This window comes from Panthera leo, chromosome B3 (assembly GCF_018350215.1).
Source record: "Panthera leo isolate Ple1 chromosome B3, P.leo_Ple1_pat1.1, whole genome shotgun sequence".
NCBI classification, from domain to species: domain Eukaryota; kingdom Metazoa; phylum Chordata; class Mammalia; order Carnivora; family Felidae; genus Panthera; species Panthera leo.
Window position 1 is genome coordinate 31,889,565 of NC_056684.1, and position 65,912 is coordinate 31,955,476.

The 65,912-nt window shown below is 55.2% G+C and overlaps 3 protein-coding genes across 3 annotated transcripts; 1 reads left to right on the plus strand and 2 right to left on the minus strand.

Annotated features, from left to right (window-relative positions):
• Nucleotides 1-3,936: 3,936 nt before the first annotated feature.
• On the minus strand, nt 3,937-7,684 carry LOC122221806 (coiled-coil domain-containing protein 33-like). The gene is made up of 4 exons (XM_042941435.1): nt 7,375-7,684; nt 6,122-6,486; nt 5,675-5,803; nt 3,937-4,046 (listed from the first exon to the last, which is right to left on the minus strand). Exons 1-4 carry the CDS (start codon nt 7,682-7,684, stop codon nt 4,026-4,028), a joined length of 825 nt encoding a protein of 274 aa, XP_042797369.1. The 3' UTR covers nt 3,937-4,025.
• Nucleotides 7,685-17,951: 10,267 nt separating this feature from the next.
• Nucleotides 17,952-42,103, plus strand: STRA6 (signaling receptor and transporter of retinol STRA6). Its single transcript, XM_042941436.1, has 20 exons — nt 17,952-18,058; nt 19,668-19,706; nt 21,713-21,896; nt 25,381-25,447; nt 25,762-25,847; nt 27,036-27,175; nt 27,798-27,821; nt 28,018-28,184; nt 29,504-29,626; nt 31,783-31,850; nt 32,028-32,104; nt 32,376-32,437; nt 33,382-33,544; nt 36,670-36,745; nt 37,751-37,884; nt 39,006-39,123; nt 39,207-39,308; nt 40,021-40,184; nt 40,455-40,604; nt 41,218-42,103. The coding sequence occupies exons 3-20, from the start codon at nt 21,784-21,786 to the stop codon at nt 41,364-41,366; spliced, it is 1,983 nt and encodes a 660-aa protein (XP_042797370.1). The 5' UTR covers nt 17,952-18,058; nt 19,668-19,706; nt 21,713-21,783; the 3' UTR covers nt 41,367-42,103.
• A 2,356-nt stretch (nt 42,104-44,459) lies between these two features.
• ISLR (immunoglobulin superfamily containing leucine rich repeat) lies at nt 44,460-47,570 on the minus strand. The gene is made up of 2 exons (XM_042941437.1): nt 47,258-47,570; nt 44,460-46,455 (listed from the first exon to the last, which is right to left on the minus strand). The coding sequence occupies exon 2, from the start codon at nt 46,445-46,447 to the stop codon at nt 45,161-45,163; it is 1,287 nt and encodes a 428-aa protein (XP_042797371.1). The 5' UTR covers nt 46,448-46,455; nt 47,258-47,570; the 3' UTR covers nt 44,460-45,160.
• Nucleotides 47,571-65,912: the final 18,342 nt, after the last annotated feature.

Sequence of the window (65,912 nt, forward strand, 5' to 3'; positions counted from 1 at the left end):
AGCATTTATTCAACGCCTCCTGCAGGGCAGAGGCAACCGTAAGCTAGTTCATGTGTCTTTCCAGCAGTCGAGGACACAAGGATTGCTCTCCTCCATTTCACAGATGTGGAAATGGAGGCTGAGGGAAGTTATGTAATCTGCACAAGGCCACATCGCTACTAAATAAATGCTAGATACTGATCTGCACCCAGGTCCATCTGACCCCAGTATACCTGCCTCTCGTTGTAAGCTGCCTGAATCCCAAACCTATTGTATACCCCATCCTGCCGAGCTCCAGACACTGATCCTGATAGCACCTCGAAGGCATATAGAGGTGACCTGGAAATCAGGCAGGGCAGGACTGAGGGACAGGCTTGGCAAGGACATAAATATGAGACCCCCCAACTTATGCATGTTCAGGTTCTTATCTGCTATGTCCAGGGACCTCTGAGGTCTCTTTCAGAGGTCCCTGAGAGAGAAAATCTTTCAGTGCTACTGAAGAGGAAGAGGGGACATCAGGTGGCCTGCAGGGCAATTTGGTACATTTAGTTGACGGCCTTTCTCTTCCTGAGGGGGCTGGTCATGTCCTTGTCTCTGGGCCAGCACGGGCCAGCCCTGACTCTCCTGCCAACCTCAGCCCTCCATCACCGTGATGGGTCTGCATCCCTCCCTGCGTGGGTGACAGCGCTCTCCTGGAACGCCTTGACAGTGCCTTTGTTCCTCTGAAATAAAAGAAAATCGAGCTACAAAGGGAAACCTCAGGTAGCTTTTAACGGGGGGCTCAGCTGCCTGAGGCAGAGTGTGTTTAAGCTGGAGGCTGTTGTCACAGGAACAGAAGGGGGAGCTGCCTGCAGTCTCCCTCCCACCCCCACCCCCACTATCCCCATGATCAAGTTTACTTGAGGAAAAGGCTCTTCCAAATAGCGGCCAAGGAGGAAATCAATGAAAATTGATAGAGAAATGTAAAGCAGCTGTCCGCTGTGCGTGCGTGTGTGTGTGTGTGTGTGTGTGTGTGTGTGTGCGCGCGCTCACAGGCAGCAAAAGTGTGCTGCCTGGACCCAGGCTGACCTGCTTAGGGCCAAGAAGGCCAGGGGCTGGGAGTCACTCCAGCCGCGCTGCCAGAGGGGTGCTGGTGGCTGGGGGAGGGGCAGCCGCCAAGTCTCACTCGAGTTAAGAGAGAGATTAATATATTCAATCTGCTCAGGGTAATTGAGGGAACAATCGGAGTGTTTTTCTAAAGCCCATAAAACTGCCTCATTTGCAAGGAGGTGCTGACCTGCTCCAATCATCTGTATTTGCTGGAGCTCAGGAAGGGAGGAGGAGGGGCGACAGTATAGTCCCTATTCTGAAGGACTAGGGGACAGTAGCCTGGGAGGGGGCCAGCAGGCAGGGTCTAACCTGTTCTCACCTTTCCCACCTCCCACCTCTTAGTAGCATCCCAAGCACTGCCTTCTGGAGCCTCTTTTCCCCACCTGTGAAATGGGCCATGGGCATCCTCCTCCCAACAGGAGAGTGGGAGGGAGTGGCAGAAGGGGAGGCTTCTCTAGATGAGGCAAGCTGGCAGGGACACCAAAGGTGTGGCACCGTGGTGAAGGCGTGTGAGCACAGAGGTGCCCAGCTCCCCTAGCCGGGCCAGCTCCCCACCCCCACCCTGAGATGAAACAGGCAGTAAAGTTAATGAAATCCACATTGTGTGCCTTTCTCCGCTTGAACCATTCCAGTCTCCAGGGCAATAGAAACAGCGTATGCAATAGCGAGCAATAAAAGGCACAATGAATTTAAAAGAGTGAAAGGGGAGGAGAGGGAAGACGTGGAGTGCACCGGCCGGCCGGAGGCAGTAAGCGGAAGGCGGAAGGCCCGGAGCACAGGGCCAGAGCTCCGGCTGGCCGGCATGGGACCGGAGGGGATGGGGGTGGGGGACAAGGGAAAGGTATGGGGGAGAGGGACCGGGAGGCAGGGAACAAAGGGAGAGAGACGGAGCCAGAAGTTTAGGGACAGAGGGCAGAGGGGATGCCCCGGACCAGCCACCGCCAGCTCCGTTCCTCTCCACTTCTTGTTAATGAAAGCCCCCAGCCTGTCGGTGCCAAAGCCACAATCAGAAGCCACAGGCTTAGAGCCAGGTGCTCAGCATTTGGTGATTGCTTTATTAGCTTTTTCTTCTTTTTTTTCTCCCTCCGGGGCAAAAAGAAAAAAAAAAAAAAGGTGTTTTAAATGGAAAGAATAAGAAAAAAAGACCCTTGAAAGCGTCATTTAAAAGGCTCCTGGGGAACGGAATCGTTTCCATGAAACAAAACTGCGATTGTTTGGAAGAGGTAAATGCCGGGCTGGAGTGGGGGAGGGAGCCCCGACACCCTCCCCTCCCCCAGCTCCCGCTCCAGTGGGAGGATGCTCGCTTAATCGCTCGCTCAGAGAGTGAGGGAGCCCCCATGATGGCTCCCACAGCTACAAGCAAGGAATTTTCAAGTTCATGTTTCCAGAAATTTTATCACTGGGAATTTCCAGCCCAAGGTTTTGCTCTTAAACAGCTCTGCCTGTGGGAATTCGTCCTGAAACCTTCAGGATCTCTCAGAGAGGTCCAGTGAGGTGCCGGAAGGAATGTGGCCCCTGAGAACTCTGTGGCTCCAGACTCCAGGCTGTGTTGTCCTCCCCTTGCCCTCCCCCCCCCCCCCAGGGAAGAATGGAGCCAGAGTCACCCCAGCCAGCCCAGCAGCCAGACTGTGGCCTGCACCTTGCTGCTCCCCTCACCCCAGGGATGTTTTCTGCCCAGCACTGGACAGGCCACCCTCATTCTAGTCAGATAAACTCCCTCTTACTCTGGGGGAAGGAGAGCTGGGGGGTGTTGGGGTAGCACAGCCATGTGGCCTTAAACCTGCCAAGAAGATAAGGAGGTAACGTCAGGGGACAGGATGGGTCTGGTGGAGCTCTGCCCAGAAAGGAAGCCACTAAACACCCATGCAGCTGGTGGCAGGAAACCTGGAGCTGGCTCCCTCCCATGCACGGGAAACTTCCCTCTGTAGCCTCTGCCTGTGCACCCCAGTCCCCCATCCGTGGGTCAGGGGCCGACGGAGTGATCTCCATCCTGGAGTCTGACTGTACCTGCTGGAAACATCCATGGGGGATCTGCCCTTCATCACCATCAACCTCCACTCCCCAGCACACCCACACAGGAGGAAACCTGAGACTTGGAGAAGGGAAGGTGTTCGTTGTCGGCGTAATGTTACTGTGGGGGGATTGATTGTTCCCGTGGAGTCTCTGGGATTCGGGACATGCTGTGACCAGCACTGGTGTGTCATTTTAGGGCTATGTATCCTGTGGGCCATGGCTGTGGAACACAATGGGTCAGAGTCAAAGTCAGTCACTGAAGCTCACTCAGAGGCCTATCTCCTGCTGCCTAGTCATTATCATTGCATTCCTAACCCCCTTGCCCTCTGCCCACGACGCCACACTTGAGTCCCACGAACATGATCAGTTCTGGTCTAAAAACTGACACACAGGACGCCTGGGTGGCTCAGTTGGTTAAGCATCGACTCTTGATTTCGGCTCAAGTCATGCATGAGTTCGAGTCTGGCATCAGGCTCTGCACTGGCAGTGCGGAGCCTGCTTGGGATATTCTCTCTCTCCCTCTCTCTCTCTCTCTCTGCTCCTCCCCTGCTTGCGCTCTCCGTCTCTCAAAACAATAAATAAACATTAAAAAGAAAAAAACCCTGACACACAAATTGAACAACTTACGAGCTCACAATACAGTTGTAAATGGAATAGATTCATTGGTTCACATGCCTGAGGCATACAGGACTGAAGATAGTCTGGAAGGAACAAAATCCATGCAGAACAGGCCTCCTGGAGGAGGTGACCTTGAGTCTACCCCTTTGCGTCCGAAGCCCAGAAATCCATTCCTGGCCCTGAACTGCATGCAATGAATGCAGTCTCCTTTCTCCAACCTTCTGGATCATGGTCTCTTCTCACCATCTCACCCTACCCCCACTTTCAGATGTCTTTCTCCTCCTCCTCAGTTGACAGCCAAGGAGAGCTGGGTGAAGTCCTTCCCTCTAGGGCTCCATTTTCTCCATCTGCACAGAGGGGAGGGAGGATGGTTTCGAGGGTCCCTGTGGCTCTAGGCCACATGCACTTCCCCAGGGAGCTGGCCACGGGCATGCTGCCCCAGCCCCAGTGTGGAGCCTCTAAGTCCCGGTTCCAGAAAGGTGCTCGCTGCATTATCTGTTCCCTACCAGTTTCCTGACCCTGTCGTCAGGGTTGTGATTGCTGACCCCCCAGGAGGGAAGCTATTTTCCTCTCCCTTGAAAGCCATTTTCTTGTCTTGGTAGAAGCAGACATCTGACACTTTAAGAGGGAGAATGGCAGGGAGATGATGGCATTAAATAACAGAAATTAGAGCTGCTGAGGATGGCTCAGCCACCCCGAGGCCCCCCTTCCCTGCAGCAGCCGCCCCATCACATGCATTCAGGGCTGCAGCCTGCAAGCTGTCTGCAAGGCCCGGCCTCTCAGCGGTCACAGAGAGCAGGGGACTGCTTCTCCCTGAGTTCTGAGGCTCTTGTGTGTGTATGCAGTCCTGTGACAAACTAGAACAGAGGGGCCAGGGCCCCAAAGTCAGGGAGCTTGCTTGCAGCCTGAGAGAGCAGAATGTCACCGAGAAACCGGGGGAGCTCCAACTCCCTCACAAGCACCCAGGGCATCCTCAGCCTCCCCGGCACACAGCCCTGGGCATACAATAGGCAGTCAAAAGTATTTGTTAATAGACTGGTGAATGAATGGCTGAACAGGGGCCAAAGTGGTCCACATAACGGGCTGAGACCTGGCAAGAGAAACTGGCCCCTGGGTTCCTTTCAATCTTCCTGGCACATGCCAGCAGGTCACATTGTGTCTTTCTCCCGCACCAACGGTCTCCCCCTTTGCCTCCCGAATTGAATAGCCACCTAGCTCTTCTGCCATCACACCCTGATTCCCTCCACTTTCTCTGGCCCATCAGCCCTCCCTGAGCCTGATCAGCCCACCACCTGGGCTCTGCTAAAGCCCCAGGCCGATGCACTGCCCGGGAGAGGGGCTGTAGGAAAAGCCAGCCACCTTCAGCTCCAGGCTTCTGTTGCCACTGAAACCCTTTCCTTCTCCTCAGGCAGCTTATTCTAGTCTCTCTGCCTGGAATACCTTCCCCAAAGCCCAGAATTGACATCCTGAAATCTCACCCACCTAGCGCAGGGTCTGACAGGGTCAGCGCCTAACCAACGTTTGATGGCTGAATGAATGGGTAAATGAGTGATGAACAAATAAACGAGAGACTCATCTCCAATAACATCTCTTCTGAGGAGCCTTTGTGAGGCTCCAAAATCTGACCTGCACACTCCCTCACCAGAGTGCCCCTTCCAGCACATGGCTTCCAGGACTGCATGATGCCCACACTGTGCCCACCGTCTTTAAGCTGGGTGGCACCATGAGCTCCGGGACTGACCTAGCTTTGTATTCCGTGCACGACTGTACACTAAGTTCCCCAGGAAATGTTGTTGGTATTAAATGGACTCAAGCATCCTCGGGGATGATCCTCAGTTTCTCCACCCATGATATGGGCTGCCAGCTTCCACCTACACTGGCTTTGAGGCCCACCAGACACACTGCCCGGCTGCCAAACACGACCATACTGGGAAACCCTCCTTCAGCTTGTACAAGGACCAGCAGACTCTCTTACTTGGGTCCGAGGCTGCCAGAACCCTGGTTCAGGGCTGAGTCCCTCCTGGCCGTGGTGGGAGCTGGAGGGGCTTGAAGGGGGACACACACAGACATCTGTCTCCTGGTCACTTCGGGCATCTCTCAAAACCTGGTGACAACGCGTGAGATTGAGTTTGCGGAATGAAGGGTCTCGGGGACACTTACCCACTGGGCAAAAGACATCCCACCCCGTGGTGTCCCTGCTCTGTGTGGGCTTTGCTCTATTTTTCTGCCATCCCCTTCAGACTGGAGGTGACCTGCCTCCATTCTCAGACTGCACGTTCCCCAGAACTGAATGAGGCCACCCTGGGAAGTTCTGTTGCTCAGTTTGGGATTTGGGGACATCCAGGCTTATCAGAGGCTCTGGGTCTTCTCACTGGGGAAGCAGTGATGCCAGAAGCTGAGCGGGGTCCCAGGGAACACCCACCTGCAGCCTGGGCAGCTGGGGCTCTGGGCGTGATGCCACGGGTCCTGGCTGGCCGGCCCCCGGAGGGCAGTTTGGGGCTGGAGGCTGAGGGGCCCGGTGCTCGCGGAAGGCCACGCTGTAGGTCAGGCCCCCGCAGTGGCGGGCCGTGGGGTCCGCGCTGGCGCGCAGCAGCGCCAGGCTGCCGCAGTAGCGGTACAGGTCCTCGTGCTTCCGCGCCCACAGGTTCATGCGGGGCTGGTCCGGGCGCGGGAAGACCGGGAAGATGGCCTCGCCCACTCGCTGGGCGGGGTATCCCGAGGCTCCGCCCAGTCGCAGCGCCTCGACGCGCAGCTGCGCGTCGTGCTGCCAGTCGTTCTTGCAGAACCCTGGAGGGCGGGGTAAAGTGGGGGGGTGTGGGGTGGGAGACACATGGGCTCAGGGACGGTGTCTGGGGTCTCCCTGCCTCCCCCGGGGGGTGGAGATGACTGGCAGGGCCTTCAGGAAACCTGGGGGGACTGCCCTTTGGCTGGAAGCTAAGAGGCTTGGCTAAGATTTCCCTGCGGTTGACGCCTCTAGGGCCCCTAGCTTTACCGATGTGGGTATGGGACGGCTCTTACTCGGGTACATGGTCCTGTATAAGGCCACGTGGAGGGAACAGTGCAACCTGTCCTTGATCTTTGGCCACCTGAAGGCCTCGGACTTGGTTTCCCCATTCCCTCACATCTCTCCTCCTCTAGGTAGCCTGCCTAGATGACCTCACAGTCTAGGTGTGGATCTTCTCCTTCCAGATCACTTAACTATTCTCTGCTTGAGATTCCTGCCTCTCTACCTAGTGTGGAAGCTTCCTGAAGGCCAGACCGGGTCTCCACCTCCCTGTCCACCCCCATGCCCACAGTCCAGTGGTGCTCAGCCTGGGGACTCAGGGCACTGGGATTTAACGTTACTCAGTATGACATCCGGCAGGATTGTGCCCAAACCTGCTGTGCACTCAGCTCTTGTAAATTTACAAAGCCACTCCTCATGTGTCCTTTCATTTCTTCCTCACCCAAAACCCTGTATTCAACATCAGTGTCCCCATGTCACACGGAAGGAGTCAAGGGCTGACTTAGGGCCAGCATTTGCCCAAGATCACACAGGCTGAGCTTTGGGATCCAGTCTAGAGTTCTGACCCTGCCCCTCCCAGTTTCCCTGAGGCTCCCTGGGGTCCCTGATAGGGTCTGAGGCAGGAGTTACAGGGTCCTTCTCTCCCCCCAGCCACTACCCTTACTTCATACCTTTGGGCAAAGTAAAGACAAACTTGTTCCCGGTAAGGGCGAGGTTCTGGCCAGGATCCTGCTGCTCAATGACATCGGTGACAGCAGAGCAGGTAGGGAGGGGGTCCCCATCATTTACCTGCAACAGTACCCCAGCCCCAGAGCCGGCCTGCAGGGGGTTCTCAGCTGTAAGCCGCAGGGCATATCTGCCCTCCTCATTAAACCCCACACTCAAGACTTCAAACTCCAGATCCAGCTCCTTCTCCTCGGCCTTCAGCCTCTGGTATTGCAGGGATGCAGGAACCCAGGGTTCAGGCCCCCTGAAGGCCATGGTCTTGCCAGGGACTAACCCCCAAGCTGAGCACTGCCCCCTCACTCCCACAGCCCCAGCCTGGGCCCCGTATGAAAGCCTGTACACCGGGCTCGCTGGGCTATACCTCACCCCTCTCTGTTTGTTTGAGGAGAAACCAGGTAACAAGCCAGGAAGCTGGGCCTGTCGTGGGGAACAAAGGCTGCCATTGATCCCACCCTTTCAGCATTTGGTCATTCAACAAATATTTATTGAGCATCTAATGTGTGCCAGGCACTATTTTAGACATTTGGAATACAGCAGTGAACCAAATGAAGGTTCCTACCCTCCTGAAGCTTCTCTTCTAGTGGGGGAGGGAGGCTGGGACCCCACTGGGAGGCTGGTATAAAAATAGACACTAAATATGGGAAATCAGTAAATTATAACATATGCTAGAAGATAAGTTCTATGGAAAAATTAGCGCAGGGTCAGGGATGAGGAGTCCTGGCATGGGTAGGGGGTAATCAGGACTTCCCATTGTCCAGACAACCTGTCTCCACATGCCTATTCATTCCCAGGAGTTGTTGAGTTGGGTGGGTGAGAGGGTCTCAAAGGAAAAGGGAGAGCATTTGTTCTCTGGGAGCATGGCCTTAGCACCTGCTTCCGGAACCAATTTACCTTCACAATCAAAACTCACAATATGGGGCACGGCTTCACTTTACAGACACCCCAAAGCTTCTCACACCAAAGAGTTGTCAAGCTGGAACCCATCCTTCCTGATGCTGATACCTGAGAAGAAAAGGGAAATTCTGAACACTCCTCGGTAAGAACCGTCTCTCTACCGTCACCACCACCACCACGACCATCTCTGCTGTCATCACCATCCCACCATCCCTCCATCTTCGCCTCCAGTATCATCATCATCATCATCATCATCATCATCCATGATACTCTTCATGGAGCAGCAGGCACTCTACGTGGCTCCATGACGTAGATATAATCATTCCCATTTTACAAATGAAGAGTCTGAGGCTGAGAGAATCTCAGATTACGCAGCTAGTAAGAAGCTGAGCTGAGATCTGTATCTATACCTACACTTTGCCCTACTCACATGTCCTGGGACTGGCTCAAAGATTGAAATTCATACTATCAGGGGCTGCCGTATCCCAACACCGGAGAAGTACGGTTCTACAGTTCTGAGTCCAAAAAGCACATTTACGGGTAGCATAGACTTCATTTAAGAGTTCATTTGAATTCACCTTGATTGGAACGCTTTATTTTCATAAAGTAGGAGATAACCAGATGGTATTGGCCAGCCCCACTATGGGTCCCAATGTATGTGGTATGCCTCCTCTGCAATGATTAAAAACCAGTTTCTTCACGTCCCCCAAGGAGAAACTGAGTCAAAGAGGGTTTAGAAGACCAGAGTTCCAGTCACCTGATTTGCACATGAACTTGAGCAGGTCCCTTTCCCTCTCTGGGTGTCGGTGGCCCCATCTGTACCATAAGTGTGAGTTGGGCGGTAAGTCTTCCCACAGCTGTGGTGGCCTGAGACTCTGTAAGTTGTACCGGGAAGGGCCATTTAGGGAAGAGGGTGGGTGGCCTCGGCCACCCGGGAACCTTTGCCTGCATAGCTGGGCCTGACCCACCAGCCTGGGTCCAGAGGCCATGACTTGCCCCTGCTCAGTCTAAGGTCTTAGAGATTCAGTGATTCAATTGAAGTGGCTCTCTTCCCTTATATGTTTAAAGTGACCCCAAGAGACATTATAAGATGGGAGTCACTCCCTTCTGCCCTGGGGGCAACCTCTGTGCACGCCCATGCAAGCAGGCCCCATGCATACTCCTAGTCCAGTTGGCCAGGTTGGTCTCAGCATGGTTTGAGGGCCCTTGACCTCTCCCCTTTCTGGCCTCCCCTCCCCAGCTCAGTCCCTGGGGAAGGCTGTGTGTGTGTGTGTGTGTGTGTGTGTGTGTGCATGTGTATAGTTACCTTTTAAAATTGTGGTCAGGGGCGCCTGGGTGGCTCAGTCGGTTAAGCGTCCGACTTCAGCCCGGGTCACGATCTCGCGGTCCGTGAGTTCGAGCCCCGCGTCGGGCTCTGGGCTGATGGCTCAGAGCCTGGAGCCTGTTTCCGATTCTGTGTCTCCCTCTCTCTCTGCCCCTCCCCCGTTCATGCTCTATCTCTCTCTGTCTCAAAAATAAATCAACGTTAAAAAAAATTTTTTTTAATTGTGGTCAAATATACATAAAGTTTATCATCTTAACCATTTCTAAGTGTGCAGTTTAGTAGTGTTAAGTACATTCACATTATCGTGCAACCAAACTCCAGAATTCTTCTCATCTTATAAAACTGAAACTCTACACCCATGAAACAACTCCCCATTCCTCCCTCCCTCCAGCTCCTGGCAACCACCATTCTACTTTCTGTGTCTATGACTGTGGCTACTCCAGGCACGTCACAGAAGGGGAATCACACAGTGTTTGTCCTTTTGTGACTGGTTTATTTCACTTAGCAGAAGGTCTTGGGAAGGCTCGCGTTTGCCCCAGGCCAGGCCTGCCCTGACTCCCCTGCCTGCCTTTGCTGGTGCTGTTTCCTCCGCCCCAATAGCCCAGCCACACTTGGTGTCACCCTGGGTGTCCTGCGGACCAGCTAAAAGCCTCTTCCTCTGGAGCCGGGTCAGTGATTCCCTCCTCTGCCCCACTCTGCACCTTCCTCTTCTGGCTCAAGTGGTGACTTTGCCATACTCGACTGAGTATTTCTTCAGGGATCATGTCTGTGTGTCCAGGCCAGGGCTGAGCAAGGGATAGGTACCTGGGGGACCATTAAAGCATGAATGAATGAATGAATGAACGAATGCATGAACAAATGAGTGAAAGGATAAATGAATCGATGGACAAACTCGACCCAGCTTTTGCTTGTACAGAAAATCATACGAAGTGGTTCTTTTGGCTACTTCATCTGGATTCCATTTGTGAGAAGTGAAGACCATTTTGGGCTTTTGACTCACATTGGACTCAGAGATGCATTCTGGTGCCTCACTGCAGGCTGGTGCCCAGGAGGGAGGGCAGGGGGGTAAGTGGCAGGGCAGGACACAGTGGGCCCTAATGGTCAGGCTTCTCTGGGCCTGGCCTCAGTTCCACAAAGTCTGGAAACCTCAGTGAATTTTAGCAGGTCAGGGCTGGATAGCACTCCCATTTTATGGATAGAAAAACTGAGCCCAGGGTAGCAGACCATGACCAGATCCCTGCTCCCTTCCCAGGATTCTCTCCACTCCCCAGCTGCCTCCCTGATTCAGCCTTCTGTGGTTTTCAAAAGATTTAAACAGCAGGCAGAGGCCTGGCTCCCACAGGAGTCAGGAAGGGGCAGGGTGTGGGTGAGGAGGAGAGAGGCAGCAGTGCTGACTTCCAAACTGCCCTCCTCGGCCCAGCATGAGAGGCCTTAATGGAACCCTCCAGTCTTCTTTCTTCCCCGGAAGAATGGCCACTCAGAGGCCACTGGCTTTGTCTGGAAGAGCTTGGCCTGTAATTAGCCCACCCCAGAGGGCCCCTTCCTGCTTCCCACCATGGCTCCTTTCATCCTCCCGTGTTGACACCCCCCACGGCTCCTGTGGGCCCTCAGACCCCCACCTCTATCCCCAAGGAGCCACCTCCAGTCCCCCCACCCCCAACTCCTGGTCTGTGCTCAGAGCCGAATCCTCCCGGTGGGAACATGTGTATCTTCCCAATAGTGCTGGCACAGTTATCCCCTTTTACAGATGGGGAAACAGAGGCTCAGAGAGGTCAGGTAAGGGGGTGGAGGGGTGGAGCTGGACCTCAGGCCTCCTGATTCCCAGGCCGGTATGGTCACATGGTCATCACTGCTCCACCCCGGGACTTCAGCACCCAGCCTCCCTCCCGCGGCCTCTCCCCCAAACCCTCTGAGTGGAACGGTCTCCACACCCCACTCCTTTCAAGCCCACAGCGCCAGAAGCCGCGGGGTGACAGAATCATAGACTCACGCTGGTAAAGCGAAGCATGGCAGCCAGCCTCCCTCCCTGGCACAGAGAGGAAAACAGGCCCAGAGTGGGATAGAGCTTCTCTTGTGGTCACTCAGTAGCTGGTAGAGGCAAAATTAGAAGTCTGGTCTCTTCCCTCCACCGATTGTGGGGGGTCAGGGCTGGGGCCTGGCAACCATGACACTCTCCCCTCTGAGTGGTGCGTCTGATCCAGTCCCCACACCTCCATCAGGCTGTGTGTGTCCTTCCCCTCCTGGCCTCCCACTCCAGCTCTGGTGCGGAGCGCTGGCAGGAGAATCTTGGGTCATCCTTACAGCCCTCTAGCTCTGGCCTTCTGCTGAGCGGGAGCTGGGGCTGCGCCCGTGACCCCTGGGCTCACGTGACAGCTCCTCTCTGCCAGCCTTGGCTCAGAAAGGATAAACCTCCTGAGGTAGCAGGAAGGAGAGGGTTCTAGTCTCTCTTGCTGCCTCAGGGACAGCACCGACGACCTTTGCCCTTCCATGCGCCTGGCCGCTCGGCTATTCTACTGGCTCTGAGGACTCAAACTCCTGAGCCGACCTCCTTGGGGGTCCTACAGACTCTGGGGGTTCGGAGACCAGCGCCAGTCCTCCCCCCGGCCCTGGAGGCAGATAGGGCAGGTAAGCGGGGAGGGAGAGACAGGAGCTGGCAGGGGCAGTGCCAGGCTAGCTCACGACAAGGCCAAGGGAGGGTGCCGCCTAAAACCTTCAGGAGGAGAGACAAACTTCACAATCAGATGTAGAGACAGGGAGGCAGAGAAGGAAACGAAACAAAGAGCAGGAAAGGGGAATAGAAAAGGGAAAGAGAGAGGAGAGAGAGACACAGAGACTGACAGAGAGTGAGGCAGAGACAGAGAGTGAGAAGGAGAGAGAAAGATGGGGGACAGAGAGACTGAGTCAGACACCGTGAGGGTGGGGGAGAGAGAGAGAGAGAGACAATAGCAGGGGTGGAAAGAGAGACTGACGGGCAGGGACAGACAGGCAACAGAAGGACGAGGAGACAGAAGGAGAGAAAAAGAGAAAGGAGATACTGACAGACAGACCCACCAGTAGGCACCAGTGGGTAGAGGTTCTTCTGTGTTCTCATCAGACACAATGCTGAGAGCTGTGTCTCGAGCCAGCCACTTAACCGACTCTGAGGGCCTTTGCCCAACCCCAGGGACTGGGTTCCAGATGGGGTCCCCCAGTCACAGCAGGGAGCAGAGTCCAAGCTCTGGAAAGGGAGGTTTCTGGGCAAAGAGCTGTGAGCTCTGTATTTGCGTGGGGGTGTCGGGGGAGAGAGGATTTCTGGCAAAACTTCTCCTCGCTCAGCCACTGCCCCTGACATCATGTGGCCTCTCTGGGCCTCAGTTTCCTCTGGATGTGATGGTGAATATGGGTAAAGCAGGAGTCTCTGAGATCTCCTCCAGCCCCAAGATCTGGCCTTAGCTCAGGCTCTTTCTTTGCAGCTAATTTACTGCTCTATCCTAGTTAACTCATGACCTCCACCTCATAGTCCTAGATGGCGGCTTGAGATCCAGCCATCACAACTGCATTTCCACCAGCTGGAAGGAGGAGGAAGTAAAGAAAACATCTCTCTTTTAAAGAACACCTCCTTTGGGAAGTTGTGGCCAACACTTCTTTTTCTATCTCATTGGCCTGTATTTAGTTTCAGGTCTGCTTCTGAACTTCAAGACAGGCTGGGGAATGTGCCATACTAGGCTGGGGACAGAATCCATTTCACAGAGCTCAATGATGCCTTCACAGCTCCTCTCTCACAGCAGGCTTCAATACAGCCTTACAATGTTTTCCTTTTGCTTACTAGGTAGATAGATAGATAGATAGATAGATAGATGATAGATAGATAGATAGATAGATTTCAAGCAAGTGAAAATCCCCCTTCATTTCCCCAAACTCTTTCCTCACCCAAGTGTGACCACTGTGAACAGCTTACTACATGTCTGCTAGATTCATTTTTTAAGGTATTTACAGACACACACACACACACACACACACACACACACACGTGCACATACCCGGCTTAAAGGAGCATAGAATGGGATCATGATTTAGGTATTGCTCAGCAACTTGCATTCATGATTATTATACTCGTCCCTATGTCTTGGAGGTCCCACCATGCCAGTCCTGGAAGAAGCACCTCACTCTTTGTGACCGACGATAGTACCTTACTGTACCGACTTAGCAAAGCTCGTCGATGGATGTTGAGCTCGTTGCCAAGTTGTGCGGTATGAACCGCCTTGGGCATCTTCCCTGCGTATGTCCACCAATGTTCTTTGAGGATAGATTCCTGAAAATGGGCCAGAAGTTAATTCTCTCTGTGTTGTAGTTTACCCCTTTCTATGTAAAATCTCTTCTCACTGCTGTGCCCCCTCTGTCCGGGGTTGTCACCGTCACGGAAGCCAATCTCACGTCCTAAAGCCTGTTCCTTAGGCTGCCCCACCCTTTTATTGACTGGACCCCCTTCTCCTTCAGGGAGGTGGAAGGTGTCTCCCCAGGGATCCTTCTCCTGGGAATTTAGTGCTCTGCTTCCGGTCCCCATCTTTATCCCTTGCCTCCCCTCCCAGCCTGCCACAGCACCACGTGTTAGCATCTTCTGAGCCTCCTTCCTCTTTTCCGGTGCTGTTTGCAAAGTCCCCCTTCCCATGGTCAGGGCCCTCAGCCCAGCTGGCCAGCAGCGGGAGGCTGATCTGGTTATTAAAAGCTTAGCTGGTGGTTCCCCTCTGGCGTGGAGCAATTCATCAGGCAGTGGCCCCCCGGGAGTGATGGATGGTGACAAATGAGGGTAGGTAGGGGGTTCCTGAGCCCTTCCAGGGCCACAGCTGGGGAAACTCAGCCATCAAAGCCCTGTGCAGGCTTCTCCACCAGAGGTGACTCTGAGGGCCAGGGAGATCAAGTTTCGGGCAAATGGTTTGGAGGTGGGGGTGGAGAGGCTCCTCCTGAGACAAGCCGTCCTGTGTGCTGTGTGGGGCCCAGCCTGGCTGTGGGCCTGAACTGGAGAGATGGGGGTGGGGTGGGCTTCTCTGATCCTGGAATCACAGGCGGGAGGCCTGGGGTGGGGGGGGGGCAGGAGGCCTGAGGGGTGGGAGGAGGGGCAGGGCCAGAGCCGCAGAAGGAGGGATCTGCCTTTCCGGGAGGAGGAGATCAAACACCTTCTAAAGCAGGTGCTGGGGACCCTGCTTAGGGCCATCTGCTGAGACTGCACAACCAGCCAGCCTTCCGGGATCCCAGCCAGAGCTGGTGCTGGCTCTCAGAGGAGACCTCAGTTGTTGGGGAGCACCCTGGGGCTGGAGCCAAGCCTTGCAGGCCGGGTAAGACCAGAAGAGGTGGGGGAACAGGGAGAAGGTACTTCAGTGAGGGGGGGGGGTCAGAGCCCCAACAAAGGCTTGGAGGCAGGAAGGTGGCCGGAATGGTAGGGTAGAACAGTTCTGAGGGATGAAGTTGGAGACCTGGAGATGGCTGTACTGGGGAGCTGGCTCTAAAGACAGGGAGACATCAGTAGAGTCGTGTCTGAGTACAGTTTGCTGTGAGAGATTGATGGAGAACCCTGTCCTATGGCCAGCAGGGAACAAGGAGAGAGAGCTCAGAGAGAGAGAGGGAGAGAACTCAGGGGACCTGCCCAGAGTCAGTTCCTCAGTGAAGAAGGCAGGCAGCACGAAGTCTATGTGTCAAGGCCCAAGCACGGTGGCATCACTCCAGGGAGCACGTGCTTGGAAGGGAGAATCGGGGCTCTTAGAGCTGAGGGATCTTCACGGCCCTGTGGCCAGTCCTCCTTTGAAGGCAGAAAACCATCTGTAGCATCTTGATGTTACCAGCCTCTTCTTGTTTGCCTCCCCTGACAGGGGACTCACTACTCTGTGATGGTAAGAAAGCTACCTTTGTCCTGAGCTGAAAGCTGCCCCTCTAGCTTCCCTCCTCTGAGTCATTTCTAGCCTAGCGCTCCGGGAGGGGAAGAACATGTCTCTCCCTGCAACAGCCGGCTGCCTTCCTCCTACTTCTCACCCGGGTTTACACTCATACCAGAGCAGGCTGGCCGAAGTCCCTCATGTATGATGATGTTGTTGGTGAGGGGGAGGGGAGGATTCCAGAAAGGGCATGTCAGGTGATGCTTCTGATGCTCCCATGTAGCAAGGGAGGTAGGAGGTAGAGAGGTAAGAGGTAGAGAGCCATCCACACTCTCCCCCCAAGAGCTTAGTAGCTGATAACATGCCCTCCAGCCACTGAAAGGGGTCAGGCTCCGTCTGGGGCCAGGTTATGAACCTGTGTGTGTCAAGGACAATTCGATACACAGGCACTGTGAGAACAGACCCAGAGCTCACGGGCCCGCATAATGTTGAACCTGCACCGGCTGCCTATCCACGGGGGACCCCAGGGGCGGGGCCCAGCTGCACAGGCAGGCACATTCCTACTCCCTACTCCCGGGCCAAACACCCCTTGGGCATTCTCTGCTGTGCTGCTGGGGACTGGGGGTGTTGCTGAGGCTCTGACTTGTCACTGAGGTTTGGGTGTTATGGAACTTTTGTGGGGTGCAGTTGAACTCGGAGAGCCCAGAGCAAGGATGGGAGGGTCGTGGGCAATGGGGTCTCTGGACCTTCTGCAACTGCTCACCATGGTTCTGAACAACCTGTGCTTGATTTGCCAGTGTCTCAGGGTCCTTGGACTGTGGCCAAGGTTCTGGGGTGTATCAGAGGATCCGGTGTGATACTGAAGTTCTGGGCGTTCATGGGGGTGATACTGTGGTTCCGGGAGTTCTTGTGGTGTTACTAGAATTCTGAGGATATTACTGAGATTCTGGACGTGCTCTGGAGGACCTGGGAATCCTTGGGGTATTTCTGTGATTTGGGGGATGCTGCTGGCCCTCCTTATTCCCTCTGGCCCACTGTCAACTCCCTCTAAGCCTAGCACTTTGCGCTTTGAGGATTTTGATAGCCACAGGCTGCTGAAGGCACACATGTGGGCCTCTGTTCCTGGATGCAAACATTCCTGAGATTTAATCAACTTGAACAAAAACATGGGGAGGAAGGAAGCCCTGTCGTCCCAAGGTCCCAAGGCCTTCGTGGGCCAGCTCCAGCCCTCGGGGCAGAGCAGGGCAGCCCTGTGCCAGGCCCAGGTAGCAGATGGCCCTTATCTTCGCAGAGCGCAGGAGCTTTTCGTGACCCCCTCCTACAGTGAACAGGGCTTAGCCACCCCCCAATCTGTGCCCAGCTGGGAGCTCTGGCCTGGGCTGCCCCTTAGGTATTTGCATCAGTCTTATCTGATTGTGCCCACATGGGCTTATGCAGGTCACAGCTAGGTGGCCCTGACCCCTGCCCTGTCTTCTTGCCTTCCAGACTCCCCTTCTCAGCTCTACTAAGACACCTCATTCTTACTACCATTGCTGACCCTGTCTGACCTCGGGACCCTGCTCCAAGCCCCCTCCTCCAGGAAGCCTCCAAGACTGCCCAAGACATAGCCTTATTCCCCCTCCCTACCTCTCTTCTCTGAGTTACTGCAGTCTGTCTCTGAAGTGCCTCCACTCTCCAGCCCCTTCTCTCCTGATGGCAAGTGCCAGTCTCTGACTCTTCTGGGTATGAGTCACCCCATAAAGCCAACTCTAGGGGCACCTGAGTGGCTCAGTTGGTTAAGCATCTGACTTCAGCTCACGTCGTGATCTCACAGTTCATGAGTTCAAGCCCTGCATCGGGCTCGGCACTGACATCTCAGAGCCTACTCTGTCCCTCTCTCTTTCTGTCTCTGCCCCTCTCCCACTTGTGCTCTCTCTCTCAAAAATAAATAAATAAACATTTAAAAAAAAAAAAAAAAGCCAATTCCAGTGGGTAGGCTGTGGACTCTGCCACCAGGACTTTGGAGAAATTCTTCAGGAGCACATCATTACCATCCTTCTCTTCTCATTACATTTCCTGGAAAGCTTGCAGTCTGGTCAGGTGACATCTTTCCTAACATCTTGGAGCCAACCCTCCCGTTTTACAGATGCAAGCGCCAAGCTCTTCCAGCTCCAAGCCAAGGAGGTACTTTGGGCTCAAGGAGTGGGGTCCCTCTCCCAGCCTGAGCCATGTGGCCACCCAGAAACCATGGATCTTCGACCCGGTCTGCCTCCCTCTCTACCCCCACCAGAGTGAATGGAGAGGCTGGGGACCAGGAGGGTGGCTAGAAGACAACGGGGGACACTTGGGTAGTCACAGCCTCTGTGGCTTTGACCTTCTTGTTACAGCCAGTGCCTGGTGTGCTAGCTCTACATTCTTGGGCCATGAAGTCATTGAGAGCAGTGAATAGTGGCCTTGGGGAGAGGAGAGCCCACAGTCAAAGAATCTCCAGGCTGGTAGCCCCACCCCTCCTGGGGCAGAGGCAGGGTTGAGACCCAGAGAGGCCAAGAGAACACTCAGGATCACACAGCCAGCCCCAGGGCTCAGGTAGGCTGCCTCCCCAACCAGGGCATTTCTCTTTGCTATATAGAAACTGTGTTCTTTCCTCCTGGGCCTGCTCCTGCCTGTTTCCAGCATGGCCCTGATCAAGGTACTGGGCACCAGGCTGCCTTCTGTCAGCTGTGCCCACACCCAAGGAGGGGGACAAAGCTCGCAACTTCCTCACCTCCGGTTAGGGCCTCCCTGAAGACGGCCTCTGCATCTCCCTGGTGAGGAGGGAGGTGATATCATGGGCACTGGAGTAGCCCTGGTGGGGAGAGGCCACTGGAAGGCATTAACTGGAAGTCCCTTTTGGGGAAGGGGCAGGGTTTGGTTAGGGGAGAGGTACTGTGGGGGAGGGATCAGGCCTGGGCTCTGCAGGGCCCCTCCCTGCCAGTGTAGCTGCAGCCCCCGAGGTTGAGAGACACTCCTTCAGGCAGCCTGGATGTCTTTCCATCCAGGTGCCCAGCTGGGTACCCCTCTCTTCCTCCAGGTCTCTGCCCCAAGGTCACCTCCTCACCAGGGCTTTCCTGACCATCCAGCCTAACGCAGCCAACTGCTGTCTGTGTCTCTTCTCTTGTCCCAGTTTATTTTCCCTCTCAGCACTCATGACACGGCCATCTCGCCACTGCCCCGGTACACGTTGGCTTCCCTGTCTCGCTCATTGCTACATCCTCAGTCTGTAGAACCTTCCCCAGTGCATAATCAGCATGCAATCCACCTTTGTTGGCTAAATGAATGGATGAACAAACCAGACCGGGGAGGCTCCCTCCAGGGAAGGAAACGGTCTCTGACAGGCAAGATGGTCCAGTTATGAACATAGAGGGAATGAGCTCCCCATCACAGACTGGACTCCAATTGTTGGAGGTATCATGATGGGGATTTAAGAGCAGATGGGACTCAGTTGATCTCTAAGCTGGGGGTCCAAAACTCCTCAGCAGTGAAGGGAGTGCGGGGCTCTGGTGTTGGAGTAGAGAGTTCTGCAAAGCCTGGCTGGAGAAATAGTGGCGCGCCCCAGACAGGCCCCTGGGGGAGTGACGGTCACTAGAGCAAGCCATGGCTTTGCAAACCCAGTTTATAAAGGCATTGTCACCGGAGAGCCCCATACTGTGCATCAGCAGAATGAGGGAGTAAGAAGCAACTGAGGCAGAGCCCTGCCCCCAGGACGTCACAGCCAGGCCTGGGAGGCTGGATTCACCCCAGGTTCCTGGGATCAGACAGGAAGTGTGGGCTCCCTCGTCGCACCACACAAAGTGCCGACTCTGTTCTGCGTCAGCTGACAAGGACAACTCTGTGGGGTGGGGCGGGAGTTCTGAGCCGTCTTCCTGGAAGAGGGGTCATTTGGGAAGGAGGGGGAGCGACCGAGGCTGACAGAGAACTCGGGCCCTAATCCTGGAAAGCCTTGTGGGCCTGGCTATTAAATTTACATGGGGAGCTTTTAGGATTTCAAGCTCTGTCTCCTCTGAGCCTCCCCCAGGGCTGTTCACTCTATCAGGAACACACTTCCTTCTACCCCCACTCCCACCCTCAAGACCCCCACTCTCCGCTCACTTTTTCCTTGCCCTCAGATCTCCACAGAAAGGTGTTTTTTTTTTTTCTGTTTTTTTTTTTTTTTCAGGAATCCTCCACTTTTCCGGACCAAATTCAGTTTCCTCTGGTACGCATCAGAGCATTCTGTACCTTCCCTTTGTAGACAGGAAGACTCAGACTCCAGGTTATTTACCCGCTTGTCCCCTCCGCACTGTAAACTCTCACATCCCAGGGCCCAGAATAGTGCCTCCACTTAGTCATTGTTCAATGAATTTTTGTTAAAAGAATAAACGAGGGGTGCCTGAGTGGCTCAGTTGGTTAAGCGACCAACTTTGGCTCAGGTCACGATCTCTCGGTTTGTGAGTTCGGGCCCCACGTTGGGCTCTGTGCTGGAAGCTCAGAGCCTGGAGCTGCTTCGGGTTCTGCGTCTCCCTCTCTCTCTGCCCCTCCCCTGCTCACGTTCTGTCTCTCTCTGTCTCTCAATAACAAAATAAAAACGTTAAAAAAAATTAAAAAAAAAAAGAATAAATGGATGGGGGCACCCGGGTGGTTCAGTTGGTTAAGCGTCCAACTCTTGATTTTGGTTCAGGCCATAATCACAAGGTTCGTGAGTTTGAGCCCTGCATCGGGCTCTGTGATGACAGTGCAGAGCCTGCTTGGGATTCAGTCTGCCTCTGCACCCCCCCCCCCCGCCCCGCCCGCCCCTTCCCGCTCCCCGTCTCAAAATAAACAAACATACAAAAAATAAAAAGAATAAATGGATGAATGCCTTTAAAAAAAAAATCCTGTTGAATGAATACCTTAGCTGGGGAGGGCCATGTCCCAGGGCCCCTCTGGGGTATTGGAAAGACAGGGACCTTCAAAGGTTCAGAGGGCCTGACCCCCACCCTGGGACAGGGGCCTGAGAACTGTTCTCTGTCTTTATCTACATCTTGCCTCCCTTCTGAGCTGGGGCCAGGAGGGGGAGGGGAGCTGGCCAGGGGTGCAGCCTCTCAGGGGAGGGAGGATGCAGAGGAAGCCCCAGCCTCTGCCAGGCCCTGCCTCCCTTACCCTCACCCCACAGCCTGGGAGGAGCAGGAGACCGGAGGGACCCTTCTCGCATACTCGTGGGTCTGGTTTGTGTTTAAAGGACTAATCTCCGCCTTGTGGGGGTGAGTTATCTCCTTGTGAAATCAAGTTGGAGAAACTAGAAGGGTTTACCAGTGAGACACATATTGCCTCCTTCATGGAACACCAGGAGAAGGAATGGCTAGACTCCCCCTCCCTGCCTCCACCCCTAGCCCAGCTCCAGCTGTCTCCTTGGGTTGCAGGACGCTGGATTTGTGTGTAACTGGCGCGCTGCAGTTACAGTGGGCAAAGCTGTGGGCGCTTCGGGGCAGGCGCTGGGGGCAGGTATGTGTGTGTAGCCAGGTGCCCGCTCGACCCTCCTGGCCGCACCCCTGCAAGGTGGAGCTGGGGCCTCCTGCCCCGGGAGGGGGACTTTGTCAGGCCCATGATGGGATCCCATCAGGAGGGCCAAGGGAGCCAGAGACGGGCAAGCTAAGGCTGGGCAGGGGGGGGGTGGAGTGGTATCTCGAGGGAGCCCGAACAAAGAGGGGGATTGGGTTCAACCCCTGAGGGCAGAAAGGACCTGGAGCTCAGCTGGGAGGGTCCAGGCTGTTTAGGCCTGCCTGCTGCCCGCCCACCCTTTCATCTCTGCAGCTCCTTCCTCCCTGCCCTTCCTTGAGTGTGTGTCTGTGGGTAGGTCTGGGTGGCTTTGGGGAGGGGGAAGGAAGGGGGGGTTCTCCGTGGGCAGCTTGGATTGGACAAACTTTCTTTGAAAATGGTCCTTTGCACAAAGGCTGGGGGTCAGACCGACAGGTGCTCCAGCAAGAACCTAAGGACCCTGAGGGGTGCATTCTTCCCAAGGGGATAACTATCTCCAGCAGGAACGGGCAAGACGGGGCGGGAAGGGACGGGAAGGGACGCAAAAAGCCCTTCCCCTTTTCCCGTGCCAGCCTGCTCTGGCCCTCTCTCCCAGACAGACTTTTCCAGAGAGCTAAAAGCAAGAAACTAACCTTTAGGATTAAAGAGAAACGTTTTTTGTTTGGGTTTCTTTCTTTCTTTCTTCCTTTTTTTTTTTCCCCTCCTAAGCCTCTTTTCATATCGGTGGTGGCTTTTTCCCTGACTTGTCTGGGGGCGGGGGCAAGGAGAAAGGCCAGAGAATGTCGTCCCAGGCGGTGGGGAACCAGACCTCCTCTCAAGCCACGGATGACTACTCCTATGGCAACTGGTACATCGACGAGCCCCAGGGTGGCCAGGAGCTCCAGCCAGAGGGGTAAGTTGGAAGCCCTGGCTCTGTCCACCAGGAGGGTGGGGTGTGGCCAAGGTCACCGGTGGGGGGATGGGGAAGCCCCTGGGCCAGGACTGCTAAGATGAACCATGTCCCTCATTTGCTGTGTGACCCTTGGCAAGTTACAGCCTCTCTGGGCTTCAGACCCTTGTTACATGGGAATAACAGCCCTTGCCCTGATGTTGGTACTTGAGGGGGACCTGGGCTGGACTGTCACTTACAAAGCACCCGTGTGGTTTGTTAAAAATACAACCTCCTGGGCCCCATCCCTGCAAATTCAGATCCTGCCAGTCTGGGGCGGCTCCCTGGGTGACTCCAGCTGGGCTGGAGAGTGAGTGCTGGGTGAGTGGTTGAGGGAAGTTGGGCCTGCCTTCAAGGGGTTACTGGTTCCTGTGGTGACCATCTGGGGCGTGGTGTTCACAAGTGTCAGGTTCTCTGGGCAGGCCAGGGCAGGGGGAGACCTGAGGAAAGAAAGTCCTTGAGGAAACATACCACCCTGTTGCCTTTGACTGGCTCTGAGTCTCCATGAAGATGAGGGGGTCCTTTCGTTTTTGCAGGAGTGCTCAGGCGAGCCCAGGGGCAGGGGGCAACCACAGCGCAGTCAAGTGCGGCCAGAGGACTTGCCGGCCCCTCTCTTTGTTGAGTCTGAGCACCCCGGCAGAGGGGCCGGGGCTCCCTGGGCCCCACAGGCCGCCGAGGACTCCTCGCCTGTGTGGGCCCCAGAGCCCTGTTCTCCCCTTCCTGTTCCTGGCCCTGGCCCCAACCCCCACCCCCCCTCCTCTGTCTGAGGGCTTACAGTACTGGAAAGGTGAGGCTGGGGGGGGCGGGGTGCGGAGCCAGATGTATACACATCTGCTCTCCATCAACAGTGGAAACTGGAGAAGGAGACATGCCTGTGTGCCTCCCCAGGGGCTGGGGTTCGGCTGGGCCAGGCTTGGGTCACCCAGCAGGGACAGAGGCCCCACCCAGGCCTGGGGGAGGCTGCTGTTGTTTGGAGCACTCAGGATGCTGGCCACCTGGTCAGCAGTTCCGCGGTCAGCAAGGGGTTTCCCACCCCCTTCCCGAGCTGATCTGGACAGCCTGTGGGCTCCCCTCTTCCCTGCTGCATATTTTGGGGGCGGGAGAAGTAGCAGAACGGGGAGGGGCCCAGGAACCCATGAGCGCACAGATCCTGATTTGGGTTAAGACCTTAATCTGCAGCTGAGTCCTTGGGAGCCTCAGGGCCCGGGGGATTGGTTGGGGCCGGGCTCTTCAGATATGGCTCAGAATGAAGTTGGGCACATAGCAGGGCCTGCGTGACGGGGAGCACTGCCTGTCATGTGCGTGGCATCTGGGATTTGCAGCTCCCTCCTCCCACCGCAGGGAAGAATGAGGAGGTTTGCTTGAATCGACTTACTTGGCCAATCCAAGTCTAGTTGCTTGTCCCCCAAACCCCACCCCCGAAGGTGGAAGCTCAGGGGAATCCCAAGGAGATGAACTTGGGCTCACTTCTCCTTGAGTGAGTCAGACACCCCAGGGAGATGGTGCACAAAGCTTTGAGGAGTTCCTGATGGTAGTCCCCCTTGGCACGTCAGTGTGCCCCAACAGGCTGGGGTTGGGGCTGGTGGGCACTGGTGACAGTGGCTGGCTGGACTCAGTCTCCTGGTCACACTTAGCCAGGGGCCCTCATGGTAGAAAAGCTTGGGGGGTGGGCAGTGAGTCTGATGGGGTGAGCTGTGTCATCTGGGGTCTTCTGTGGGCACAGGACTGCTCCAGGTAAGCCAAGCTGGCCCTTTCTTACCCCCCGGAGCCCCTCTGACCCGGTCGTGTGCCCAGCCCGACATCTGCCCATGTGTTATCCCCTCCTCACCAACACTGACCTTCTCAGCCAGAGCCTGGGGACACAGATGCCTGTGGCAGCCGTCCAGGATGACACTCGCCTCCCCCGCCCCCTCACTTCAAAGGGGAATTGGAGGCTTCCCTCCTGGCCTGCCTCCCAGCAAGAGGCCAACACCAGGCCCTTCTGCTGTGGCGGTGGGGGGAGGGTATCAGGCCCCCACATCAGCCAGCCAGCCTTTCCCTCCCAACCCAGGGAGATGTGCTTGCCTTTCCCTCTGAGTGGGGCCCTTTGTAGGCTCAGAGCCTAACGTCTAGGAACAGCGGTCTTGCCCCTCTGCTTCAGTGTCCTCACCACTGCAGTCTGACCTCTGTCCCTGAGTGTCTGAGACCCAGCCTGGGCTTCCTTGGCCACATGTGATTCTGGTCCTCACCTCTCATCTTGGAATAAGGCCTAGAACTCAGCGGTCATTCTGGAAACTCCCCTTCCTTCTACTATCCTGTCTCCAGGCGTGTACCTCCTTCCTCCTACACACCTCTGAGACGCACCCTGCCATCCCCCTTCCCCTGCCACGGCTTGTGCTCAACTGTTTGAAAATGCCGATTCTCAAAGATTTTTGATGTACGGAAATGACCATTTCATACGGTTCAACTTAAAACCTCCCTCCATGCTCCTTACCTCTCCCGCCTGGTCAGATGTGGGCGTTGGAGCCAGGTGACCTCAGTTCGAATCCTTGCTCTGCTGCTTTCCTGTGTGATTTGGGCAAGATACTTAGCCTCTCTGAGCCTTGGTCTCCTTGTCTGAACAAGGGGGATAATGATAGCACCCACCTCTTAGGTAATGCCTGAGTTAAGACAGGGAACAGACAGCATCTGGCACTTAGTCAAATTCTTTGTAAGTGCTACTTGTTGCTGTTGTGATTCAAATTGAATCACAGAAATCTCCCCAAATCCAGAACAACTGCCCTGTTCAGACACCTCAGTGGCTCCCTAGTGCCTCTCACGCCTGCTGCGACCTGCTTCTGGCCTGCCCTCCCCCCTGTAGACTGTAAACTGAAAGTGCCTGGCCCCAGCCACACGGTCTGCTGCCTGTCACTCGGCTGCCTCATGTTCCTTCCTCTACACGGAGCTACTTTTCCCCTTCTTTGCCTCAGCAGGCGCTAACCATCTTTTAAACTCAAATCAAAGGGCCAAATCATAGGGCCAAACACTTGATTGCTTGACCCAGGCAATAACGTTCAACCACTGTGCCGAGAAGGAGAGGTCTATGAGGGCTGGAGCAGTCAGGGAGGCTTCCTGGAGGAGGGAGGAACGAAGTGGGCCTTGAAGGATAGGAAGAATGTGGGTGAGAAAGAAGAGGGGTCCAGGTCCAGCTGGCCCACTCTGTTTCTCCCATGTTTTCCCCTGGGAGCCCCCTGTCTCCTTCAGCGCTGTAACCTCAGAGCTTGGCACGGGGCTGGCACACCACGAGGGGTGTGAAAACCCTGGAGTGACCCTGAGAAGGTGGAACTGGGCACGCCTGTGTAGGAGAGACCGGAGGGTTGAGGGGGGTGGTGGGTGGAGTCCCAGGGTAGACCGCCTGGGACCCCGACCCTGGCTGCACACCCAAGGGAGTCCCTACACGGCCCTGACCCAGGCTTCCCTCGCTCTGCAGGGAAGTGCCCTCCTGCCACCCCAGCGTGCTGTCCGGCCTCCTCCACGCCTGCCTGGCTGTGCTGTCGGTGAGTCCAACCTGAGTCCGGACTGGCTTGCAACCGACTGCCAGGCCGGGCAGGGGCTCTTGCGTTCCCTGCTGTGGCTGGTGAGGGGGGACCCCGGGAGCTCTCCCAGGGTGAGGACCCCAACCAGGATGCAGCCAAGTCCAACCTCTCAGACTTTGGCCACCTCTTTCTGGCCAGTCCCCAGTATGCCTCATGCTCGTGCCCTGGGGGAAGGGGAGGGAGGGGGCGTCCTGGGCACTGAGGCCAAGCCCTCAGACTCAGCCCCTCAGGGAAAGGCCTGGGCACCCACGTCCTGCTCTGTGCTCTCCTTTCAGATCCTTGTGCTGCTGATGCTGGCTGTGCTTGTGAGGTGCCGCCAGCTCCGGCCCCGCTGCGGGCACGGCAGGCCTGGACTGCCCAGGTTGGTGCCAAGGCCTGGGCACTCCCACTCAGGTGGCCCGGCTGACAGGAGCCACTCTGGGAGCGTGGTGGTTTGTTAGGTACCTAGACGTCAGCTCAGGTCTCGGTGACGTCCCCATCCTTTCAGCCTGGGGGCTCTCCCTACCCCTACCTGGCTCTCAGTTTAGTCACGAGCCCCAGAGGGAAGTGGGGGGGACCCGCTCAGGCCCACCTGCTCCTGTTCCAGGCCCAGGGAGACACAAACCTAACAGGGCCCGGCTCCAGAATACATTTCCTCAGACGGCCCATGGTCTGGACAGGGGGTGCCCATGAGGGTTCGTTTCTCTTGAGGGTATCACCAGACCCCGATGTTTAAAGGCAGATCATGAGAGGCTGATCTCCAGTCCCTGTGGCTAGAACTTTCTTCCCCTATCTCCTTTAGTCCTGTGACCCCAGAGCCTGGGACAAGGATGGCCCTGAGGAGATGGGCCTGGGCAGGCTTATACGGGAGAGACCAAAGTGTTGGGGGAGGTGGTGATGGGAACCCCAGTGTAGACAGCCTCGTTCCCAGGCCAAGACCACACACCCAGGTGGGTCCTGCCATGATGGTTGGGGAGGACTAGCCTGGGGTTTCTGTCACTGGTGGGCCCAGGAAAGAGCTTGTGGGCTTGGAGGGAAGAAGGAATCAGGACGGAGCTCTCGAGGCATGAGGTGAAGCTGGATGACAGAAGCGGAAGGTCTGAGAGGCCTGCCCTGAACCCAGAGGGCCAGGGCCTGGGACGGCTGTGCCCGCTGTCTGCCCTCTGCCCCGGGCCACACCCAGGCCGGGGCGGTGGCTATTGCACAAGGATGTTGTGACTCTCCGAGCTCTCTGAAGGTTTGCCAGCCCAGACAGACTGATTTGTGTGGAGGCAGCTGTTTCCCGGAGCTTCCAGGGTGGGCGGAGGGAGCGGTGCTCTGGCTTGTTCCTACTGTGTGTATGTGTATCAGCGGGATGTCCTGGAGTCCCTTTGCCACAAGGCCCAGAACTTGGTACACAGCAGGCACCCCACAAACACGTGTGGGATGAATGGGTGATGGGGCCTCAGTTTCCATCGGGAAAGTTTCCACCTTTACCTCCCCGGTTTATGGAACGTGGCACAAGGGAATGGGGGGGGGTGGGGAACAGGGCCTGAGTGACTCCCTCCTGTCCTGTCCCTGTCTGCGCCAGCCCTGTGGATTTCTTGGCTGGGGACAGGACCTGGATGGTGCCTGCCGCTGTCTTCACGGTCCTCTTCAGCTCCTTGTGTTTGCTGTTCCCCGCTGAGGACCCGCTGCCGTTCCTGACTTTGGCCTCATCCACTAGCCGAGGTACCCAGTGCAGCTGAGGCCCTGGGGCTAGATCGGTGGGATGCACCGGGTGGGAATTTGGAGCATGGGGCCGGGCCCTTCTGTAGCGAGTCAGGTAGCCCCATTCCGAGTCGTAAGCCGCTGCCCGGAAGATGCTGACCCGCTAAGCTCCCAGCTGCTCCCACAGTGCATGAAACCTGCCCTTTGTGGGTCCCAGCTGTTGGGTCACTACCGCCCTGTCCCCCTCTTCTGTTCTTGTGCAAACCCCACCCCCAGAACAGCACAGGCTGAATCCCCCAGGCAGCCCAGCCCTCTGAGAACGGAGGAGAGTGGGGAGAAAGCAGGAGGGGTTCTGGAGAATTGAGAGCTGGGCTCAAAGAAGCGAGGGTGCAAAGGGCAGCTGCCAGCAAGAGGGGCCACTGTCCTCAACCTGATCTCTTCAGATCAACCAGTCCTCACAATGACCCTGCAAAGGGTGGGTAGTAGCCCCATCTCACACCGGAGGACCCTGAGGAGGGTCCGGGAAGGGAAAGGTAATAAAGTAGCAACTTTAAGTTTATTGACAGCTGACCAGGCACCTGTGCTAAGCGCTGTCTTCTCATGATGTCTTTGCTAATATACTACCACCGTTTCCATTTTACAGATGGAGAAAGTGAGGCTCCCAGAGGTAACTTGCCCGAGATCACAACGCCGGTACTAGTCAGAACGTGAATTTGAATGTGGGCCTCTGGCTCACTGAACCAGCTGAGGGGCTCAGAAGGCGGAGGCAGGAGAGGGGTCTGGCGGCGGGGGGGGGGGGCTGGACCCAGGCCCCACATCTGCCTTTCCAGCACGTGTCTCCCTCTGCCCCTCTTGCCTTCCAGGGCCCTGGAAGATACTCGCCCTGCTCTATTACCCTGCCCTCTACTACCCTCTGGCCGCCTGTGCCACGGTCAGGCACGGAGCCGCACACCTGCTGGGCAGCACACTGTCCTGGGCTCACTTCGGGGTCCAGGTGTGGCAGAGGGTAGAGTGCCCCCAGGCACCCAAGGTAACCGCGGACTCACAGCAGCCTGAGGCAGAGGGGCATGGAGGGCTGCGTGAACCAGCACGGCTCCTCTCCTCTTATCTATGTGCTGGGCTTCTCCGCTGCCTTCCACTGTGCACAGAACTCCACTCCTGTAAACACAGGCCCTTCCACACTGCGCCGTCTGTGGGAAGAACAGGGGACGAGGCTGGGCCTGTCCTCAGCACCGTCTAGGAGGGCACAGAGAGGGGAAAGGGAGAGTCTGAAATGCCTCCATTATTGACTCCCCAGCCTTCCTTTGGTCAGGCTGGAGTGGGGGTGAGGAGTGATGGAGGAAGACAAGCCCCGAGTAGGGGGATGGTCTTGGAGGGTAAAAAGAGAATTCTAGAACCTCAGAACCTGGTTCACTGGCTGCTGGCTGGGGGTGTGACGCTGCCCCATCTAGAGCCCCAAGGGTGGAGCCAGGCAACCTGAGCTTGAACCCAGCTTCTTCTCTCCCTCCTCCCTCCTTTCCTTCCACAAACATATTTGAAACACATACTCCGTGCCAGGGATGTTACCAAGCACTGGAATACAGCTGTGAACAGGACAGATGAAGTCCCTGGCATCCCAACAGTTGTCATTCCGGAAGGGAAGACACAATAAGTAAATATACAAAATGATGCCAGGTGATGCTAAGTGTTTTGAGGAAACCACATCACCATTCTGAGGCTCAGTTTCCCCCCTGTAAACGGAGTTGATAACACCAATCCTTCAGGGCAGAGATGCAGATTGGTTGCTTTCTTTGAGAGCTGGGACTTGACTGGTCTTTTTCACCACTCAGAGCCTGGCACCTACTGAGCTCCCGGTAAAAACGTATTGAACTAACAAATAAGTGAGTGAATACAGAAGGAGCCCAACCCTGGGAAGGTCTCAGTGCCGGGAGGTAGGGCATGTACTTCCCTGATGCCCAGGTTGCAATTGTACACAGACAAAATTAGGCCCTCTTCTAATTTTCAGGGGCCTGTGCCCAAAGCCCAGGAACAAAGGAACATAGAAAGCCGGTGTCCCCGGTTTCAGACCCCATTGCAAGGAGGAGGGGATTACATAGCTTCTTCTCTTGGCTCCTCCCAGGGCTGTGGGAGTCCGGGAACCCGGGGGAGGGTGAGCATCTCCACAGGGCCTCACAAGGGGAAGCGAGAGTGTTGGTGCTGAGTGGCCCAGGTAGGGGGTGGGCCAGAGGCCTCAGGCCACCCTCATGGCAGGTGGGAGTGAAACGGGAAGGGAAATTGATCCTGGCCTTCTGTTGCGGGAGGAAGGCAGGAGGTCAGTGTGTCTGGAAATCTGTCTGTCTGTCTGCCTAGATCTACAAGTACTACTCCCTGCTGGCTTCCCTGCCTCTGCTTCTGGGCCTCGGATTCCTGAGCATTTGGTACCCGGTGCAGCTGGTGAGAAGCTTCAGCCACAGGACAGGAGCGGGCTCTGAGGTAAAGGGGCAGGGCTGGGCTGGGCTTCTGGTCACACCCGACACCCCGAGCTCCTGCATGTCTGTTGGTGCCCTGTGGGCAATCGCGCTTCGTGTAGGGCATAGCACATAGCAGGTGCTCAGAAAATATTTGTTGAGTCACCAAGTGACTGGGTAGTCCCCCCCTCCCAGGGCAAAGGTTAGGCCAGGCCCTCAGCTGGCACCCAGGATACCTGGGGCACCCCGCCGGATGCACAATGGGGACCCAACAAAGGGAAGTGGACCAGAAGGCAGAAGTCAGAGCTCTGCTTCTGAGACACAGAGGCTCCAGGTGGAGAAATGAGACAGGCCAGGAGCCGTGTGCCCACTAGGAGCCCTGCAGATGCCGACATGATTCAGGAAACACCCAGGGCAGAGTCGCTTCATGAATCAGTTCTAGGTTGGATATGGTTGGATAAAGGCAGATGAAGGGGTGAGCCGGAAGAACAGAGGCCTGGGTGGGGTTGAGGGGGGTGGGGAGCCTCCTGGAGGAGGTAGGCTTCAGTAGAGGCCCTGAAGGACAGGAAGGATTTGGAGTAGGGACAGAATAAGGAGAAGGTGAGCAGGTGTAGGAAAAGAGGAGTAAAGGGGCAGAGATGGCTTGTGTCTGTTTCGTTCACACACAATTTGTAGCACTGGCCAGTTCTCAGCACACGATAGATACTCAACACATATTTGTGAAGTTTTTAGATCGATGGGTGGGTACATCATAACGAGAGAGAATTCTTACAAAACAAGGCAATCTTATTAGGAAGCTTTCTAAGCACCTACCAAGTGTCAGGCCCCAGGCGAGGTACCCTGGACTCAGAGCCACTGACTTGTGTCTGACCTCCAGGAGCTCCCAGTGCCCTGGGGGGATTCAGGCAGCAACAAAGATTCACAGGGCAATGTGAGAAGCACGGGGCCCATCCCCCAGCCATGGGCTAGCATGGAACTGGGGGGTCAAGGACTCTTCCTGGTGGGGGAGGAGAGGAAGAAAACCATCCCGCAGAGGCCCTCAGGGGGAGGGGGACAGACTCAGGAAAGGTTGGGGACTCAGATGCTGAAAGGGCTTGGTTAACCCTTCAGTTGGGGAAGGTGAAGGCCAGGCTTGAGGTGGCACGTGGGACAGACAGTAGGGAGGTGGCTGCTATACGGACCGTGGGTGTGCGCGCGTGTGCAGGGGATGGGGCGCGGTCATGGGGGTGTGGCAGGCAGCTGGCCCACGGGCCTGGAGCTCTGGAGAGGGGCTGGGACTGAAGCTAGACAGGGAGCCAAGGTCCCCAAGGACAGAAGGGGAGTGAGGCGGGAGAGGCTGGGTGGGCTCAGGTTCTCTAGTGGCCGCCCTGGGTCCTCCGTGGGCCCGCCCGACTCTGGGTTTGGCTCTTACGTGGTAACACTGGGCATGTCTCTACCCTACCTAGTCCCTTTCCTTCCCCCTCCAGGGATCTTCTCTGCCTCACCTCTCCCTCCATGCATGCCTTTCCTCTTGAGAAGTCCTGGGAGAAGTAAAATTCTCTTTGGCCCTGGGTCAGGGAGGTTTAAGCCTCAAAGGACCCAGTCAAGTTTCCAGCTGACCCACGCTTCCCCTGGGTTTCAGGGTTGCCATGGCAACCCGTGACAGGCTTGCAGTCTCATGATCAGGGGCAGGGGCTAACCCCATCTTACCGTGGGCCTCTGCCACTTGGCAGGCCGCTTAAGGCCTGGGATGGGGCTTAGACAAATCCCGTGACCCTTGTGATCTCCCTGGAGTCGGAGGAGAGGCCTGGGGGATGTGACCTGGAATGGCCCCCTCCTGTGTCCTGGTCAGGGATGTGCCCGTGGGACATAGGTTCCCTTCTGCCCCAGTCTCAGCTAGCAGAGGCCTGTGGGCCAGGAGGGAAGCAGTGAGCAGTGGCTAAAGCAGGAGAGAGCTGGAGACAGACCTCAAGAAGAACTGCTCACACTGAGTATTTTTAGGAGACTGATAGTCTCATATTTGTGGAGGAGAAAGGGCAACTTAAGGGGGCACGGACCTCGCCCCCCAGGTCAGTCCTCTGCACCCTACTACAGGCAAGAAGCTTTCGTGGAGCCCACTGTGGTTCCCTGACCCAGGGACCCAGGGATGGCTCCAGGCCATCTCCAGGTCTCATCTGCTCGTCCATTTGTCTGTCTCCACAGGGGCTGCAGAGCAGTTACTCTGAGGAATATCTGAGGACCCTCCTTTGCCGAAAGAAGCTGGAAAGTAGGTGAGGTCCTAGGCATTCCCTGTGGGCCAGTGGGCAGAGCTGGTAGGCAGGCTAGTTTGGGGGGGCTGTCCCTGGGCAGCATGGTGGGGCAGAGTGAGGAATAAACCAAACTCTGGGGCTGGGGCTCAGGGCAGGGGTTTCACCTGAGGGCACCTGCCTGCCTTGGTCTTTCCGCAGCTCCCACACCTCCAAGCACGGCTTCCTGTCCCGGGTCTGGATCTGCTACGGAAACTACATCTACACTCCTCAGCGAGGTATGGAGTGGGGAGCTGAGGTCAAGAGTGGCAGGTGACCTCACCCATTCCTTGCACGAAACAGCTGCAGTGGGAGGCCGGCTCCCGTCCCCCAGAACCCCTGTCAGGAGGAACAGTCCCAGCTGGGGACAAGGGGAAAGCCCCTGGCCTGGCTTTGGTGGTCTAGGGTCCTGTAAGTCCTGGCCCTTTTTCTGGGCTCTTTGGGAGGGGTGGGGGCTCCCAGGCCTGAGTGGTGCTGGGCTTCCCACATCCCTCCTTTTGGCGACTGCAGGATTCCGACTCCCTCTGAAGCTGGTGCTTTCGGCCACCTTGACGGGGACAGCCATCTACCAGGTATGTCCTGCCCCCGCAGTGCCATTTGCCTCTGGACCCCTGCTCCCAACCCCCAAGCCTGGGATGGCGCAGGCCCAGCTCAGCTCCCCCAAAGCCCAAACTACAATCCTGTCTAGCTGTTTCTGGACATCTTGGGAATGCTGGCTGACCCAGAAGAGAGGGGGTGTCAACTCCTACTGGGCTCAGATAGAGTCAGAGCATGAGTTCTGGAGTCGTACAAACATGGATTTAAACCCTGACTCCATCATTTGCCTCCTGTGTGACCTTGGGCAAGTTATTCAACATCTCTGAACCCATTTGCTCAGCTGTAAAATAGAGGAAATAGAATTACTTTCCTCTTTGAGCATTTGGGAAGTTTTAGGCAGATTTGGACAGTTAGGAAGGAATATGTGTTTAAGAAATACTCCCCTCCCCCCCCCCCCAGCACACCCCCAGAAAACCAAAAAGCCCAAATCCTGGGAGATAAGCAGGATTTTTTTCTCCATTTGACAGATGGGGGAAATTGAGGCTCAGAGAGGTGGATTTGACTTGGCCAAGTTCCTATTGCTAATACCTCACGGTAGCCAAAACGTGAACCCCGGTGAGCCTGGGCTCATCCGTATGAGACGCGGCTTTCGCCAACATGGGAAATTGGAAATTTCATGTTCTGAGGTTTAGATAGTTGTCCGAGAGACAGATGTGCACAGCTGTGCCGCTTGGAAGCACGGCTGCCGCCTGTTAGGCCAAAGTCAGATCTGCTCGCGGTGTGCGGGGTAGGGGCAGGAGGACGCCGCTCTCGGGGCAGACAAGAATTCTGGCGGGTGCTGGCCCTGTGGATGCAGCCGTGTGCCGCCGCAGTTTCTCCCCCGAAGTCTCCCTGCTGGCTCAGAAAACGCTTCTCCTGGGATGGCCGCCTGGTGTGAGCACGGCCAGGTCCTGGCACCTTCATTCTGGGGCTCTTCCAGGTGGCCCTGCTGCTGCTGGTGGGCGTGGTACCCACCATCCAGAAGGTGAGGGCGGGGATCACCACGGACGCCTCCTACCTACTGGCCGGCTTTGGGATCGTGCTCTCAGAGGACAGGCAGGAAGTGGTGGGGCTGGTGAAGCATCAGCTGTGGGCTCTGGAAGGTGAGGCTTCCCCGGAGTCCCTGAGGGCCCGTTGGGGGGACCTGAGCCGGACACCCAAGCTCAGTCCCAGCTTGCCAGGGACATGCGGGGTGCTCGTGGGTATGTCTCTTCCTCTGTGTGGGTCTCAACTGCCTCCCCTCCAAACTGGGCTGGTTGCAGTGTCCAGTTCCAAGTCTCTGAGACCTGAAGGAGTCATCTCAAGCCCCTTGTCAGCTTGTGTGGTGTCGCCCACCCTGGTTCCAGGGTTCAGCTCTCTGGGCATGGAGATGGGCAAGGCCTTGGATGTGTGGGCTGAAGGGACAGCCCGTTGAGCCTTGCTGAGGGTAGGGAAGGAGGAAAGGAGGCAGTGACGTGGGACACTGGGCCGGTGGGGTTGGGCAGGATGATGCTTTCTCTTCCTCAATCCCTATCCTCCTGGGCCATCTCCTTTCTCCTTCCCTCCCTTGACAATGAGCCTGTGGGCCGGGGAACCATACCAGCCTCCCCTTCTGGGGTCTGATGCCTCCTTTAGCCCTTAGTCCTGTCATCCACCTATACTACCTCCCAGGCCCTCCCAATAGCCCTGTGGAGGAGACTGAGAAGTGTCCCCCCTTGACACATGGGAAAGGATTCACTTGGGGTCGCACAGCCAGGCAGAGTGGAGCTAAGAGAGTAATACAGTCTCCACCACCTTGAGCCAAGGCCTGGTGGTCAGGAGTCCTGGGCCTGAACCCTCTGCTGACTTGGGGGTCCTGGGCTGGTACGAGCGCCCTGGCTTCCGAGGAGGAACACGGGATGGTCGGAACTTAGGCTGCCAGCCTTGCAGGTGGAGGTGTGACTGCTCAGCAGTTGTTCCTGACTGTTAACATCATCCTCTCCCCGCAGACCAGGCATGCCGAGCACGGAAAGGGGCAGGAAGTGGGGGTGGGCAGAAATGTGTGCAGTCACCACTTCCTTCCCTGACCACCACTCCCACCGCCTTCCTGAGCGTCTCTGCTCCCATTCGAGAGGCTACCCTGGACATGTGGCCCTACAAGTTGGACAGGTGACAAGTTGTAGGTGGGCTGAAAATGACACCTCCAGGGAGATTTTCTAAGTTGGCTGCCACCTGGGCCACAGGCAGGAGCAGACGTGGCCCACATCGGCCCACATCCAAGGTCACAGCAGCCCTGTTAGCTCAGCCTCATCAATCTGCAGGAACAGGAAATGGAGGCTCAGAGGCAGGAGGCGACATGTCCAGGATGGTGGACTTTTTCTATTCACCACACTGGCATTTACAATCACCTGCTGCAGCTTCCAAGCCTAAATGCTTCCACTTTGGATCTTGTTGGATTCAGGGGCCAAACAGAGCAGTGTTTGCTCTCCTAGTCCGCAGATGAGGAAAACTGAGGTCCAGGAGGGTTCAGAGCTATGTCCAAAGCCACTCAGTAAGCCAGGGATGGGACTGAGATTATATGCGGGCTCAGGGGCCCTTTGGTCTGTGCTTAGCTTGAGGAGCTAATGTCTGCTGAACCCCGAGACCCTATTTTCCGGCTGCCCACTGGGCACCTGGACCATAAGCCTAGCATCGCTCACAGAGGGCCCTGCCTCTGAGTCACGTGGACTAGATCAGACAGCTCAGATGGAACTCCTGCTCCATCACTTAAAAGCTGTGTGACCCTGGGCAAGGCACTTCACTTCTCTGGACTTGACTTTCCCTACTGCAAAACAGGTGTTAAAGCTACAGAGGCAGCCTTGTCGCTGAGGCCCTCAACCCAGTGGGGGGAAGACCGATCTATCTGGGGGGAGGAAGCAGAGAGCAGGAGGATTTTGTGGGTACCAGGATTTGGAGAGATCCAGGTTTGGAACCAACTGAGGGAGAAAGGAGCAGAGGTAGATGGCCAGGCCTGGGGCCAAGGGGGCTGCCTTCCCCCAACCCCCCACGTTAACCCATTCACTCACCTGCACAGGCTCACAGACAGGCCCCTCACCTGGCAGAAGGTGGTCCAGAGCGCCCTCTTGTTGGTGCTGAGCTGGCTCCTGAAGGACAAGAGGAGCAGGACAGAGCTGCATGTGCCTAGTGCTTTCTTAGGTAGCAGTTGTTCTCAAGCCTGGCTGTGCCTAACAATCACCTGGTAACTTTTTTTAAAATCCCAAGGCTCAAGCCGCTTGCCAGACTCCTGAAACTCTGAGGGTGGGGCTCAGCCTCTATGACTGAACAAGCCCTCCTGGTGATTCCGACACCAGCCTAACTTCAAGAAGTTAGCAGGCCCTCAATACCTGTCTGTGGCCTGGTTGATTTCAGTCAATGGCTGATTGAAATGGATCATTAAGGCTCTATCTTTGCGCAGCCCCCAGTGCTGTGGCTCTCAACCCGGGCTGCATTCAAAAGCCAAGGACTGGGTCCCACACCCAGAAATTCTGATTTAATTGGCTTGGGGTGCAGCCGGGGCCACGAGGGGTTTTAACAGGGGGTTTTAACAGCTCCGGGTGGTCGTGCTGTGCTGTCAGTGCAGAGACCCACCTCTCCGACACCTGAGGCTACAGGGAACAAGTGCCTGCCTCTCCTTGTGTGTTTGCTCCTGCTCCCCAGTCTCTGGATGGAACACAGACACCAGGAACGCTTCCCTAGGGTGACTGATGTGATCAGGGGGCAGGCACGCTGGGCTGATTCTGGGTCTGCTTGGAAACAATTGCAGGTCTCAAGCCATCACTTCCCAGCGGTGCAACTGGTGGGTCAGGCCCTCTCGCTGAGCCTCAGCCCCCTGGTCAGCCCAGTACCCCTTCCGTGGGGTTGTTGTGAGGGTGCAGACTGAGGCTGGGTGTTGATGGAGGGCAGGAGGCTTGCAGCCCCCAATCCCTGCTAGGCCTGAATGCAACACGCCGCAATGGAAGCAGCAAGACAGATGTGAAGACCAGGTCTGCAGCCTCAGAGCTGGCCTCTCCCTGTCCTGGCCGCCAAGTCGCTGGGCAGGAGACCGCTGAGAATGTTGACTTGCACTGCATCTGAGAACGGGGTGGGGTGGTGGGGGGGTGGTGGCAAGGGGTCTCCACTCAAGGCGGAGCGTGGGTGGGGGGCAGGGGTGACTCCTACCCGGGCCCCGCCCCGGCAGCAGTTTGGGGGCCCCGGGGAGGCCGTCCACTTTGCTCTCTCTCTCCCCCTTCAGTTTGCTACATCTCGGCCTTGGTCCTGTCGTGCTCACTCACCTTCCTCATGCTGATCCGCTCACTGGTGACACACAGGTCAGTGGCAGGCTCTGACTCCCCAGTGGAGCTGTGGGGAAGAGGTGCAGGAGCCCTGAGCCGGGAGGCCTGTGGGGAAAGCCCTGGGTCTGGGAAGAGGGGAGAGCCACTGCAGGCCCAGGTGGTCACTGTGTCCGCCTGCCTAGCTGCCCTGTGGTGGGTGGAGAAGGCGGGGCCTCGCCGTGCCCACCCTCCCGGGCTTCCTGTCTGGTGGGAGTGATACAGGGCTGGAAGACCCCAAGCTGGGGTGTGGACTTTGCCCTCTGAGAAGGGACCACCTGGGTGGGCTGGAAGGCAGCCTGGGAAAGCCGGGGGTTGGAAGAGGCAAGAGATGGGGGAGGAAGGGTGGCCAGAGGCAGGGGGAACAGTGTCAGAAACAGGGGCTGGAGTGAACCTGCCACATGCCAGCGTGGCTGTGGAGGTGGCCCGGCTGGTGCTGGGGCGCTGAAGAGATTGTGATGGGCCATTGAATCCCAGATTGCCTCGCTTGCCCGCACACTGTGAGCTGTGAGCAGAGTGGGGAAGAAGGTTCTAGTTAGAAGCAGCGTGGGTGGGAAGGGGAGCAACGGCAGAGTGTGCATTTGCCAGGCCTCAGGGTTTTTACCCAGGGATCTTTTCCCACAGGGTTGGCCCTACTTTGGCCGGCGTTCAAGGCCCTCAAGCCTCTGCCTGCCTGGAACCTTGCTTCCTGAGAGTCACTCTCCGTTCCTACAATCGTTTCCTCGCCTTTCTGACTTGGCTCAGGTTGAGCCTTCCGCCTGAACTCATCTCCCCCGATCTCTGCCTTGCACTAAAACTTACACTCATTCATCCTTTAAGACTCTACTCAGATACCACCTCCTCCAGGAAGCCCTGTCTGGCTCCCACAGCCCTTGGCTTTCCTGCCTGTGGCCATAGGTCGTAAGGAGACAGGGAATTCTGCCAGAAACTGGCCCAGAGGAGGACTTTAGGGAGTGTGTGTGTTCCCTGAGATCTCTGCTTTCCTCACCCCCTTCCCCCAACCAGGGTCAACCTGCAAGCTCTGTACCGAGGGGCTGCCCTGGACCTGGGCCCCCTGCCCCGGAGTCCCCACCCCTCCCGCCAAGCCATATTCTGTTGGATGAGCTTCAGTGCCTACCAGACTGCTTTTACCTGCCTTGGTGAGCACCCCCTTGCCCCCTCCCAGCTGGGGAGGGGAGAGCTCTCAGCAGGTCTTGGCTGCCCCTGGGTGTCTACCCGTGCTGGGGCAAACTGGGGCGAGATCAACAAGAGGGACCCACCTTGCCTTCTCTGCCTTCAGGAGGCTCACTCAGGTTGAGGGAGAGGGGCAGGTGCAGAAGCCCTTGGGGAAAGGATACCCCTCGCATGAGGATGGCCCCTCACTGCCACCAGGTGTTTACACAGAGGGTGAACCCAGGGCTGGAAGGTGGGAAGTTCACGGAGGCACATTCCTGCTTACATAAGGGTGGGTTATGCCACAGTGGGCTGCCTTGTGGAGATAATGAGATCCCTATCACTGGGGGTATGCAAGCAGGGTTCTGTGGTCATCGTTGGGGCTGCCAAGGGGGTCCTGCCCTGAGAGGGTTAGGTGAGGTTAATTTCTAGCACGTTTCTGATTCTCCCCACAGGCAGTGCAGTGAATAAAGCCCTCTGAAATGGGAGGGGGCTGGGGCCAGAGTGGCAAAAGCCAGGGCCTGATTTCCCTGCCTGCTGGTTCCTTCGGTCCTCACCTCCCCGGGGGAGGAGGAGAAGAATGACAAAGGAGAAGAGAAATTACTAGTGCAAAAAGTTGTAATTCCTCCTCTTGGTAGACCTTATACCTCCCAAGCTCTTTTAGACACATGACCTCGTGTAAACAAGTAGCCAGTTGTTTCCATAGACGAGTTTCTGGCATCAACTGTGTGCCAGGACTCTGGCCAATAGGAATGCAACACTAATTTAAAATGCAATCTTGTCCCCAAGGGCTTGGGGACAACTGGGGGGAAATAACGTTTGCAAAGCACTTTGTGGTTTTCAAAGAGTTGCCACAGACATTATATCATTGGATCCTCCCAGCAAGCCTGCTGAGGTAGGGGCCAGGACCTCATTTGACCGAGGAAGAACCCGAAGTTCAGAGAGGTAAAGTAACGTGCTCTAGTTGGCACAGCTAAGGCAGCGGCAGAGCAGGGATCTGAAACCAGGTTTGCCCCATTTCTAAGCCCTTGGGTTCCTGGGAGTGCCAGGGTGGGCTGGGGTCCCACAGAGCCTGATGTCTGTCCCCCTGCACCTCCCTGTCCTGCAGGGCTCCTGGTGCAACAGATCATCTTCTTCTTGGGGATCATGGTCCTTGCCTTCCTGGTGTTCATGCCCGTGCTCCACGGCAGGAACCTCCTGCTCCTCCGATCCTTGGAGTCCTCATGGTGAGAGAGGCAAGGAGCTGAGGGCTCTAGGCCCACCGCCCAGAGGGCCACTAACAGTGACATCCTCCCCACCCCACCTGCAGGCCCTTCTGGCTGACCTTGGTCCTGGCCGTGGTCCTGCAGAACATGGCAGCCCACTGGATCTTCCTAGAGACTCGCCATGGACACCCAGAGCTAACCAACCGGTGAGGCAGCTCCTGGGCTTGTGGTCTCCTCAGGACCTCAGCCTCTTCTTCTTCGGGGTCTTTCCTATCGTGTCCTTCTTCCTCCACTGCCATCTCTCCCTTTCCTCTCGGGAAGCCCAGCGGAGGGTAGGAGAGCTTGACTTTCCCAAAGAGAAAGGGAACAGTGGCCCAGCCGACTCCAGAATACCTCTCTGCTCACCTGTCACAGTGCCAGAAATACTCCATGAGCCTTTCCTGCTTTGGGGATCAGCACCGCTCTCCCCTGGACCCTCTGTGTTCCCCAAAACCATGTGTCTCCCCCTTTGCAGGAAGGAGGTTAACAGAAACATTATTTCCATGTTAGATGGAAAGGCTGTGGGAGGACCTCAGCCCTAGGAGAGACTTGGAGTCAGCGGACAAGGGACCCAGAGGAGGGAGATGGGACACTGGGGTCACAGAAAGTTCCAGGACATAAGCCCCAGCTCTGCCACTGACAGCCTTAGCTAAGCCATCCAGTCTCTCTGGGCCTCAGTACCACCACCTGTCTCCCAGCGTGGTGGGGGGCAAGAGAGCAGGCCCAGCACAGGGCAGGGTGCTTAGAAGGTATACTCGATAAATGATAGGCAGTGAACAACAGCGGCTGTGCTTAGTACCTAGGTCTGACCCTGACCCCGAGGAAGGGGCTCGGTGGGGGAGGGCCAGCCTCCAAGCCTTTTCTCTCCCCCCACCCCAGGCGAGCGCTCTCCGCAGTCACGTTCTTTTTCTTCCCCATCAACGTGCTGGTGGGCGCCGTGGTGGCTGCCTGGCGAGTGCTCCTCTCTGCCCTCTACAATGCTGTCCACCTTGGCCAGATGGACTTCAGCCTGCTGCCACCTCGAGCCGCCAATCTCGACCCCGGTAGGGCCGCTGGGCAGGGGCCAGGAGCAGGGGTTGCTTAGGCTGTGAAAGCAGTGAGGGAGGCTCTGCCCCGAGCTAGTCCACGAGGGACTGTGGCAGGTGTGGGCGGGGGACCCACGGGCAGCGCAGGCGCCGTGCGCTCAGGGGGTCGGGGGGCGCGCCGGCAGGCTGCTCAGGACACTTCCGGTACGTGTGTTAGGGGTGGCGGCGGAGCGGGGCGGGGGGCGGGGGGCTTCCTCCCCCAGCGCTGCCGTCCTCCACCCACCGTAGGCTACCACACATACTGCAGCTTCTTGAAGATCGAGGCCAGCCAGTTGCATCCAGCCACGACAGCGTTCTGTGACCTGCTTCTGCGAACACAGCGGCCCCAGCCTCTCCGGGGCCCCCAGGATGGCCTCAGACACGGGGAGGAAGAAGAAGGTGGGCCTTCCCCCTGGGGATGGCGGGAATTGAGCCCACCTTCGCTGAGGGACGAGGCATGCCCCCGCCCCCTGCCACACATAGGAAGTATGTACGACGTACAATGGAGTGAACCGCAGGAAAATGCTCACTTCCTCTCTCCCTCCGCTGCCTGCGGGAGAAGGGAAGTGAGCATTTTCCTGGTGCCTCTCGGGGTAATTTTTTAGCCTTGATCCCACCGCACACTGTCTCCCTCTGCTCGTTCCGTAAGAGTGCACACACACACACACACACACACCCTTCACACGCAGAGAATGAGAGGTCTTCCCCTTCCTTACCGCCCGGGAAGTTCGCAGTAGGGAGGTGGGTACCGAGCTGGCTGTCCCAGCCCTTCCTCCAGTCCCCTCCATAGAGCTGGCCCCTCTCTCTTCTGCCTGCCCCCTGCAGGACAACACCCTGAGCCTTTACAAACACCCCTCTGCGGCCCACACTTCTCCCAACCTCCCACCCTGGAGCCCCGGGGTCACCAGCCTCCCCAACAACACACATGAGGCTTTCAGACTGCTCAGGTTTGGTGCCAGAGGGGTTGGCTTGGTGTTTGCTGAGTGACTCACAGGAAGTCTCTCCCTCTCAGGGATACAGCTGCTGCAGACCAAGGACCCCGTGGCCAGAGGAGCAGGGCCCAGGGCCCGCCAAGGCAGGGCCCGCTGGGGTCTGGCCTACACGCTGCTGCACAACCCGGCCCTGCAAGCCTTCCGGAAGACGGCCCTGTTGGGGGCCTAGGTCAACGGAGCCCAGCCCCGAGGGTGCGGGAAGCCACCTTGTCCTTGTTTGTGCTGGGGTCCTCCCCTCCTCCCAGCCCACTCCCTCCCCAGTGTCCCCAGCGTCCCCCCCCCCCCCCCCCCCCAGGGCAGCCTCTCTGCCAGCAAGTTCCCCGGATCAGCGACCAGCATCAGAAGCCAGGGGTCGCTGTGGTTGGATGGAGGTCTGCTCATACCAGGAGCTTCAGAGGGCTCTGGTCTGCACCCTTTGTCTTGGGAAGCCAGCAAGGGCTCCAGAGGAAGTAATTGGTGGTGTAGGCTCTTGGTCTGGGAGCCAGTGGAACCGGGGAGGCCACATCCAGGCCCCTCCCCATGCTGGCTCTGCCACCAGCCTCAGCCTCACTGCGGTCTTCTCCTGCCTGGCCTTGGTGAGGTTCAGCCCAGAACAGCTTCACGTTCCAGCTCAGCCCCACCTCAGCCTTGGATCTCACCACCACGGAACCAGACACAGGGCTTCCTCTCTCCTCCAGCTTCCCCCTCTCCTCTTGGGGGGGCCTCGTGCCTTCCTGCGAGGCAGCCCAGGAGGAAGCCATGGGCTCCTACTGGGCAGCAAAGTCATGGCTCAAAGCAGGCCCCACACCGAGCTGGCCACACTTGAGAGCCTGATATTTTTGCAATTGGTATGCCTTTAGATATTATGAAAGGGGTTAGTGTGCTCCCTGTAATAAACTTGTCCCTGAGAAACAGTCCTCCGTAGGAGGAGGGTACGTGGGGGAAAACTGCCCGTACTGCCAGTAAATCATGTATGGGGCTTGGGTGGGGTCGGGGTATCCTGGTCACATGTGGGGCTGGGTACTCCGTGCGGGGCAGAGGAGAACCCATAGCCATATCCTTTTGGGTGGTAGAGGGACTGGGGATCCTATGATGCCACCTCTGAACTATGTGGACATTGGCTTTGGAGGTAGGACTTCTCCTGGGTCCTTGGGAATGGGCAGGACTTAGGGAAGAGAGATTTCAGGAAGACGGAAGCAATATGAATAAAGAAGCGGAAGAGGGGGGATGGGGCACAGGGTAGAGCTGTCCTAAAAGGAGTAGACCCTGTGTGCAGCCGGGAAGGGCAGCTGAGGTGGGGGGGAGGGGGGAGGCGGGGGGGTCCCTTCCCTTGCTGGGGACTGGTGGAGGTGGGGGATGGATAACTGAGGGTGTAGGGTCCACTGTGGGCTTGGTGAGGGTGGGGGAAAGGTGGCCACTCCACAGATCTGGGTCAGCGGGGCCTTGAGAGATGTCTGCACAACCTCTCTCCTCGCCCACATTCCCACACGCCACCACGGCCTCAAATACACTTGAAGCTAGGGGTGGGGCCAGGGAGCTCAAACCCGCCTTTAAGGCTGCCCCAGAGGGTGGGGGGGGGGGGGGAGGGTGGGTAAGAGGGCGGGCTCTGATCCCACTGTAGCCCATTGAAAAATGTCTTTCTGACCCAGTGTTGGTGACCGACAGCGTCACAGGGATGAGAAGGCAAGACTGGGTCTCTTCCCTTAACAAGGAAACAGTCACAATAGAAGAGGGGAAGGGTGTCCAGACCAAGGGAACAGCATATGTAAAGATGTAGAAGATAACACATCACAGACTATTACGGGAACAATTAGTTAGCAGGTCCAAGAGGGTCACGTGGAGGGAGGGTGACATCAGAGAGTCAGGCAGAGGGACAATGAATGGCTGGCCGGGGAATTTGGGCGTCACTCTGAGGGTACAGGGAGCCACAGATGACTTTAAAGCGGGAGAGTGACTGTTTCATTCAGAGCACAGCTGTTCCCCAGCTGCCCCTGACTCAGGTCTTAGGCCCAGGTCCCATTTCCAAAAGCCAAGCTTGCTCAGCTGTGAATGGGAGCCAGAGACATCAGGGATCCAAGCTGAGTTAGGATATCAAGCCTTCGATAATCAGAGTCCGTTGGACCCTGAAGCTTCCTACTCGTCCTTTGTTTTCTGAGGAAACTGAAGCCCAGAGATGGGCAGGGATTTACCCAAAGTGGCACGGCACGGGGGACTTGGCTCCACCCTGCTGCTTCCCACCAGATGTGCAGACATCCCTGACATGTGCTGCTGGTGACATCAGCTCAGCAGGAGCTGCAAGCTGCTGAGGGGGGCGGGGAGGTGCTGCATGTGGACCAGGAGGAGGGGAAGGGAAGCTGGCCAGACTCCTTGGCCTCCCTGCCTCCACTTTGCTGGGCTCAACAGTCCTGAGTGCAGAACCTGGGAGGCCGCAGAGCCTCTCCCACAGGGTCGTGTCCCTATGTGTAGCCCCCTTCGTTCTGGAAACGGGTGGGGAGGGAGACACACTGCTGACTCGGCACGGATGTGGGGATTAGTCTCCAGGTTCTGATTCCATCTACATGCTCCCCACTCTAAGAGACCCTCAGGCTGCTGCCAGGCCCTCGCCACCCCCCAGGTCAGCCGCCGATCCACCTGCTGTGTGGGGAAGACGCCCAGGGCCGACTTCTCCTCCAGGAACACCATTTCCTTTTCCTGGAAAGCACCGTTAGTCTCCTGGGCTCCCCCCTCAAAGATGCTCTCTTGTTCTCACTCTCTGGGTGTTTTTCCTCTCCCCCCTTCTCGCCCCTACCCTGCGTCCCATCTCCCCCTTTCTCTTTCCTCCCCATCTTGCCTTGTCTGTCCCCATTTCCTCTCCATTCCTTAACATCCCTTCCAGGAATAGGACCGGGAAGGGGGGGGGCCACAATCCGGGTGCTTCCGTTCCCTGCCCTCCCCCCCAATGCCTCCTTAGGCCACTGCTGGCATGAAGCACTGTGCAGGACCATGGACCCAAGGGAAGCCTCTGGGATGCTCATCAGACCCACACCCCCATTTGTCCTGTGGGCTCATTTGAGGACAGGGATCATCTGCCCTTCAGCTCAGCTTGAGGCCCGGCGCTGAGCCCACCAGCCCAACCCCTTGTGCTACCTGCTACACAGTCTGTGCGGGCCTCACAGGCCCCGTCACGCGTGGACAAGCAGGCTGGTTGTCCTGACCCTCCGACTCCCTATCCTGTCCCCAACCGGGATGAGGGCGGCGGGGGAGGACCCTAGATTCAGACAAAATGCCAGGCAGACACAAGGGAGCATCAGAAATGCTGTTTATTTCTCAGCCGCCCCCCGGGACGGCTAGCCTCTTTGGAGGGGCAGGCTACAGACGCATACTTGGAGAGAAAGGCAGGATAGGTGTCCGGGGTGGAGGGGCACAGGGTGGGAGGAGATGAAGGCCATCCCGGATCCTCCGATCCTGTCTGAGATCAGGGCACAGACTCCTGAGCCCCCAGATCATCAGGGAATGCCAAGAGGCAGCGGGAACTCGAGCAGGTCACCAAGAGCCCAAAGCTATGCCAGCCACCGCCCGAGACCCTATTCCCTGTCTGCTTCAGGTCACTTCCCTGCCAAGCCCCCGGCCCCAACCCTGTGCCCCCAGCCTTTGCCAGCTGGTCGGACCCAGTGCCTGCAATTCCATCGGTGGGGCTTCCCCCGGGGGGTTAGGGCATCGCCCTGTTAGCGAGCTGCCCTGATGGGGGAGCACGGGCCATGTGGTTAGCAGCAATCAGCACCGCGCACGGTGGGTATGGGATCAAATTCTGGTCTAGTCACTAGCTTTGAGCAAGTTTAGAAGTCAGGGGTGGTGAGGGTTCCAGAAGAGGTGAGAAGGGAGGTAGGAAGATGTGAAGTCCCCCACACCGGCCTTGGGACTTGCCACCCTCAGACCCAGGTGTTGCTTATTATAAGGGACATCCACAGAGTCAGGGGAGGGAAGGGGGGTGGGGACGGGGGAAGGCTAGAAGGAAGTGAGGAAGAGAAGGAGGAGGCTCTGGCCTAGTAGGAAAAGGCCGGGGGGCTGCCTCCCAGGGGCCCCTCCTCCCACTGCTGCAGCCTCAGGGCCCCCCGCGCGGCTGAGGTAGATGATGACGACGTTGTCCTCCGGCCCTGAGGGCTGTACCTCGTTGTCAACCGTGTAGCAGCCCTTACCCTCAGCCGCTTTGCCGTGGAACCTGCGTCCCAGCGCATCCTCCCCACCCTCGCCCGGTGTGGCCAGTGCCACGTTTACTGAGCTCTCCGCACTGCCTAGCTCGTTGGTGGCCAGGCAGCTGTAGGTGCCCTCCTCCAGCTTGCCAAAGTCTGGGATGAGCAGGCTGCCGTTGGCAAAGGCCTGGAAGCGAGGCCGGCCGCCGGCGGCCAGGGCCCCGGGCAGGGCACGCCCGTCGGCACCCACATTGGGGCTGGTGATCTCCACGGTGCCACCGGGCGTCTGGATGTGCCAGTGGAGCTGGGGGGCCGGTTGCCCCTCCACGTCGCAGTGGAGGGCCAGCACGAAGCCCGGCCGCAGCTCGGCACCATCCTGGCTGGGTTGGTAGGTGAGCTGCACCGAGGGCGCCGAGCAAGGCAGCGGCAGCAGGCGGTTCAGCGGCGTGCCCTTGAGCACGTGGGGCGAAGTGCAGGTGATGTTGTCTTGCTCCGGGATGGACACGGCCGTGGTCAGGGCCCACGTCTTGAACCACACGATGCCGCAGGTGCAGTCGAAGGGGTTATCGTTGATCTGCAGGTGGGACAGAGCGGTGAGAGGCGCGAAGGTGCCTTCGGCCAGCGCGTGCAGGCGGTTGTGGTTGAGCTGCAGCGAGCGCAGGGCACGAAGGCTGCGGAAGGCGTCCCGGGGGATGAAGGTCAGCTCGTTGCTGTCCATCTTGAGCAACTGGAGGGCACTGAGGTTGTGCAGGTCGCTCCAGGCAAAGTCGGAGATGAGGTTGTGGCTGAGGTCCAGGCTCCTGAGTTGGCCCAGAGGGGCGAGGGCACCGGCGGCCACCACACGGATCTCGTTGTGCGCCAGCCACAGCGACTGCAGCAGGGGCACCTCCCGGAAGGCGCCCTCTGGCAAGCTTGGCAGCCGGTTGGCCGACAGGCTCAGCGTGGTCACGTTGGCAGGGAAGCCGGGTGGCACGGCCTCCAGGTCACGGTAGGCGCAGTCGGCGATCTGGAAGCCGTACTTCTCGCCGCAGTCGCAGGGCTCGGGACAGGCCTGCGCTAGGCCCAGGAGGACCGCCCAGCAGAGCAAACGCAGCTCCTGCATCCTACCTCCTGCAGAGAAGGACACGCCACCAAGGTGACCCCAAGGGCCCGTGCAAGGCACTCGTCCCTCTCGGGACCCCAGCCAGACAGAGCTCTTCCCCCTCACGAGGCCCTGCCCCCACAGAATCCGGCTAAGACCCAACACCACCTAGCCCCCCTGCCCATTCTACAGAAGGGGAAACTGAGGCCCAAAGAAGGGCCAGGACTTGCCCGAGGTCATGCAGCCAGAAGGGGCGAAGACGGGACGGAAGAGGACCCCAGCTCCTCCTCCAAGCAGAGAGCTCTCCGTGCCTCGGCCAGCTCCGAGCTGATTTTATGACTTGAAATCCGTTTTCAGCCGCCCCCTCCCCCAGCGCTCCATGGAACCTCCCTCCTGCCCTCCCACATCCTGGCCACAGTCCCTCCCACCGGAGCCCCCCATAGGTATGCTTTGCCCCGGCCCAGACAAGGCCCCTTGTGCAGTGCACACCGCCCCCATCCACCCCATCCGCCCCCCTCCCGCTCCTACAGGCTATGACCACAGCAGACACCAAACCCTTTCTACAGAATCACACCCGTGGCCTGTTCCTTTCAGACTACGCCAGGCAGCTGCCTAAATAAACCCCCGCCAGGACCTCTCAGCTGGCCTGGGGGAGGCCAGTGGTTCAACCCAAATGCTGCCGGGATTTCCGGGGATGCGGTTGCTAGAGGGGCAGACGCCCCCTGGACAGACCCAAATAAGGGATTGTCCCAAGCACCCCGAACCAACGGGAAAGTGCCAGGCAGTTGAGCCTCTGTGCCTGGCAGGCCTCCCCCTTTCCCGCTGGCTTACCTTCAAACTACTCTTTCTTAGCCAAGCGGATCCACTTCTAAGATGGAACCAAAGACCAACGAAGGACAGAGTTGGCCCAGGGCAGGCTGCAGGGCCACCGGGCGTGCAGGGAGGATGCGGAGGCTGGAGGAAGGGGCACCCTGGTTCCTGCCCCACCTTCGAACCGCTCGCCCGTGCCCGCCCTTCCCCAGACAGGGTGCCTGGGGCCTCGCTGAGAGCAGGCTGCAGGAAGGGAGCCCAGACAGCCCGGACACTCCCTCCTTCTAGCAAAACAACTGCTTCTCTGCAGCAACAAGGACCCGTGTTTCATAAGTGACACCAGAAACTCGAGGGGGAAGAGATGCCAAATTTTTTTTCTTTTTTTCCCTCTCTCTCACTCACTTTTAGCAGCTTCAACTTCCTTAAAGACACAGCACTAGCTGGACAGCACCCAATAAAAGATGGGGCTGAGAGGATTTTTATGGATCGAAGAGTGAGAATTGAGTCTCCCGGAAGGTGGGAAACTTCTAACCTCGCTTCAAACAAGAGGAAAGGTGGGGGGGGGTCTTCTCCAAGCTGGGGCCGTATGAGTGATTGTGTGTGCACATGCGTGCGACATTTCTAGGCGTGGATGAGTGTGTATGTGTGTTTGTGTGGATGTGGGTGTGGGACTGTGTGTGTGAATGTGTGTGTTTGGGAACGTTTGAGCGTGTGTTCATGTAGGTGTGAGACTGCGTCGTTTTGTGTCGTCTCTGTGTTTGTCTGGTGTATACAAGCGAGTGTGTGTATTTGGGAGGGTGTGTGTGTGTGTGTAGAAGTGTGTGTCTTTGTGTCCATGTGTCTGTGTGGGTGATGCTGTGTTTCAATGAAAAGCGGAGAAGGCCCAAGTGTATGAAAACCCCACCAGGCTCCAACACCCCAGCGAGAAGCCAAAATGTTAGTCCTGGTTTTGTAAGAAAACACATCTTCCTCGTCTGTGTCAGGCCTGCCTGCTGGCTCTGAGGCTAGGCTGCTCTAAGCACATGTGGTCCAGGGAGGTCCCCAGGCGCCAAGGCGCCAGACCTGGCTCCCCACTTGGCCGGGAGGGGAGAGATCAGGGAGGCAGGCAGAGGTATGACAAGGCTCCGAACCCCGTAGCAGAGAGCCTTGGACACGAATCAGTTGGACTTCAGTTTCCCTGACTGGGGTTCTGAGAGACCCAGGCTCACACAGATAGTTCCATCACCCAGGACTGCCCACCCGGCAGGCAGAGGTGAGGCTGAGGGTCTCGCTCCTTCCGGAATATTCTCTGTGTCCTCCCACACTGCTTGAAATCCCACCACTGGAGCTGCCTGTCTGTGGAGGCTGCACTGCTCTCTGGGCCCCGCTCTCCCAGCACTAACTGTGTGGAAAGGACATATGCCTCCAGGGTGAGGGTATATCTGAGCTTTTCCCCCCAAACAGGAGGGCCCGGAGGAGTCAGAATGGGGAGGAGAAAGAGGCCCCAAACAAGAGAGCCAGAAGACCAACCAAAAGATCAGAGAACCCCTCGAAACACTTTGTGCACTGGATACTTTTGCCCTCCACAGCGCAAGCCAACTCATATCCCCTCAGCCCCCTGCCCCAGCCTTCCTTTTCCTCCTGTCCATATACCTGGCTGAATTCTGCTCAGCACTCTCCTGACCCTCCTGGCAGGGCCAAGGACAAACAGGTATCCTCTTTGGATGAAAGCATCCCCGGGGAGCCCTCCATCCCAGCGCACCGTGTCGCCATCCCCCTGTCACCAAGCGGGGCTGCAAGCACCGCGTGCCCCCTGCAAAGCCCCTCAGTCTGATACTGAGAATATTCTCGCAGTCCGAGTTCCGACCCACTGCAGGTGAAGCCTTGTTTGGCGTCGTCGTTGCTGTGCTGGGGAATTGGGAGGCAAGTCCTGAATTCGGTAGGCCCACTAGAGGCTGGAAGCACATACATCGGGAGTTCAGTAAACCAGAGGGGAGACTCAGCGACCTCAGTGCCAGTCACAGAGGGTTTCCTGGGGGAGGGGGCGTCGTTGTGCTGCTGTACCCGCCTACGCCTAGGCCGCCTCACCACGCCAGGGGGCTGCCTCTGAGGCGCTCTCAGGAGCCCACACCCTCCCCTGGGCTCCCCCTTCTAAAGCACACAGGCCCAGAGTGTGAAGGCCCAGAGTGTGAACCCCCCCCTGCCCCAGCCCTCAGACCCTCCTGCTGTGGCTGGGACCTGGCATTTCAGGCTTCCATTAAACATCACCTCATCAGAGCAGCTCTTCAGAGACCACGGAAGCTAAAACAGGCTCCCCGCTTAATTGTCCTCATAGACCTCCCTGGCCTTTCTTCGGAGTTCTTACCGTCATCTTTCTCGATGACACTTGTTTTCCCTGGAGTTGTCTTCATCTGGGTGCGGGGAAGGGGGGCTTGTTGTTTTGGGTTTTTTAGTGCTTCTCACTAATTCAATTCCCCACTCTCCCCCAGCTGGGTGAATCTCCTTTCAACGTAAATAAACCCATGATGTACTCTATCAATTTTATCTTGGAGAAATCTCTCCCTGAGCCTTCTGACCTGCTCCAATTCGTTTTTTTTTTTTTTTAAGTTTTTTAATTTATTTTTGAGAGAGAGAGAGTGCAAGAGCAAGTGGGGGAGGGGCAGGGAGAGGGGGAGAGAGACAGAATCCCAAGCAGGCTCTGGCGCTCTCAGCACACAGCCTGACACTGATCTCGAACCCATGAACCGTGAGATCATGACTTGAGCTGAAACCAAGAGTCGGGCACTTAACCAACTGAGCCACTTCCAGTTCGGTTTATTTGGACCCTGGCTGTGCTACAGTCACACAGAGATGGCCCACCTCCCTTGCTCAGGGGTCCATCGCTCAGCTCTCTGGGCTTGGGCCTCTTGCTTCCTGGATCCCACATCTTCCCCTTCTCAGTTTACACTCTCGCTTTGGCGGAACCCGCCCTCCAGTACCTTCTGGAAAAGGCTTGTAGGAGAGGTGTTGTGGGACCTGCCTGTCTGAAGACTCTTTGTCACTCTGAGTGATAGTCTAGCTGGGTAGAGAACTCCAGATGGAGATCTCTTCCCCAGAACTTTACAGGGGGCCCTCCCTTGAAAGCCGTTGCTCTGTTGTTGCTTATAGGGCTGGTGTGGGGCGCTCCACCACTGTGTTGGCATCAGTTGTGTGTGTGCCACCTGGGATTTGTCTTTCTGGAAGCTTGGAGGTGATGATTCACTATGCTGCGCCTTGCTGAGGGCCTGCCCTTCCAAATCAGAAATTCATGTTCTTCAGCCCTGGAAAAGTTTTTGATTTACCCCTTTATGATTTCCTGACCTCCATTTTCTCTGTTCTCTCCTTCTGGAGCCCTAACCAACCAGATGTTGTGCTTCGTGGAGGAACCCCTAACGTCCTCATCTTTCCCCTCCTTTGTCTCACTTCTGTATCTTCCCGTCGCTGTTTCTAGGAAGTCTCGTCTATGTTACCATTCTGCCCTTCTAATGGAGCGTTTGATTTGTAAGCTTTACATTTCAAAGATTCCTTTTAATTTGGTGACTGTTCTCTTTAATATATGTCGTACCCAGTTCTTGTTTCATGGATACTGTAGGTTATTTCTGTGAAGATGATGATAGCTCTCTCTCTTTTCTGTTTAGGCTTCCTTCTGTCTGCACTGCCTGTCTCCTTGTTTGCTTGCTTGTTTGGACTCTGTCTTTCCTATTAGAGGTTTCCTCAGGTAATTCACTTGGCAGAAATGTATTCCTATGTGTTTAATGTGAGATCCCTCCACTAGAGAGGAAGTGCATTAAAGGCAGACATCTCATCTCCCCAGTTGCTGTTAATTTCTGGCACAGAAAAGATGTTCAATAAATATTCCTTGACTCGACGAACGGGCCAACTGGGTGGTCATCAAATGCCAGAGATGAAAATACCATAGAGGCCACCTCCTCTACCTCCTCATTTTACAGATAGGCACTCAGGGTCCAGACGGGGACAGGGACGTGCCCAAGGTTACACGGTGCCTTTGGATAGGACATCTGAGGAACATTTCACACAACGTGGGAGAGCCGCACTCTTGTCAGGTGGTTGAGAATGTTACTAGCCTTCCTGAAGGAGGGGAGCCCTTGCACCCCCGTTCCCCACCCTCGAAGGCCTTGATGACAGCTGAACACTAGTCGGCCCTCAGAACCTCACTGTGGAGGAGCCATCGGGGGCTGAGGGCAGAAAAAGTAACAGGGACTCGCCTATCTGGGCAGAACTGACTCTACCCGCGTTGGTCACTGACGACTCTTGCCCACTGTCCAGATCCCACCCCTGCCTGAGGGTGCAGCCGTGCCCCGTCTCCTCTAGGAAGGATGAGAAGACAAGGGCTACCATGGCCAAGTGGGCCCCAACCCAAACCCATCTGAGCCTCCAAGGTACTTGACCACCCCAGTATACCTGAGGGAGGGTCGCACACAGCCCCCAGCTATTCACATGCCTCCAAGGATGGGGGCTTATTACCTCCTAGGCAGCCCCCTCTAATCTCTCCGTAGCTGTCATAGGCTGAAAATTCCTCCCCAAAAGCCCATCCCACAAGAGATAATGGGATCAGGCGGGAGGCGAGCCTGAGGTTGGCTCTCCTACCTCCTCGTAGCCCAGGAGCTCCCTGTCGGCAGCCTGGGCCACCATCTTCCCAGTCCTGGCCTCCTGTGAGCTGGGCTCAGTCCCCAGGACTGGAGAGCCCTTCTCAGGCCCTCAAACGCCTCCACCACCCCTTGATCCTCAAGAGTCCCACCGCAGTGGAAGGAAGAATTGCGGAGTGGGGAGGGGGAGAAGAGGGGCCAGGTTTGGGAGCCCTTCCTGCCTACCCCAGCCTTGGCTCCTGTGGGCCTCAGTAGTTCATCATAGAATGACCAACTGTTCCAGTTTGCCGAGGACCGAGGGGGTGTTCCAAGATGCCAGACTTTTGGTGCTAAAATCCTGACAGTCCCAGGCATGCTGGTCACTGGGGCAGGGGACGTGCCCGCTTCTTCCCACAGAGGTTTTCCTTCCTGCTCCCTGTTCTGCACCCCCTGCCCTTGGCAGAGGCCAGAATTTCTCTTCCCTTTCCTCTGCACCCCCTCCCACGGAGCTGCTACCCCTCCCCAGCTGTGGCTGCTCAGCTTGTGACTCCTGCACCCCAAAGGGGCCTCACTCCCTCTGACCAGGGGGCTGCTGGCGCTGCCACGTCAGCTTTTCCTGGAAAGCCAAAAAAGATCCCAGAGACAGAGAGAGAGAGAAAGAAAATAGAGTGAAAGGGACAGAGCGCGGCAGAGAAAGGACTGGGGAGGAACTGAGACAGACACGGGAGTGAGAGAAAGCAGGTGCTCACTGACAGCCAGGGCTGGATCCGAGGTAGAGACAGGATTCAAGATCCAGAAAGAGCGACGGAGAAAGAGGGTCCGATGGGCCCTGAAGCGGGCTCCATGAGGGAGGAGACAGTGGGGGGTCTCAGTCCCATCCTGCCTTCCCTCCACGGCTCATCGGGATCATTGGGAGGAAGCTCAGCAGCTCATGGGGGGACTGGTTGTAGTTTCCTGGGGGTTTCCTGGGAGGGAGAGGCCAGCCTGGGCCCTTGAGAAGTTGCGGTTATAGAAGGAACGTTGTGCAGGTGCGTGTGCGTGCGCCTGCGGAGGACTGAGATCCACCCACACCATCAGATTATGGGATTTGAGACAGTCCCTCCCTTTCCTGGGTCTCAGTTCCTCTGTCTTGCGTGGGAGATGGAGGAAAGGGCTTAAGGTCCTTCAGCCCTGCCGTTCTAATGAACGTCTGCATTTACGTCTACGTGAGGAGTCTGCACGTATGCGTGTGTTCATGCGCAGTCAGTTCTGCTGTGTGCGCGTGAGTCTTGCTGGGTCTGCGTATGTGATGGTGGGTGCGTGCACACGTGTGGGCCTGTGCGGCCGTGTGTTCATAAGCTCACTGCGTGCCCCTGAGGCTGTGCGTGCAGCGGCAGGGCGGGCCCCATCTTTCCCCCCCCAAATCAGCTGCAGCCAAGAGGCCCAGCCCGGGCAGAGGTGGCCTGGCCCCGGGCTGATCTACAGTGGGTTCCTCCCTCCCATGCCTTTCCCGCCACCCCCCCCCCCCCCCGACTCTCCACCTTCCTCTCCACCTTCCTCTCCACACACCCTTCCCATCACTCAGAGGTGAGGGGCTCAATCCCTCCCACCTTGGAAACCAGGATGTGCCTCTGACTCTACCTCCGGCCTCATCTCCAGCCGGCTCGGCTCACCGAGTCCGGTCCACACTTCAGCTGCTCCCACCTCGGGGCCACCCCTGTTGCTCTTTTCTCAAACTGGAGTCTGTCCCCCTTGGATTTGTGGGGCCCGCTCCCTCTTGTCTTTGGACACTTTGTTCAAATGCCTGCTCCCTGGAAGGGCCTTCCCAGCCCAGCCTATGTAAAAAGGATTTGTGGGCCGCCTGGGGTGGCTCAGTCCGTTAAGCATCTGACTTCGGCTCAGGTCATGATCTCACAGTTCGTGGGTTCGAGCCCGGCGTCCGGCTCTGTGCTGACAGCTCAGAGCCTGGAGCCTGCTTCGGATTCTGTGTCTCCCTCTCTCTCTGCGCCTCCCCTGTTCACGCTCTGTCTCTGTCTCAAGAATAAGTAAACATTAAAACAAAAATTTTTAAATAAAAATAAAAAGGCTTTGTCCCTCTCGGTGTCCACACACAGTTTAGTTGTCCCTCTTCCCAACACCCACCCCTGCCATCTGTGAGTGTATGTCTCATCCATTTCATCCATCTTTCCAATCCGAACGTGAGCTCCACACGGGTGGGCACTTGGCTCTGAGCAGGTGCTCAGTAAATCCTTGTTGAACGAATGGATGAAAAAGTGGCCTCTGGGTTTCCACCGGGAAGCCTCTGCCCCTGGCCCTCCTAGCTGCCCAGGGACTCACCAGCCCCTCCCTTCTACGTGGCTATGCCCTCCCTCTCAGCGGCCCCTCACCAGCCAGGATTTCTGATTCCTCCCCTGGCACCAACCTTGCTGCCCTCTCCTGAACTTCCCCTTAGTCTGCAGGGCCATTTTTAGCAGCAGCACTAACCGGGGCATATTTCATGGGAATTATTTTTGTTCTTTCCCCAGGCCGATCCCACAGTTTCCAGGAATCCAGGCCCTGGCCACAACCCAGGGCGTGTAGCAGATTCCAGTTTTCCACCCCAGCCCCTCCCAAAGGCGAGAGGTAGGATCGGGAGTGTTAGGAATGAGGGTGTTTGAATTAAGGTTCCTTCTAGACTGGGACCAGAGTTACGGGGTCAGGATCCCAGTCCCCGTGTTAGCTGTGGGGCATGGGCCAAGGGCCCATGTTAGCTGGCAAGACCAGGACTAGATGTGGTGCAGGTGTAGCGGGTGGGGGCGAGGGTAGTGTAACCCGTCAGTGAAGCAGGGTCTGAGGTGTGAATGGGAGGGTGACAATCACCCCTGTGGCCCGTGGCGTGGAAATGAGGCGGTGGGCAGAGGGCTAGAGAGGGATGCGGAGAGACGAAAGGAGAAGCAGGGAGGCGGGGTGGAGAGAGAGAGGAGCAGGCAGAGACCGACACATGAAGAGAACGGGGATCGGAGAGGCCGGGGACAGCCAGGAGCAGGGCTGAGCATTTCACTGATGGCAGAGTCATGTGGTCCCTGCTTTTCATCCACAGGTCAGGCTGTGGCGCGGTTTCCACGCAACCCCGTTGCATGCCACCAACCGGAAAGGACCAGCCCACAGGTCCCCGAGCTTCTCTCAGTCCTGAGGGGCTTGTTCAGCCATGGCTGCTGACCACGGGGAAGGCAGGCAACAGGCCTTGCGGACCTCGGCCTGAGGCCCCCTCTTGGGGAACACAAGAAGAGGAGACGGGCGGCCAGTCTGCCTGGGGAGGTGACTTCGGCTGCAGAGGCCTCTGGGAGAGCAGTCCGGGCCGGACAGAAAGCTGCACAGCCCGTGAGGGTTCCAGAAGTTCCTAGAAGGGAGGTGAGAGAGAGGTGGGGTCAGGAAGACTTGAGAGAGGGGTTGGAAACTTGACTAATTTTCAAAACAAAGTAAAGAATGCAAACGTTAACGCAGGAAATCAAATTCCCCCTCTGTCCCTCCCCTCCCCACCCCACCCCTCACCCCCTGCGCCGTCCACTCCCCAGGGGCAACAGTTTGGGATGGTTTCTGTTTTTAGTACCGCTGCCGTTACACACATCAGGCCTGCCCAGAACATTTGCAGAGCCTGGGGTAAAGGACATTTGGAGGCACACGTCCCGTACGTCCAAATATTTAAAAGTAATAAATCCTACAAACTGTGTAATATGTTTCATTCTCCTATCTTGACAAATGTGCTTCATAACCACTTGAAGGCCAAGTTCAAATTTAGAGTTCTTGGACTCCTCAGAGGCCCCTGCCAGAAACAGACAGGCAGCCCCCAGTCCCCAGCCCCCCACCCACAGCTGTCCTATTTCTCTCCCCACCCCACCCCACCCCATTCTGTCCCGCACCGCGCGGGGGGCCTGTGCATAAGTAGGGAGACACCCCAAGCTCTGTCCACATCCCCAACCTCCCTCAAACTGACTCAGACCCAGGGGAGCACACATCTTGGTACAGTCCTCCCTCGGGAGGAGTGGTCAGAGTAAAAGGTTTTCAGAGGCCCTGGAAGCAGGCTCAGGCCATTTCATTTAGGCAGAGAATTCCAGGGTCCCAGATACTCAAAGCTTGCTCCAGAGTAAGGATATAGGCTCTAAGTAGAAAGGTCCTCTTGGAAAGGCATGGTCAGGGTAGGATTGCCAGATAAAATACAGGACACCCATTAAATTTGAATTTCAGAGAAAGAACCATACATTTTAGTATACCTCAACTATTACATGGGATATATTCATGCTAAAAACAAACAAATAAACAAAACAAACAACAACAAACCCTTATTCATTGTTTATCTGAAATTCTACTAACTCTGGCAACTCTAGGCCAAAGGGAAGGTCAGAGCAGAGCCCTCTAAACTCGGGGCTCCGGGAAGGGACCCCCCTCTCACCTGGAGTAAAGTGATTTGACCTGAATAAGTCTCAATTATATGCATAGACTACCATGTCTTAGTGGAAACTTTAGACAGTATCTACTCACCCCCTGCTATGCGTTGAATTGCATTCCCTTCAAAAAAATATGCTGAAGTCCTAAAGCCCACTACCTCAGAATGTGACCTTATTCGGAAAAAGGGTCTTTAGAGAGGAATTAGTTTCTGTTAAGTCACCCAGATTTGGGTACTTTGCTATGGCACACCCAGGAAACTAATACACCCTTCTGCAAAATAAGATTTTAGCTCACTTAACATGTTTCTATTTTTCCCTCCCTTCTTCCTTCTGGTTTTTGGTAGTTAAAACGTTCTCGGTTCTTCTATTGGTTACATTTGTGCTTTAAATGCCCCTTACTTACTGATCCCTAGAGTTGAGATGCTATCTAATGACTTCCCACTCACTGTATAACATGAGACATGTACCCTTCCCATCTTTCCTCTCCCCCAACTCTTCTACCTCTCAGCCTGTCTGTAAATCTTGCCTTTATATTTTATTTATTTTTTTTAATTTTTTAAAAATGTTTATTTATTTTTGAGACAGAGGGAGACAGAGCATGAACAGGGGAGGGTCAGAGAGAGAGGGAGACAGAATCTGAAACAGGCTCCAGGCTCTGAGCCATCAGCACAGAGCCCAACGCGGGACTCGAACCCACAGACCGCGAGATCATGACCTGAGCCGAAGTCGGACGCTTAACCGACTGAGCCACCCAGGCGCCCCAACCTTTATATTTTAAAAGATGATAATGTTGGGGCACCGGGGTGGCTCAGTCAGTTAAGCGTCCGACTTGGGCTCAGGTCATGATCTCACAGCTCGTGAGTTCCAGCCCCGCGTCGGGCTCTCTGCTGTCAGCACAGAGTCCGCTTCACATCCTCTGTCTCCCTCTCTCTCTGCCCTTCCCCTGCTCTCTCTCTCCCTCTCTCTCTCTCTTTCTCAGAAATAAACCAACATTAACAAAATTCTTCAGAAGATGATAATGTTTAAGTACTGTTTTGAAGTCATGGTTATGACAGTTGCATTTTGTCCATATATAGATTTTAAAAGTAAAAAAAAAAGGCAATAAACCAATATTACATTCTCCTGCCTGTATGAGTATGGAGCCAAGGAGTATGTACCTAAGAATTACATTTCCTGTCTTTCTGATCCAATGTCACAATGCCCAGGCTACTTGGAAGGGTGACTAAGAACACGTCAAGGTCAAATGTATTCAATTTTCTCATGCTCCATCGAAGCCTTGCTCAAAGGCGTGTCATGTTTCTTTTGCAGGCATGGCTTTTTGTACAGCTTTGTATTTTCTTGGAGTTTCTAATTGCTTTCTTTATTATTGTTGTCAAAAGAATAATATTCCTTCACCAAATACTAAAAATAACCCAGCTTTGTACACATCTTCTTATACTGACGTTGTCTGGTGTTTATAGCCCTTACTTTCCTTAATTGCTTGCTGTGTTGATGTATGAGCATCTTCTGTTTATTTGTGCTTTTCGAGCAGCTGAAACCCTTTGGAAATCCCAAAGACTTCTCAGTTGCAGGACCCAGAACGAGGCTGGGCTTGCTAGGGCATCTCATCAAACAGCCCATTTGAAGTATCATGCTCCTTCCTCCCTAGCACACGATCATAATATTCCTACTATCAGTGCTGGGGAACTTCTGCTCCAAGGAGGCCCATTGCTTTAGGGAAGTTTTGAGGGTCCCCTTCCTGACAGAACTCCAACCAACATTTGTCTTTTCTGGTCCCCCTTCTGGCCGTTCCTGGCTCAGTGACTGCCCTCAGGGAGCGCCTAATCAGGACCACATTCTGTTGGTTTCTTTGTCTTCCTCCTTGATAAGGCTCCCACATAAGATGACCCCAGTTGCCCATGCTGGAGAACGAGAGTTCTCCTTCACTGACTGGTCTCCCTGTTCTTCCCATCATGCACTGGGCCTTTTATCTCATCTCTCTCCCAAGGAGGAAGGCTGGGCAGCGGGTAGGAAGGGGGTAGAGGGGAGTAGTGGGGAGAAGCTTGATTGACCAGCTTCTGGGGTACAGAAGCTATTAGGCTGGGTGAGGGGACCCCAAATGCCAGGGTGAGGACACTTTTCTCAAAGGTATCAGCAGCCACACACGAAGGCCTATTTCTTCCAGGTGATGTTTTTAGGAAAGTATCCCCCAGTGTTTTGGCTGAGAGGGGATTAGGGGAAAAAAAATTAATTATCCCTATTTTTAGCCTCTTTTTCTTTCTTACTAGAGGCAGAAATTACCCAAAATATTATCTGCCATTCTTTAAATATCTGTGCCAGACCCTTTATACACTCCCATCTCCTTCCAACCACATAAAAGGTAGATATTTTTATCACCCATTCTGGAGGATGGAACACTGAGGCTCAGGTTAAGGAATCTGTCAATGTCCCCTTGGTTAGGAGACGAGGGGACTGGAGTTCAAACCTATGTCTGATTGTCAAGCCTTAGTTCTTCCATTCCATTGAGGGGCCTCACAGGCTGCATAGGATGTGGCGTCAGCAGAAAAAAGGCAGGACAGAAGACATAAAGGTGGAGTCTGACCAAAATCCCAAGCCCTGCAGAGGGCCAGTAAGAGCTGGGATGTAGGAAGCGAGCAGGGCCAGACTGCCCACTGGCTTTTCTCCTGTGGGCACTGGGGAGCCAGTGAAGATGCGAGGAGGAGTGGGGTAGACAGTTGTGAGAGGTATGAGGAAGTGACCAGATGGGCCACAGATTGGGTCTAGGGTGAGCAGAGGGGGCTTTCCCGGCTGGCGGAAGGTAGTCACTGCTCCATGGTCACGTCCACCAACGGGCAACGCTTGCAGTGTAGCAACACTCCTTCATTCATTCGGCTCTCTTGGGCTCCGGTCACAAGCAGGCAGCGAGCCAGGTTCTGGGGACAGAGCAGGGGACAAGATTGACAGCAGACGATCATGGAGCTCACATGGATGCCACCCTCTGAGAATGAACTTTTGAGCAAGCGTCTCCCCTCCCCTCTTCCACTCCTTCTTTCCTCTTGAGAACTTTCAGGGCTCTGGTGTGAGCTTCCGGAGGAGGGGAGAGTCTGGGTGATCCCCCTACCCCTACACTAGCTCAGCCAAAAACAGATTCTTTACCCAGAATATGCTCAGTGTCACACATTCCCAGGACCCTCGCCACACCTGTTCCACTCTCCGGTTTCACCGGAGGAATTTTCTTTCTTTCTGTTTTCTTTTTGTCTCAGTTCCATTTGAGACAGTTGTGAATGTCCATCAAAATAGCTGCTGTGAAATTTGTAAATAACAAAATATCACTAAGCATCTGCTAGAATGGCCGAAAAAGGGGGAAAAAATTGGACTCCAATTATCAAATGCTATCTAGGATGTAGAGTGACTCATGCATTGCTGGTGGGGGAATGCAAAATGGCACCGCAACCTTGGGAAGCAATTTGGGAGTTTCTCATGATGTGAAACATACATTTATCATACAGCATATCAATTCCACGCCCAGGTAGTTACTCAAGAAAAATAAAAACAAACGTTCATACAAATCCCTACGTGCACCTAATCGCCGAAAGCTGAACACAGCAAGAATGTCCATCGGTTAGTGAATGGATTAAAAATAACAACAATGGAAGGGGCGCCTGGGTGGCTCAGTCGGTTAAGCATCTGACTTCGGCTCAGGTCATGATCTCCAAGTTTATGAGTTCGAACCCCGTGTCGGGCTCTGTGCTGACAGCTGAGAGCCTGGAGCCTATGTCTCCCTCTCTCTCTCTCTGTCCCTCCCCGGCTTGCACTCTCTCTCTCTCTCTCAAAAATAAATAAAACACTTTTTAAAAACTAAAAAAAAAAAAAAAAAAACAGTGGTATATCCATCCTATTAACTATACTCCTTAGTAATAAAAAGAATAGATCTATTGATACACACAATATGGACAGCTCTCAGAAGCATTATGCTGAGTGACAAACAGGATGAACAACTTTAAAAATTTTTTTTAGTGTTTATTTATTTTTGAGACAGAGACAGAGACAGAGGGTGAGCAAGGGAGGGGCAGAGAGACGGGGAGACACAGAATCTGAAACAGGCTCCAGGCTCTGAGCTATCAGGACAGACTCCGACTCGGGGCTCGAACCCACGAACCGTGGGATCATGACCTGGGCGGAAGTCAGACGCTCAACTGACTGAGCCACTCAGGCGCCCCCAGGATGAACAGCTTTTAGAAAGACAATCCAAGACACAGCCATATCAGGCCAGGCCACAAAAATCCACAATACAATATATAATAAATAATTATACACATATGTGCTATTACTTTAATAAAAATATACCATACAAATATGAAAATAGGTGTTTATCTGAAGTTACATTTATTCTGTATTGTTTACTTTGTTACATAAATGCTATTATTGAAACAAAACAACAATTAACACTGGCAATACTATTTAATAGTAGAACTAATGAATATGTAATATGTATGAGAGAAATATATTATTCTTATATACTCTTTAGATCCCCCAATACTGTAACTTATTTAAATTTTTTAAATTCTGTTGGATATTTCCTTTTGCTTTTTTTTTTTTTTTTTTTTTAGAGAGAGAAAGAGCACAAGTGGGGGAGAGGGGCAGAGGGAGACAGAGAGAGAGAATCCACCCAGGTGCCCAGATTTTTACATTTTATAGACAATAATGTACATTCTTTTTTTAAACTTTTAAATGTTTATTTATTTTTGAGAAAGAGAATGCAAGTGGGAGAGGGGTAGAGAGAGAGAGGGAGACAGAAAATCCAAAGCAGGCAGAGAAGACTCTGTTAGCACAAAGCCCAACATGGTGCTCTAACCCATGAACTGTGAGATGGTGACCTGAGCCAAAGTTGGATGCTAAACCGACTGAGTCACTCAGGGAACCCCTTATAATGTATATTCTTTTTTTTTTAATGTTTATTTATTTTTGAGAGAGAGGGAGACAGAGTGTGAGTGGGGGAGGGGCAGAGAGCGAGGGAGACACAGAATCTGAAGCAGGCTCCGGGCTCCGAGCCGTCAGCACAGAGCCCCACACGGGACTCGAACCCACAAACTGCAAGATCATGACCTGAGCCAAAGTCGGACGCTTAACCGACTGAGCCACCCAGGTGCCCCGAATTCTTAAGATACATACATGTAAGGCTTGTAAAAAGGAAAATGTAAACATAGTATTATCAACTGAACAGAGATTATCTATATTTAATAAAAATGGCGATGACGTGTTTCCTTCTGTCCTATGCTGCAGGTGGATATTTTTACTCTTTTGGCTTCCTTGTTTGATAATACTTCTCTGAATTGCCTGCAGCTTTTAGAATATCCTTTTCTTTCATGTCGTGGTAAATGCAGACAGAGACAAATGTAAAATTAACTCTGCTTTTCTCAAGCCCTCATTTCACATGCTCCTAGAGTCAGTTCAATGCGATGACGTCATGCTAAATATCCTCTCAAGCAAAGTGTTTGAGCGTGGAATACTTAAGATTTTACTGAGGTAATCGCAGCTTTTTAGACCTGTAGGAATTAATTTCCACCTCTCCAGAAAGGCCCATTCTCTTGCGCTGCCAGGCTTGATAGACCCACTGTGTGTCAATCGGGTCCTCTGCATTCATAAATCCTTCGTAGAAGCTATCGTGTCCAACATGGCCCTCATTTTATTTTTTTTATTTTATTTTTTTTTTACATTTATTTATTTTTGAGAGACAGAGAGAGCACAAGAGGGGAGGGGCAGAGAGAGAAGGAGACAGAATCCGAAGCAGGCTCCAGGCTCTGAGCTGTCAGCACAGAGCCCGACGCGGGGGCCGAACTCACAAACCGTGAGATCATGACCTGAGCTGAAGTCGGACGCCCAATCGACTGAGCCACCCAGGCGCCCCTAACTTGGCCCTCATTTTAAATTTGAAGCACATCAAATGTCTTCACAGGCTAACCTTCTTTTCTCTGGAAAAAAATCATTTTAAAACACAGAGGTAATCTGGACTTGTGAAACTGAAGTGGGTTTCAGAACGGTTATAGTTTTTTGTTGTTGTTAATGTTTATTTATTTTTGAGAGAGACAGAGTACTAGTGGGGGAGGGGCAGAGAGAGGGAGAAGCAGAATCCGAATCTGAAGCAGGTTCCAGGCTCCGAGCCGTCAGCACAGAGCTCGATGCGGGGCTGGAACCCACAATCAGTAAGATTATGACCTGAGCCGAAGCCAGACGCTCAACCCACTGAGCCACCCAGGCGCCCCGATAAGTTACAGTTTTACTAAAGAAACTCAGAAAGTCCTGTTAAGTTGGCTGTCCTTTACTGGTGATAATTTTTTGCGTTCTGAAGCAGTCTTATTTCCAAGAAATGAGTCATTTTTTTCCCCACTGGGTGGTGTTTTGTCACACCTAAACCAAAATGGAATCAGTCAGGTGCACTTGGTTCATCGTTTCCATGGCCTCTCCAAAGGTCATCAAACAGCTTTGGAGAAACAGCATGTAAATTTCCATTTAACAGCAGCCCCCTTCTCCATTCTCATCTGCAATGTATTTCCAAATTAGAGAAGTTTCCACACTTTGAAAATACCATGTTATAGCAGGCCAACATTTTCACGTCTTTTCTACAAGACATCTTGTAGGCATATGTCTAAGGAGGCTATCTCCTTCCGCTTCTATAAATAAAAAATCTCATTAAGTGCTTCTGCAAGCTTTGAGAAAACTGAAAAGTGACCAAAATTTTTGTTATGAAAGTCTCAATATCACAGGTAAGCAAATCACACCTCTTTGTATTGTTATGGAAAAGGTAAGCAGGACATTCAGCTGGTAAGATTCGTAAAAAAGAAATTTTGGTGAGAAGTTCATAGACTGAATAGAATATTCCAAATTTTTCTTTTGCTCCGTTTGCCAAAAATGCAGACAGATGAGCAAAGTCTCATTTACATTTGGAAAAGATATCAACAATCTTTGATTTCATAGATTCTGTGATTTCCTTAAGATCTTCTTAAAAGTCAGGAAAACAATTTGAAGCTCCTTTTTTCAAATCAAAATACCCAAGCCTAGGGAGACATGTTTTTATTGCCATGTTCCACACATTGCTTGAAATACTATGGCGTGTATGCTTTCTGGAGTAGCTCGCAGAATCAGTTCTGCGCTCTGAAATGCTGGCACATCGGTTAGCAAAACTGCCCCTTCTGTTTCCCTACAGGACATTTTAGTTGCAACCTCTGAATCAGGAAACATTACTTAGTTTCATAAAGCAATCAAGGACACAACGCGGTAATGAGTTTGTGTGATGTACCTGGGCGAATTCAGTAGCTGCCATGGTTTGACTGAGCATTAGCATCTTTGAGGGAGATATAAAAAAATTTTTTTTTGATGGAGCACCTGGGTGGCTCAATTGGTTAAGCATCCGACTTCGGCTCAGGTCATGATCTCACAGTCAGTAAGTTCGAGCCCCGTGTTGAGCTCTGTGCTGACAGCTCAGAGCCTGGAGCCTGCTTCGGATTCTGTGTCTCCCTCTCTCTCTGCCCCTCCCCTGCTCATGCTCTGTTTCTCTCTGTCTCAAAAATAAATAAAACATTTAAAAAATGTTTTTAAAAATCTTGATTGATTTAGAAATACCTGTCTCATCTGGATTTGTGAGAGATTCGGCCTCCCTATGAGGTGACCAGATCCCTCCCCGCTCAGCCTGGCTGTGGCACCCAGCCCAGGAGTCTCCCCCTGGCACAAAGATGGCAGAAGAACGTCTCTCAGAACAAAACAAGAGTGTGTCACCACCCCTTGTCAGCTCTGGTTTTCAGGGTGACTTTTCTAGACCAGTGCACAGCTCTTCAACTGTGTAGCTGAAAGGCAAGAGCTGATGCTGTAATCATCATGACTGTTTCGTGGCCTTCTAGTGACTGAGCGATGTGGGGGAGGGGGCAAGTGTTAGGCAACTGGGAGCAAGGGGAGGATTGCACTAACGCAGTAGCCTCACTTCTCTGCGTTGGGGAGGGGTGAGGGGAGCGAGCAGATGCAGCTCCTGGGATGCCGCCTAATTCGTGGAAGAGGGAGCACGCTGGGTGCACAGATCAGACAGACCGTTGTCATCGGTTATCTGTGGGCAGGACCTGCTCCATTCAGCCCCCCTCCCCGGGAACAAGCAGGTGCTGTGTCACATTGGGGTGGACCAGGCAGGGGTCAGCTGGTTGGAAAGGATTCCAGGGGAAGACTGAGAGCTAGGCCATCAGACTATGGGTGAGCCACAAAGGAGGCCAGGAGGGAGGAGGTAAGTTAAGATTTGGCTGAGCACCACAGAGCACACGCCAGGTGGAGGGGAATGTCTCTTACTGTTGGGTAGTTACATTGTTTCTGAGCTTGTGGCTCAGAGAAGGAATAATCAGCTAAAAATGGGCTTATGTGATTTTTTCAAGAAAAGGGAAGAAAGAGGGGCCCCTGGGTGGCTGAGTTGGTTAAGTGTCCGACATCAGCGCAGGTCATGATCTCACGTTCCTTGAGTTTGAGCCCCGCATCGGGCTCTGTGCTGACAGCTCAGTGCTGGCTCCTGCCTCAGATTCTGTGTCTCCCCCTCTATCTACCCCTCCTCCACTCACACTCTGCCTCTCAAAAATGAATAAATGTTTAAAACACATTTTTTTAAACAAAAGGGTGGGAGAGAAATCCATCAAAATAAAAATCAGACCACAAAAATGCTTAAAGATGGACTTCTCCATGGGGAAAATCAGGGCTGTTCAGGGACTGGGGACATTCATGTGTGCCCAAATTGCTTTTGACGAGTCTATTTTTGCCACAGTGGGATGCTGGTTCTGTTGGACAATGTCGTTTTTCCATGCCTCTCAGAGTTATAGACACCAGGAAGCTGGCAGAGATGTGGGATTTGTCAGAGGACAGATATAGGATCCGGAAATAATCCAGAGCCGGTCAAATGTGATGAAAAGCTATACAAGGCTGACAAAGCCACCAGGGGATGGGGATGGGCCCTAAAAGCAGCTTCAGGGGAAGGGTGAACAGATTTTAGTCGACCTGGCTTTATCGAGAGCAACTGAGCGGAACAGATCAACTTCCTGCCTCAGTCATGCTGGGGGCGAGGCTGCTGCTGAGACTCGTGTATACATCCAGTTGCAAGAAGCTGGAGAAGGTAAACCCAGGGAAAGCAAGGCGAGGGTTGTCAGGGAACTCAAGTAACTGGCAAAATGTGTTCTATTTCCAACCAGTTGTTATAGCTTTGTACAAGACCACCACAGTTAACAGTGTGAACTCCATTGTTGTCATCCAGTCACTGACTCCTGCAAGAGCAAGGACTTCTGGAGATCAGGTTCTAAATGATGTAGCTCTTTGAGAAAAGTAACTTAAAGCTTCCTGCTCTGCGGCTCACATACTCCCAAGGCAGGATGATGTGTTTCCAGAATCTCTTGTAGCTGGAGCTATAAATGGGGAGCACCTTGCTTCTAGGGCAAAGAGGGGCAAAGCACCAGGGCCCCCAGCTTCCTTCTCCGTCTCCTGAGTTAAGCAACTGTCCATTCATTCATTCATTCATTCAGGAAACACATACTTAGTACCTATTATGCTTCAAGCGCAGCCTTCAAGTTCTAGGAAAGAGGTAAGGCACTCCTTCCCTTAAAGGAGGCTACCCTCCTGGTTTCTGAGGTTATCTAAGTTTTCAGTCCCCAAAATAAGGATTATATCTTGTCAAATAAATGCAAATCCAGCCTT

Bases quoted from the DNA above. Each gene is read 5' to 3' on its own strand.
- LOC122221806 (XM_042941435.1), bottom strand. From the start codon at position 7,684: ATGGCCTTCAGGGGGCCTGAACCCTGGGTTCCTGCATCCCTGCAATAC. The intron at 6,487-7,374 runs GTATGAAGTAAG...CCCGCCCTCCAG, and splicing joins TGTCTTTACTTTGCCCAAAG to GGTTCTGCAAGAACGACTGG. The intron at 4,047-5,674 runs GTAAGAGAGTCT...CCCTCTGTGCAG, and splicing joins TCTGGCAGCCTCGGACCCAA to ATGGAGAAAATGGAGCCCTA.
- STRA6 (XM_042941436.1), top strand. From the start codon at position 21,784: ATGTCGTCCCAGGCGGTGGGGAACCAGACCTCCTCTCAAGCCACGGAT. The intron at 39,124-39,206 runs GTGAGAGAGGCA...CCCCACCTGCAG, and splicing joins CGATCCTTGGAGTCCTCATG to GCCCTTCTGGCTGACCTTGG. The intron at 40,605-41,217 runs GTGGGCCTTCCC...TCTCCCTCTCAG, and splicing joins ACACGGGGAGGAAGAAGAAG to GGATACAGCTGCTGCAGACC.
- ISLR (XM_042941437.1), bottom strand. From the start codon at position 46,447: ATGCAGGAGCTGCGTTTGCTCTGCTGGGCGGTCCTCCTGGGCCTAGCG.